Source organism: Coenobita brevimanus, chromosome 110 (assembly GCF_032717465.1).
Source record: "Coenobita brevimanus isolate Jiangsu-jjx chromosome 110, ASM3271746v2, whole genome shotgun sequence".
In the NCBI taxonomy this organism is placed as follows: Eukaryota; Metazoa; Arthropoda; class Malacostraca; order Decapoda; family Coenobitidae; genus Coenobita; species Coenobita brevimanus.
Genome location: NC_137063.1, coordinates 43,314,194 through 43,386,282, shown reverse-complemented (window position 1 = coordinate 43,386,282; position 72,089 = coordinate 43,314,194). Strand labels below are relative to the sequence as shown.

At 43.4% G+C, this 72,089-nt stretch overlaps 2 protein-coding genes and 1 long non-coding RNA gene across 6 annotated transcripts; 2 read left to right on the top strand and 1 right to left on the bottom strand.

Annotated features, from left to right (window-relative positions):
- Positions 1-24,036: 24,036 nt before the first annotated feature.
- On the top strand, positions 24,037-31,367 carry LOC145417312 (uncharacterized). 2 transcript variants are annotated; one of them, XR_013900492.1, is made up of 3 exons: positions 24,037-24,066; positions 29,956-30,185; positions 31,007-31,367. It is a non-coding gene; the product is annotated as an uncharacterized LOC145417312 (long non-coding RNA). The 2 variants fall into 2 exon arrangements; XR_013900491.1 differs by lacking the exon at positions 24,037-24,066 and adding an exon at positions 24,331-24,427.
- Positions 30,387-58,716, bottom strand: Blos4 (biogenesis of lysosome-related organelles complex 1 subunit 4). 3 transcript variants are annotated; one of them, XM_080285985.1, is made up of 6 exons: positions 58,606-58,716; positions 50,476-50,708; positions 47,582-47,653; positions 45,876-45,938; positions 37,715-37,874; positions 30,387-30,750 (listed from the first exon to the last, which is right to left on the bottom strand). In XM_080285985.1, exons 2-6 carry the CDS (start codon positions 50,572-50,574, stop codon positions 30,686-30,688), a joined length of 459 nt encoding a protein of 152 aa, XP_080142111.1. In that variant the 5' UTR covers positions 50,575-50,708; positions 58,606-58,716; the 3' UTR covers positions 30,387-30,685. The 3 variants fall into 3 exon arrangements, with proteins under 3 accessions (XP_080142111.1, XP_080142110.1, XP_080142112.1); XM_080285984.1 differs by having other exon boundaries at positions 30,387-30,753; positions 37,719-37,874; XM_080285986.1 differs by lacking the exon at positions 50,476-50,708 and having other exon boundaries at positions 30,387-30,753; positions 37,719-37,874; positions 58,606-58,688.
- Positions 58,717-59,203: 487 nt separating this feature from the next.
- LOC145417487 (transmembrane protein 17-like) lies at positions 59,204-65,005 on the top strand. Its single transcript, XM_080286194.1, has 4 exons — positions 59,204-59,352; positions 61,626-61,729; positions 64,097-64,210; positions 64,623-65,005. Exons 1-4 carry the CDS (start codon positions 59,241-59,243, stop codon positions 64,863-64,865), a joined length of 573 nt encoding a protein of 190 aa, XP_080142320.1. The 5' UTR covers positions 59,204-59,240; the 3' UTR covers positions 64,866-65,005.
- The last annotated feature ends 7,084 nt before the right edge of the window (positions 65,006-72,089 follow it).

Below are 72,089 nucleotides of genomic sequence, written 5' to 3'. Positions count from 1 at the left end.
GCCTCTTCCTCCTCCTCCTCCTGCCGCCTCTTCCTCCTCCTCCTCCTGCCGCCTCTTCCTCCTCCTCCTCCTGCCGCCTCTTCCTCCTCCTCCTCCTGCCGCCTCTTCCTCCTCCTCCTGCCGCCTCTTCCTCCTCCTCCTCCTGCCGCCTCTTCCTCCTCCTCCTCCTGCCGCCTCTTCCTCCTCCTCCTCCTGCCGCCTCTTCCTCCTCCTCCTCCTCCTGCCGCCTCTTCCTCCTCCTCCTCCTGCCGCCTCTTCCTCCTCCTCCTCCTCCTGCCGCCTCTTCCTCCTCCTCCTCCTGCCGCCTCTTCCTCCTCCTCCTCCTGCCGCCTCTTCCTCCTCCTCCTCCTGTCGCCTCTTCCTCCTCCTCCTCCTGTCGCCTCTTCCTCCTCCTCCTCCTGTCGCCTCTTCCTCCTCCTCCTCCTGTCGCCTCTTCCCCTTCCTCCTCCTCCTCCTGCCGCCTCTTCCCCTTCCTCCTCCTCCTGCCGCCTCTTCCCCTTCCTCCTCCTCCTCCTGCCGCCTCTTCCCCTTCCTCCGCCTCCTCCTGCCGCCTCTTCCCCTTCCTCCTCCTCCTCCTGCCGCCTCTTCCCCTTCCTCCTCCTTCTCCTGCTGCCTCTTCCCCTTCTCCTCCTGCAGCCTCTTCCCCTTCCTCCTCCTCCTCCTGCCGCCTCTTCCCCTTCCCCTTCCTCCTCCTCCCTCTCCATTCCTTCCTCCTAATTATGCCTCTTCCCCTTTCTCCTCCTCCTGCCGCCTCTTCCCCTTTCTCCTCCTCCTGCCACCTCTTCCCCTTTCTCCTCCTCCTGCCGCCTCTTCCTCCTCCTCCTGCCGCCTCTTCCTCCTGCCGCCTCTTCCTCCTCCTCCTCCTGCCGCCTCTTCCTCCTCCTCCTCCTGCCGCCTCTTCCTCCTCCTCCTCCTGCCGCCTCTTCCTCCTCCTCCTCCTGCCGCCTCTTCCTCCTCCTCCTCCTGCCGCCTCTTCCTCCTCCTCCTGCCGCCTCTTCCTCCTCCTCCTCCTGCCGCCTCTTCCTCCTCCTCCTCCTGCCGCCTCTTCCTCCTCCTCCTCCTGCCGCCTCTTCCTCCTCCTCCTCCTGCCGCCTCTTCCTCCTCCTCCTCCTGCCGCCTCTTCCTCCTCCTCCTCCTGCCGCCTCTTCCTCCTCCTCCTCCTGCCGCCTCTTCCTCCTCCTCCTGCCGCCTCTTCCTCCTCCTCCTGCCGCCTCTTCCTCCTCCTCCTCCTCCTGCCGCCTCTTCCTCCTCCTCCTCCTGCCGCCTCTTCCTCCTCCTCCTCCTGCCGCCTCTTCCTCCTCCTCCTCCTGCCGCCTCTTCCTCCTCCTCCTCCTGCCGCCTCTTCCTCCTCCTCCTCCTGCCGCCTCTTCCTCCTCCTCCTGCCGCCTCTTCCTCCTCCTCCTCCTGCCGCCTCTTCCTCCTCCTCCTCCTGCCGCCTCTTCCTCCTCCTCCTCCTGCCGCCTCTTCCTCCTCCTCCTCCTGCCGCCTCTTCCTCCTCCTCCTCCTGTCGCCTCTTCCTCCTCCTCCTCCTGTCGCCTCTTCCTCCTCCTCCTGCCGCCTCTTCCCCTTCCTCCTGCCGCCTCTTCCCCTTCCTCCTGCCGCCTCTTCCCCTTCCTCCTGCCGCCTCTTCCCCTTCCTCCTCCTCCTCCTGCCGCCTCTTCCCCTTCCTCCTCCTCCTGCTGCCTCTTCCCCTTCTCCTCCTCCTGCCGCCTCTTCCCCTTCCTCCTCCTCCTCCTGCCGCCTCTTCCCCTTCCTCCTCCTCCTCCTGCCACCTCTTCCCCTTCCCCTTCCTCCTCCTCCCTCTTCTTTCCTTCCTCCTAATTATGCCTCTTCCCCTTTCTCCTCCTCCTGCCGCCTCTTCCCCTTTCTACTCCTCCTCCTGCCGCCTCTTCCCCTTCCTCCTCCTCCTGCCGCCTCTTCCCCTTCCTCCTCCTCCTCCAGCCGCCTCTTCCCCTTCCTCCTCCTCCTCCTGCCACCTCTTCCCCTTCCCCTTCCTCCTCCTCCCTCTTCTTTCCTTCCTCCTAATTATGCCTCTTCCCCTTTCTCCTCCTCCTGCCGCCTCTTCCCCTTTCTACTCCTCCTCCTGCCGCCTCTTCCCCTTTCTACTCCTCCTCCTGCCGCCTCTTCCCCTTTCTCCTCCTCCTGCCGCCTCTTCCCCTTTCTCCTCCTCCTGCCGCCTCTTCCTCCTCCTCCTCCTGCCGCCTCTTCCTCCTCCTCCTCCTGCCGCCTCTTCCTCCTCCTCCTCCTGCCGCCTCTTCCTCCTCCTCCTCCTGCCGCCTCTTCCTCCTCCTCCTCCTGCCGCCTCTTCCCCTTTCTCCTCCTCCTGCCACCTCTTCCCCTTTCTCCTCCTCCTCCTGCCGCCTCTTCTTTCTCCTCCTCCTCCTCCTGCCGCCTCTTCCCCTTTCTCCTCCTCCTCCTCCTGCCGCCTCTTCCCCTTTCTCCTCCTCCTCCTCCTGCCGCCTCTTCCCCTTTCTCCTCCTCCTCCTCCTGCCGCCTCTTCCCCTTTCTCCTCCTCCTCCTCCTGCCGCCTCTTCCCCTTTCTCCTCCTGCCGCCTCTTCCCCTTTCTCCTCCTCCTCCTCCTGCCGCCTCTTCCCCTTTCTCCTCCTCCTCCTCCTGCCGCCTCTTCCCCTTTCTCCTCCTCCTCCTCCTGCCGCCTCTTCCCCTTTCTCCTCCTCCTCCTCCTGCCGCCTCTTCCCCTTTCTCCTCCTCCTCCTCCTGCCGCCTCTTCCCCTTTCTCCGCCTCTTCCCCTTTCTCCTCCTCCTCCTCCTCCTGCCGCCTCTTCCCCTTTCTCCGCCTCTTCCCCTTTCTCCTCCTCCTCCTCCTCCTGCCGCCTCTTCCCCTTTCTTCTCCTCCTCCTCCTCCTCCTGCCGCCTCTTTCCCTTTCTCCTCCTCCTCCTCCTCCTGCTGCCTCTTCCCCTTTCTCCTCCTCCTCCTCCTCCCACTGCCTCTTCCCCTTACTCCTCCTCCTCCTCCTTCTGCCTCTTCCCCTTTCTCCTCCTCCTCCTCCTGCCGCCTCTTCCCCTTTCTCCCCCTCCTCCTCCTCCTGCCGCCTATTCCCCTTTCTCCCCCTCCTCCTCCTCCTGCCGCCTCTTCCCCTTTCTCCTCCTCCTCCTCCTGCCGCCTCTTCCCCTTTCTCCTCCTCCTCCTCCTCCTGCCGCCTCTTCCCCTTTCTCCTCCTCCTCCTCCTCCTCCTGCCGCCTCTTTCCCTTTCTCCTCCTCCTCCTCCTCCTGCCGCCTCTTCCCCTTTCTCCTCCTCCTCCTCCTCCTGCCGCCTCTTCCCCTTTCTCCTCCTCCTCCTCCTCCTGCCGCCTCTTCCCCTTTCTCCACCTCCTCCTCCTCCTGCCGCCTCTTCCCCTTTCTCCACCTCCTCCTCCTCCTCCTGCCGCCTCTTCCCCTTTCTCCTCCTCCTCCTCCTCCTGCCGCCTCTTCCCCTTTCTCCACCTCCTCCTCCTCCTGCCGCCTCTTCCCCTTTCTCCTCCTCCTCCGCCTCTTCCCCTTTCTCCTCCTCCTCCTCCTCCTGCCGCCGCCTCTTCCCCTTCTCCTCCTCCTCCTCCTGCCACCGCCTCTTCCCCTTTCTCCTCCTCCTCCTCCCGCTGCCTCTTCCCCTTTCTCCTCCTCCTCCTCCTCCTCCCGCCACCTCTTCCCCTTTCTCCTCCTCCTCCTCCTCCCACCGCCTCTTCCCCTTTCTCCTCCTCCTCCTCCCGCCGCCTCTTCCCCTCCTCCTCCTCCTCCTCCTCCTCCTCCCACCGCCTCTTCCCCTTTCTCCTCCTCCTCCTCCCGCCGCCTCTTCCCCTTTCTCCTCCTCCTCCTCCTCCCGCCGCCTCTTCCCCTTTCTCCTCCTCCTCCTCCTCCCGCTGCCTCTTCCCCTTTCTCCTCCTCCTCCCGCCGCCTCTTCCCCTTTCTCCTCCTCCTCCTCCTCCTCCCGCCGCCTCTTCCCCTTTCTCCTCCTCCTCCTCCTCCTGCCGCCGCCTCTTCCCCTTTCTCCTCCTCTTCCCCTTTCTCCTCCTCCCGCCGCCTCTTCCCCTTTCTCCTCCTCCTGCCGCCTCTTCCCCTTTCTCCTCCTCCTCCTCCTCCTGCCGCCGCCTCTTCCCCTTTCTCCTCCTCCTCCTCCTCCCGCCGCCTCTTCCCCTTTCTCCTCCTCCTCCTCCTCCTCCCGCCGCCTCTTCCCCTTTCTCCTCCTCCTCCTCCTCCTCCTCCTCCTGCCGCCTCTTCCCCTTTCTCCTCCTCCTCCTCCTCCTCCTCCTGCCTCTTCCCCCTCCTCCTCCTCCTCCTCCTCCTGCCGCCTCTTCCCCTTTCTCCTCCTCCTCCTCCTCCTGCCGCCTCTTCCCCTTTCTCCTCCTCCTCCTCCTGCCGCCGCCTCTTCCCCTTTCTCCTCCTCCTCCTCCTCCTGCCGCCTCTTCCCCTTTCTTCTCCTCCTCCTCCTCCTCCTGCCGCCTCTTTCCCTTTCTCCTCCTCCTCCTCCTCCTGCTGCCTCTTCCCCTTTCTCCTCCTCCTCCCACTGCCTCTTCCCCTTTCTCCTCCTCCTCCTCCTCCTGCTGCCTCTTCCCCTTTCTCCTCCTCCTCCTCCTGCCGCCTCTTCCCCTTTCTCCCCCTCCTCCTCCTCCTGCCGCCTCTTCCCCTTTCTCCCCCTCCTCCTCCTCCTGCCGCCTCTTCCCCTTTCTCCTCCTCCTCCTCCCGCCTCCTCCCCCCCCTCCTCCTCCTCCTCCTCCTGCCGCCTCTTCCCCTTTCTCCTCCTCCTCCTCCTCCTGCCGCCTCTTCCCCTTTCTCCTCCTCCTCCTCCTCCTGCCGCCTCTTCCCCTTTCTCCTCCTCCTCCTCCTCCTGCCGCCTCTTCCTCTGCCTCCTCCTCCTCCTCCTCCTCCTGCCGCCTCTTCCCCTTCTCCTCCTCCTCCTCCTCCTGCCGCCTCTTCCCCTTTCTCCTCCCCTCCTCCTCCTCCTCCTCCGCCTCTTCCCCTTTTCCTCCTCCCTCCTCCTCCTGCCGCCTCTTCCCCTTTCTCCTCCTCCTCCGCCTCTTCCCCTTTCTCCTCCTCCTCCTCCTGCCGCCGCCTCTTCCCCATCTCCTCCTCCTCCTCCTGCCACCGCCTCTTCCCCTTTCTCCTCCTCCTCCTCCTCCCGCTGCCTCTTCCCCTTTCTCCTCCTCCTCCTCCTCCTCCCGCCACCTCTTCCCCTTTCTCCTCCTCCTCCTCCTCCCACCGCCTCTTCCTCCTCCTCCTCCTGCCGCCTCTTCCTCCTCCTCCTCCTCCTGCCGCCTCTTCCTCCTCCTCCTCCTGCCGCCTCTTCCTCCTCCTCCTGCCGCCTCTTCCTCCTCCTCCTCCTCCCACCACCTCTTCCCCTTTCTCCTCCTCCTCCTCCCGCCGCCTCTTCCCCTTTCTCTCCTCCTCCCCGCCTCCTCCTCCTCCTCCCTCTCCCGCCTCTTCCTCCTCCCCTCCTCCTGCCGCCTCTTCCCCTCCTCCTCCTCCTCCTCTTACTCCTCCTCCTCCTGCCGCCTCTTCCTCCTCCTCCTGCCTCCTCTTCCTCCTCCTCCTGCCGCCTCTTCCCCTTTCTCCTCCTCCCGCCGCCTCTTCCCCTTTCTCCTCCTCCTGCCGCCGTCTCTTCCCCTTTCTCCTCCTCCTCCTCCTGCCGCCTCTTCCCCTTCCTCCTCCTCCTCCTGCCGCCTCTTCCCCTTTCTCCTCCTCCTCCTCCTCCTGCCGCCTCTTCCCCTTTCTCCTCCTCCTCCACCTCCTGCCGCCTCTTCCTTCCCCTTTCCTCCTCCTCCTCCTCCTCCTGCCGCCTCTTCCCCTTTCTCCTCCTCCTCCTCCTCCTCTTCCTCCTGCCGCCTCTTCCCCTTTCTCCTCCTCCTCCTCCTCCTCCTCCTGCCGCCTCTTCCCCTTTCTCCTCCTCCTCCTCCTCCTTCCGCCTCTTCCCTCCTCCTCTCCTCCTCCTCCTCCTCTTCCGCCTCCTCCTCCTCCTGCCTCTTCCACCTCCTCCTCCTCCTCCTGCCGCCTCTTCCCCCTTTCTCCTCCTCCTCCTCCTACTCCTCCTCCTGCCGCCTCTTCCCCTTTCCTCCTCCTCCTCCTGCCGCCTCTTCCACCTCCACCTTCCTCCTGCCGCCTCATCCTCCTCCTCCTCCAGCCGCCTCTTCCCCTCCTCCTCCTCCTCCTCTTCCCCTCCTCCTCCTCCTCCTCTTCCCCTCCTCCTCCTCCTCCTCTTTTCCTCCTCCTCCTCTTTTCCTCCTCCTCCTCCTCTTCTCCTCCTCCTCCTCCTCCTCTTCTCCTCCTCCTCCTCCCCTCCTCTTCCTCCTCCTCCTGCCGCCTCTTCCCCCTTTCTCCTCCTGCCGCCTCTTCCCCCTTCCTCCTCCTCCTCCTCCTGCCGCCTCTTCCCCTTCCTACTCCTCCTCCTCCTGCCTCTTCCCTTTCCTCCTCCTCCTCCTCCTCCTGCCTCTTCCCCTTCCTCCTCCTCCTCCTGCCTCTTCCTCCTTCTCCTCCCTCCTCCTGCCGCCTCTTCCCCTTTCCTCCTCCTCCTGCCGCCTCTTCCACCTCCTCCTCCTCCTGCCGCCTCTTCCCCTTTCTCCTCCTCCTCCTCCTGCCGCCTCTTCCCCTTCTCCTCCTCCTCCTGCCGCCTCTTCCCCAAACTCCTCCTCCTCCTCCTCCTGCCGCCTCTTCCCCTTCCTCCTGCCGCCTCTTCCCCTTCCTCCTGCCGCCTCTTCCCCTTCCTCCTGCCGCCTCTTCCCCTTCCTCCTCCTCCTCCTGCCGCCTCTTCTCCTTCCTCCTCCTACTCCTCCTGCCGCCTCTTCTCCTTCCTCCTCCTCCTGCCGCCTCTTCTCCTTCCTCCTCCTCCTCCTGCCGCCTCTTTCCCTTCCTCCTCCTCCTGCCGCCTCTTCCCCTTCCTCCTCCTCCCTCTTCTTTCCTTCCTCCTAATTATGCCTCTTCCCCTTTTTCCTTCTGCCGCCTCTTCCCCTTTCTCCTCCTCCTGCCGCCTCTTCCCCTTTCTCCTCCTCCTGCCGCCTCTTCCCCTTTCTCCTCCTCCTGCCGCCTCTTCCCCTTTCTCCTCCTCCTGCCGCCTCTTCCCCTTTCTCCTCCTCCTGCCGCCTCTTCCCCTTTCTCCTCCTCCTGCCGCCTCTTCCCCTTTCTCCTCCTCCTGCCGCCTCTTCCTCCTGCCGCCTCTTCCTCCTCCTGCCGCCTCTTCCCCTTTCTCCTCCTCCTGCCGCCTCTTCCCCTTTCTCCTCCTCCTGCCGCCTCTTCCCCTTTCTCCTCCTCCTGCCGCCTCTTCCCCTTTCTCCTCCTCCTCCTCCTGCCGCCTCTTCCCCTTTCTCCTCCTCCTCCTGCGCGCCTCTTCCCTTTCTCCTCCTCCTCCTCCTCCTGCCGCCTCTTCCATCCTCCTCCTCCTCCTCCTGCCGCCTCTTCCCCTTTCTCCTCCTCCTCCTCCTCCTGCCGCCTCTTCCCCTTTCTCCTCCTCCTGCCGCCTCTTCCCCTTTCTCCTCCTCCTGCCGCCTCTTCCCCTTTCTCCTCCTCCTGCCGCCTCTTCCCCTTTCTCCTCCTCCTGCCGCCTCTTCCTAAGGCCGGATCTTCCTCCTCCTGCCGCCTCTTCCCCTTTCTCCTCCTCCTGCCGCCTCTTCCCCTTTCTCCTCCTGCCGCCTCTTCCCCTTTCTCCTCCTCCTGCCGCCTCTTCCCCTTTCTCCTCCTCCTGCCGCCTCTTCCCCTTTCTCCTCCTGCCGCCTCTTCCCCTTTCTCCTCCTCCTCCTCCTGCCGCCTCTTCCCCTTCCCCTTCTTCCTCCTCCCTCTTCTTTCCTTCCTCCTAATTATGCTTCTTCCCTCTCCTCATTCTGGCTCTTCTCCTTTCTCCTCCACCTGCCTCTTCCCCTTCTCCTCCACCTGCCTCTTCCCCTCCTCTTGGCTCTTCCCCCTTTCTCCTCCATCTCATGTCTGGGAGAGGGTTGAATAAAGTAGGAATAGAGAAAATTATTACACTTTAATAACCTTTTATACTGTGTGACGATAATGTCACTGTGGGCCCTGGACGGAGCATAATCTTGGATGGGAGATTATGCTCTGTCCGGGGCCCTGCCAAGATTATGCTCCATCTGGGGCCCAGCTGTGATTATGCTCTGTCTGGGGCCCACCCGAGGAGATTATGCTCCTCCTGGGGCCCATCCCACGGGCCCTGGACGGAACATATCTCCCCCAATGAGATGGGGGGGGGGGGCTGAGAAAAAGAGAAGAGGGACAGTAAGAGATTGAATAGGGAGACAATAAGAGAGAGAAGGGGGATAGTAAAAGAGACAACAGGGACAAGAGAAAAGTGACAGTCCGAGATAGAGAGAAGGGGTACAGTAAGAAAGAGAAGTAGGACAGTAAAAGATAAAGGAGAGAGGAAAAGGGCAATAAGACAAAGGAGAGGAAAAGGGGACAGTGAGAGAGAGGGGGGGGGGAGTAGTAAAAGTGAAAGGGAGGTTCAGAAAGAGAGAGGGAGGGAAGGCAGTAAGGGATGGGGGGTAGTGAGTGAGGCAGTTAAAAGAGAAAAAGGGGAGGGACTAAGAAAGAGAGCAGCAGTAGTAAGAGACGGAGGAGCAGTGAAAGAGAGGGAGGGAGGGCAGTAAGAGAGAGTAGTGAATGAGGCAGTTAAAAGAGAAGGGGTACAGGAAGAGAGAGAAGGGGGGGGGGACTAAGAGAAAGAGCAGAAGCAGTAAGAGGGAGGGAGGGCAATAAGAGAGGGAAGTAGTGAGTGAGGCAGTTAAAAGAGAAAAGGGGTACAGGAAGAGAGAAGAGGGACAGTAAGAGAAACAGAGAAGGGGGACAGGAAGAGAGAGGAGGGAAATGATAAGAGAGAAGGGAGGGGGGAATAGTACGAGAAAGAGAGCAGAAGCAGTATGAGAAAGTGAAAAGGTGGTTCAGTGAGAGGGAGTGAAGGCAGTAAGAGAGGGGGGGGGGGATAGTGAGTGACTGGCAGTTACAGAAAGAGAGGGGAGGAGTCAATAAGAGAGAGAGAGAGGGTGGACTGAGAAAGAGGGGGGGGGGACAGAGAGGGAGAGAAGTGGAGGCAGTGAGAGAGAAAAGGGACTGAGTGAGAGGGGAGAGGGGCAGTAAGAGAGGTGGGACTGAGATGGTGGGGCAGAGAGAGGTGGGACTGAGAGAGGGTGGGGCAGTAAGAGAAAAAGGGGGGGGTTCAGTAAGAAGTAGAGGAGGGGGCAGCAAAAGAGAGGGGGGGTGGGGCAGGATGTGAAAGGCAGTACGAGAAAAGGGATACTAAGAGAGAGGGGGTTTAGTGAGAGGCAGTATAAGAAAGAGGAGATAGTAAGAGAGAGAAGGGAGTTTAATGTGAGGCAGTATGAGAAAGAAGGCATAGTAAGAGAGAAGGGAGTTCAGTGAGAGGAAGTACAAGAAAGAAGGGATAGTAAGAGAGGAGGGAGTTCAGTGAGAGGAAGTACAAGAAAGAGGGTACGGTAAGAGAGAGAAGGAAGTTTTATGAGAGGCAGGATAAGAAAGAGAGAATAGTAAGAAAGAGAAGGGAGCTTAATGTGAGGCAGTATGAGAAAGAAGGGATAGTAAGAGAGAGAAGGGAGTTCAGTGAGAGGAAGTACAAGAAAGAAGGGATAGTAAGAGAGAAGGGAGTTTAGTGAGAGGAAGTACAAGAAAGAGGGTATGGTAAGAGAGAGAAGGAAGTTTTATGAGGCAGTAAGAGAAAAGGGGGGAGGGGTAATAAATGATAAAGGAAATAAGAGATAGAGAGGGAGGCAGCAAGAGAGAAAGGGGGGAGGACTGCAAGAGAGAAAGGGGCAGTTGTTAGAAGAGGAGGGGGCAGAAAGAGAGGCAGCAAGAGAAAGAGAAAGGGGGAAGTAAAAGAGAAGGGGTGGGGATTAAGAGATTGAGAGAGTGGCAGTAAGAAAGGGGGGGGGGAGTAAGAAAGAGAGGAGGGAGCAGTCAAAAAGAGGAGGGGACAGTAAGAAAGGAGGGGGGTAGTAAGAATGAGCAGGGGGCAATAAGGGAAAGAGGAGGGACAGTAGTACTAAACAGGAGAAAGAGAGAGAGGGGTTTCAGTATGAGCGTGGGAGGAGAGGGGGGGCAGTGAGTGAGAGATTCAGAGAGAAGGGAGAGGAGGGGTAGATTCAGTAAGAAGTAGTAACAGAGAGGGGAGGCAGTAAAAGAGAGAAGCTGTAAGAAAGAGAAACAAGAGGGGGACAGTTAAAGAAAGAGAGAAGGGGGGCAGTATGAAAAAGAGAGGGAGGTTCAGTAAGAGCAAGAGGGGGTAGTGAGAGCAGAGGGGGCAGCAAGAAAGAGAAAGGGGTTCAGTGAGAGAGAGGGGGGGGAGGGGGAGAGTAAGAGTGAGGCAACAGTTAGAGAGAGGGGGGTTAGTAAGGAGAGACGCAGTAAGAGAAAGTGAGGCGGGGCAGTGAGAGAAAGAAGGGGGCAAAGAGAGAAAGGGAGGGTGCAATAAGAGAACAGAGAGGACAGAGGGGTGGGGGACTGAAAATGAGAGAATGGGAGGCAATAAGAATGAAAGAGTGGGGCAATGAAAATGAGAAGGTGGGGGGGACAGTAAAAGAGAGAGAGAGAGGGAGGGGTCAGTAAGAAACAAGAGGTGAGGGCAGTAAGAGAAGAGAGGAGGGGGGTCAGTACGAGACAAGAGAGAGGGGGCGGGTCAGTACGAGACAAGAGAGGAGGGAGGTCAGTACGTGAGAAGAGAGAGGGGGTCAGTGAGAGAGTAGAGAGGGGGAGTCAGTGAAGAGAGAGAGGGGGTCAGTTTGAGAGAAGAGAAGAGAAGAGAAGAGGAGAGGAGAGGAGAGAGAGAGAGAGAGAGAGAGATGGGCAGTAGGATATGGAGTAATACAGAAAAGAGAGAGAGAAATACATAACAAGACTAATGTTGTGAACAAAATAATACATACACTTGTTAACCAAAAATAATACAGGTGTCTGTCCTTCAGTCTGGTTACATTTTTTATGCCTACTAACTATAAGTAATTTATTCTTAACCAATGATAATACAGGTGTTTACCCTTCAGTCTGGTTACATCTTTTATGCTTACTACCTACAGGTGGTTTATTTTTAACAAATGATAATACAGGTGTTTATCCTTCAGTGTGGTAACATCTTTTATGCTATGCTACCATTTTAATTCAAAAAGGTGTTTTGTATCAAAGGGCTACAGAAGGTAATTTCTGGCCCTTCCATTTCAAGTGTTCTGAGATAAATAAAACTGTACAGATACTATGCACATAATACAGTATACAACAACCCATCTTAATGATTTATAATTAGGACAAGCAGTGCATTGGTACAATATAAAATTTGAAGTCTGACGTTTGAATATCTTAATACATAAACATATGTTCATTATATATATCTATGTGTGTACATTAGGTACACCTGCAGCTGAAAGTCCCTGAATAATGGGGTGAAGTAAAACTATGACAGCTTCATTGGAGGGGAGGGAATCCATCACTGTGCATCAGTGTTGGGCCAAATGGTGGATCAACCCAGCCAAGGGTTGTTTCATTGGGGGGAGGGGAAGGAATCCATCACTGTGCATCAGTGTTGAGCCAAATGGTGGATCAACCCAGCCAAAGGTTGTTTCATTGGGGGTGGGGGGGAGGGAATCCATCACTGTACATCAGTGTTGGGCCAAATGGTGGGTCAACCCAGCCAAGGGTTGTTTCATTGGGGGGTGAAGAAGGAATCCATCACTGTACATCAGTGTTGGGCCAAATGGTGGATCAACTCAGCCAAGGGTATACAGTACAAATCTTGTCATGATGGCTGTGGATTTGGATCTTCCTTACTCAAGACCTTTAAGCTACAAATGTACAATTCCATTACAACTTACTATTGCAAACATATGCAAGTGTACATTTCCATTACAACTTACTATTGCAAACATATACAGGTGGGTCCTGATGTTACAAGTAATAATTATGCTTATGGAAATCTGCTTGTTGAGTGTAAACTTGTAAAAAAAGTACATAACTTATGGGAAAAAGGTTAGGTTAACTGACCACCACCAGCTGACATCCATAATATTATGTAAAGGAATGATAAACAAGTTACCTTTAAAACACACACAAATTCACGTATGACCTATACTAATGCTCATCTGTTGTAAAAGAAACATAAATATCCCAAGAAATGTCACTGATATTGCATCTAGTCCACAAACTTGTAAATCTGATTAGTGACTGCAAACAACTTGTAGGGAAACATAAATGTAGCATCCATCATCCAATCCTACATTGCCCCATGAGCAGCGTAGGAGCCCAGGGCTAGGCAAGTTGGTCCTGACATTTAAGATGAGAGTGTAGCGACCCTGAATAATAAACATGTCAACAAGCAGTATAATTTGTATCAACACACTGTATGCATCCATCATCCAATCCCACATTGCCCCATGAGCAGCGTAGGAGCCCGGGGCTTGGCAAGTTGGTCCTGACATTTAAGATGAAAGTGTAGCAACCCTAAATAATAAACATGTCAACAAGCAGTATAATTTGTATCAAAACACTGTATCCATCCATCATCCAATCCTACATTTCCCCATGAGCAGCGTAGGAGCCCGGGGCTAGGCAAGTTGGTCCTGACATTTAAGATGAGTGTAGCAACCCTAAAAAATAAACATGTCAACAAGCAGTATAATTTGTATCAAAACACTGTAAGAGGCAAATTTTCCTCTCACCTCCAAGCTTTCACTGATAACAGCAGATTGGCAAAGCTTGGAACCTTGGATGTCCGAGAATGGATTGAAAATGCCCAGGCTTGTGTCACAGGATACCTACCTGTATATATTTTGAACGATTTTGTTATTAATAAATTACAGCAATGAAGGATGACATTATCAAGGTTAACTGGCAGAGCAGCAGGGTAAGTGTATATACTCAGGACAAAGCAGCTGTACAGCAGCAGGGTAAGTGTACATACTCAGGACAATGCAGCTGTATAGCAGCAGGGTAAGTGTATATACTCAGGACAATGCAGCTGTAGGCTGGTCAGTCTGCCATGTCTGACATACAGTAAACCGTCATTTTAGTGGATCACTGATGGCAAAACCCTGTACGTTGTTTGTAAAATATGGCCCCATACCTATGACACCAATTACAAAACTTCATACTGTACAGATATATTTCACTAACATATAAATATACTGTATATGCATTCATAATAATCATGAAAGCTAAAGAAAAACAAAGAAATTAAGCATTACAATAATTAATAGTGCATAAAAGAATGCATAAATCTCCCCCACACATCCGGCTTTATCACAAACACAAAAAATGACCATCTGATATTCTGGTCTTTTATTATCCAATTTTTTTTTTTTTAATAATGAACAAAGACAATAAAAGATATTATAAAAAAGCAATGAGTGAATTTAGAAGAAAGAAACTTAGAATGTCATGGAAGGGGATTTACAAACCCAATTTTCGCAGTGTGGAGAGGTGAACAATGTAGTCCTGCTGTTGGCTGGATATCATCATCATTATCCGAACCTCCTCTCCCACCCAGGGGCAGGGTGATGAGTAGCAATGTCCAGACAGCCCAAATTTGCCCAATCCAATAGGCCACGCTTCCATTCACTCATCATTCAGGCCCCCGGAATCCTGGCTCTGATACACCAAAAACATTCACCACGTTCTATAGCTTTACATAAATGTTCCCAACAGGGTAAATACGGACACTATCACATTAAAAAGGGGTGCCAAATCCCTGATCATGTGCTTCTCCTCACAACATTCATTCAGCCAGCTCGATCTCTTGTCAGTTCCCTAGCCTCACTGACTTTCAAGCCTCTCTTCCTCACAAACTCATCCACCATATCCCTTCACCTTCTCCTTAGCCTACCTTGCCTGCCCCCTCCTTCAAATTCACTCAGATATACCATTTTCACCACTCTATTGTCATTCTTTCCACTAGACCAAACCATCTCAGTACGCTCTTTGATTCTGGTGTCCACAGACTTCCTCATGCCACATTTCACGAATCACATTATTTCGTATCCAATCCACTCTCTGTACTCAACATACATTCCTCATCAGTCCCACCTCCACTGTTCTTACTCTTGACTTTTCATTTCCATGCCACACCATAGTCTCACATCCATGTGTTAAAGTTGGCACTAACACTCCTTCATGTAAGCCTTGTACAGCTGCAACACTCAAGCCTTGTTTCTTATCAAGGCCCTCATTACACCAGCTACTTTTCTTCCTTGTGTCACTCGACTTTCAACTTCTTTTGCACATTTTCCTCCCTTTTTTATCACTGTACCCAGGTATTTGAACTCTCTCACCAACTCGTCTCTCTCCATTCACTGTTACATTGCACTGGAAGTCACCTTCTCTCTCAATAACCATCACTTTACTCTTTTCTACATTTACTCTCAAGGCATGACGCTCACAGACATCAGCAAAACTGCAATAGCCTACCAAGTTCTTGTCTGGTATTTGCAAGCAGTACTGCATCATCAGCATACAACAAATTTGAGATATTCCATCCATCACCATTCATTACCAACGCCATCCCTCTCTCCATTACTTGTGTTTTTACTTCTCTCATCACCCCATCCATATATATATTGAACAACCATGGAGACATCACACAACCCTGTCGAATTCGACACCAATCGTGAACCATTCACTTAGATGCCCATTAACCATTACACATGCTTCACTACCATCATAAAAACTCTTGACGGCACCTACCAGCCTACCATCTACACCATACATGCACAAAACCTTCCACAATCCTTCTCTTGTCTACTTTGTCATATGCTTTTTCCAGATCCATGAATGCCATGAACTCCTTAGTCATTCTCACAAGCCTTCTCCACTATCTGTCACACTGCAAATATTTGATCCTCACATCCTCTGCCGCTCCTAAAGCCACCCTGTTCATCACTAACTAGGACTTCTGATCTCTCTCTTACTTTCTCAAGAATAATTCTTCCATATACCTTCCCTACCACACTCAATAAACTTATGCCACGATAATTCTTGCACTCACTTTGCTCACCTTTATTATTTGTACAGGGGTACAATCACAGTATAGTTATATAACAACATAAATCAGCAGACTTACTGGTATGTATGTACATACAAAGTTGTGTTTCAATACAACTCTATATCAACATTAATCAGCAGAGACAAAAAAAAAAATAATAATAATAATAATTTGGTTTTACGCCAGGTATCCCTGAAGGGCTAAGGCGTTGCCCCTGGGTAGAAGACTTTTGGACTGGAGCGTGTAGCATTTTATGACCGGATGCCCTTCCTGATTTCTACCAATGACCCTTGGGTGGATTCGATCCTCCGACCCTTCGGTCAGAGCGGAGCGCTCTAACCCACTGAGCCACGGCTGCTACAGACACTACATGCATAATTCTTTAAACAGTACATGACAACTCACAGCCTCCACTTCCAACACTCCCTCCTAACCAGTTGGCAGGATTTAAAATGTGATATAAGAACAGCAATTTAAACATGAATTACATCAGCAATTTTTAATACATTAAATGGCATGTCAAAAATGCTTAATTTCAGTTGTATTGTTCACTTATTAAAAATACACAGGCAGTCCTCAACTTACGACAAAGGCCCCCATACAGGCTTCACAAGCACTTTCGAGATGCAACCGACAGCAGTTGTAGTCATCAGTGGTGGCGTTCCCGAGGATCGCTCACACAATAAACTGATTGTGATGCCAGCGGTATGAATAATGGCACTGAATGTCAAATTAATAATACTGTACAGCTGTAATAAACTGCTGTGTCATCAATATTTGAATGTACTGTTCATTGTTACATGTTGTTGTTTACAGATTCTTTTACTACAAAGATATATATATCACACTGTATACAGTTTGCTACCAAGGATGCACTTGTTTCATCTCAAAGCCAAGCCTACAGCCTGTTTTCTATGTGATGCTAAAGGAATGTTCCATAACGTCAAGGTGAGGCTGCTGTGCCAACGTGATGGCAGCTGTGACGTTCATGGAGGAATTGTTTTTATTTGTTTATTACTGCTGTTCTGTAATTATTTAAATACTCCTCTATATTCTGAGTTAGTTATTTGCAGTATTTATGCATATTATTAACTATAAAAGTGTTTGCACACATGTGTGACTGTAATGTGTATAGTACTGTATGTCAAACTTCTGACAATACTGTACTGTATAGGCATTTTTGCCATGTGACTGATCCATCAGAACACAACCTTGTCATAAGTTGAGGACTATCTGTATTTAAACTGGCAGCAACAGAAAAATAAACATTAAAGTAAATACACAGGTAAACTTATGTTGGTCAACAAGCTGGCTGGTAACTATATAAGTAGGTACATGTGGAGGTAGGTTAACTGATGAGAGTACAAGTAAATATGTAGGTGTGTAAACCAACAAAGGCTACCTAGTAAATATGTATGTGGGTAAACTGATAAGTATACAGGTAAATATGTATGTGGGTAAACTGATAAGTATACAGGTAAATATGCAGGTGGGTAAACTGATAAGTATACAGGTAAATAAGCAGGTGGGTAAACCAGTAAAGGTAACCAGGTAAATATGTAGGTGGGTAAATTGATAAAAAGGTAATCAGATAAAGACAGTTGCATGATTTGGTGAATGGGCAGGTGGGTGAATAGTGGGTACCAATATCACCACTACCAACACCAGTTACCAGTATCACAATTACCAACACCATCACAATTACAACCATCATGAACAATCTTTACAACTACTAGCACCATCACAAACAGCTTTTACAACTGCCAACACCATCACATTTAACAGGATCACAACTATCATCACCACCACCACCAATACCTCCACTAAAATTATCAACATCACAAATAATGAGGGAGACCAATTCCTGGCATAAGGTTATCAGTAACTGTCGGTCCATTAATAACAAATGAACCCATCATAATACACCAACAGAAATTATCAAAATCAGGCCAACAATCACCACCCGAACTATCCCACACATTTCCTGTGACAGCGTGGACAGCCGCCACTGGCTGACCAACACTGACACGTGCTAGTAGGTTGACGCCTTGATAAAAATGAACGAACAAACGTGTATACTGTACTGAACAACGGTAATATCCCCACCCCTTGTCAAGATATAATCTACGATATTTGTGTGTGTGACACTGACCTATATCCCTGATACACACATACCTCCAGTATATCCCTGATACACACACACCTATATCCCTGGCACACAGCATTTACCCTACCCTGACAATGATCTGTAACCCTTTTCATCTTAGTTGATGGCAAAGTGTCTTCAAACAGGAGGGCAGATTTGACTAACAACCAAGGAGACTACTTCCTAACTAAATAACTAAGGCTCATCATATTTCATGCAACCACAACCTGGTAAACAAGTTGTGGGAATGGACCAGTTCTGTCGGATAACTACAAACCACTAAAGTATAACAGGACTGATGATCAGGTGCCAGGCACACAAACCCTAACCATCATTCAAATTAATTTCTTCTGCCATCACACCACCACCATCTTAACACATTATATATAACACCACCACCACTATCAAAACATCATTGAATGGGCCTGGTACAAACCATTAACAATGTCTAGAATAAACCATTAGTAATATCTGGTATGTCATAAGCAATGCCTGATATAAACCATTAACACTGCCTGATATAAAGCATTAATAATGTGTGGTATTTTGTTTATAAATAGTACACAAACAAGGAACCTGCCTTACTGTAGCAGCAGCACATCAAACACCAGTCCATCAGATTATTATTTGTTACTGATGTGCAATGTAAAGAGCCCCAGCAACACTCCAATGGCATAAAAGCTGCACACATCTTGTTGCCATCATGAAGCCAGGATGTTGAGTTGTGGTGACTCCACTGCTGATGATGGACAACACTGCACTGCAAAATATTACTAGTTAATGATGCAACACTTATATTATTACCACCAGTCATAAAGTCCACCTTCATTATAAATCTCTCAAAGTTCATAAAAATATCTACATAAAAGTTCCACTGTCACCCAGTAAAGCTGATTTGACAGTTTCCTCCGGTTTACACTATTATATTATTGTTTTGTACTCAGTGTGTGGTACTAGAGGTGCTTTTTTGTGGAGGCACTGTTATTTCCCTCACCCTCCTCCCTGTCCCTTGACAGTGGGCTGCAGGAAAAAGACAAGTTTAGCCTGCAGTCCACCAGGTTCACATCCAGATACGGCCAGAATCACATCATCATCAAATCCTGTGTTGCCCCATGAGGAGCATAGAAGTCCGGGGCTAGGCAAGTTGGTCCTGACATTTAAAACGAGTGACCAGTCTCACTCATCCCTGAGTGGCATTACGTGGGATATAAATCCCAACCACCCCTTGGATATAAACCTACACAGAATCAATCCAATCGGAGTGCCGTAATTACCCACTAAACCACCAGGTGCCATAATCTGGTTATATGGTCATCACCCAGCATGGTAAATGGTTTCCAGGTGTACAGGAAATCATTTGGGTTGTCACTCAGTGTAGTCACACACATACAGAAGATGAAAAAATGAAGGAAAGACTTAGAAAAGAGGAAGGAAAAAAAGAAAAAAGGAAGGGAGGAAGGGGCAGGCATCAGAGAACACTACATCGAGTGAGTGGATAGGGAGCACCCCCACCTACCACAATAATTATATATACTGGAAAAAAAAAAAAAAAAGTATGCTTATTAATATTTTTCTCAACATAAATGATTATGAACTGCACATTAATTGTATGTGCACGTTACTGAAGGTAAACAGGTTATCCTTGTGGCCAGTGAAATGGACAATACTTCCATAGCTTATTTAGTCTTATGAGGCTGATCACTCATCTTAAATGTCAGGACCAATTTGCTTAGCCCCGGGCTCCTACGCTCCTCATGGGGCAACGTAGGATTGAATGATGGATGGATGAAATCCTAGCCTAACACACACACACACACACACACACACAGGGAGTCATCCGAGGCAGATGTCCGACATCGTCGCTCCGTACCGAACCAACACGGCCAGTGGCATTACCTAAATTAGTATCTTTGTATGAGTCAAGCTCTGTACCAGGTTAGACTAAATGATTTTTCATTATTAAAAGGAAAAAAAAAAAAAAAAGTTTAAACAAGACTTGTTCAAACAGAAAAAAGAACCATGAGGAAAAAATGCGCTGAGTCAGCTGGGTTTGTTTAGACTACAGCAACACGGGGAAAGTGTACATACTCTGTAAGTACATACTCTGTTCTTTTAGTATTGCAAAATGGATACATACTTTAGTAAAACAAATTTGGAAAAGAAAAGGGATAAAGTAAAAAGCAAAATGATGATTTCTACCAAGAACTGGTTGAAGTGGAGACTCACAATAGACTGGTTGAACGTGTACACAAACTAGAAATGGCTTTCAAAAATGAAATTGATGAAATAAAGAAGCAAATGCACTTGCAAAAGGAAGAAATAGAAAAACTAGGAAGGGAGGCCAATAAGAAAGACACAACCATCAGTGAACTAACAGTGGAATTGAGTACGCTTAGGAAGAAAGTGAGTGAAATGGCAAGTACAGTAGTCAATCATGAGAGTGTTATGGAAGAGTTCAAAAATGACACAGAGACAATTAGGCAAGCAAGCAGTCTTATGGACCAGAGCAGTGATACTGAGAAGATAACACAGGTGAATGAAGCTGTGCAAAGCTACAAAAATGATGCAGAAACCACGTATGCTGAAATGGTGAAAGTAAAGAAAGACTTAGAAACAAGGGTGGAGGAAAAAAAGCATTAAAAAGGAAGTGAAAAGAATAATCCAAAACAATCCAAGGTTAGTCAGAGATTCAGTAAAGATAAACAAATCTATAGTAATCACTGGTATGGAAGAGGAAGAAGTAAAAAACAAGATCACAAGAGACAAAAAGGAGATGGCAAATGTAATGAGCTTACTGAAAGAAGTATCAGAGGAAATCTGTCGTAAAGACACAGAGGAACACAAAAGGTTGGGGAAATACGAGAAAAGCAAGACAAGACCTCTAAAGGTGACTTTCCAGAGTGTAAACACTGTGGAAGAGATACTAAAAAATGCAAAGAATCTTATGGAAAAAGAGGAGTTCAAAAATGTATGGATAAAAAGATGCCTAACACAAGAGGAACTGGAATTACTGAAAGAGAAAAGGGAGGAAGCAAAAACAAAAAATAAGGGAAGATCAGAAGAGGAGAAGAAATTTTTTTTACAAAGTAATTGGATTGCAGGTACGAAAGTGGTACACAAACAGGATGGAAGAAAAAGGAGGAAGGTAGTAGAACCATGTCATGACAAGTATATAAACAAGATGATAAAGTTGACGTACTCAAATGTGGATGGAATGGTATCTAAATTACTAGAGATGAATGATTGTCAGAGAAAATGAACCACAAATGATATGCCTAACTGAAACAAAATTAACACCAAGGCTATCCAATGAAATACTAAACTTAGAATACAATATATGGAGAAGAGACAGAAATTTAAAAAAAGGAGGAGGAATTATAATATTAACTAAGAAAAATCTAAAAGTCAAGGAAATAAAACTAGATATACCATCACAAGTAGAACTGATTGCAGTAGAGATCAACACATCTGAAGGTAAAGTATTTGTAGCCAATTTGTACATGCCACCCAGATCAAACACATGGGAAAGAGATGAATATGAGGACCTGGCAGAGAGTACAATTCAGAGTATAAGATCATTACTACATAAAATGGAAGAGAAATCGGAAAGAATTATACTAACTGGGGACTTCAATACAAATATAAATTGGAATACTCTAGATATAATTAGCCAAGAAAGCTGTTGGGACCAAAAGCTCCTGGATCTCGTACAAGAGTTTTTCCTAACTCAACATGTGAGGGAAACCACCAGAAAAAGAGGACTTGATGTACCTTCAGTGCTAGATCTAATATTTACTAGGCAAGAAAATGATATTGACAGTTTAATATATCACCCTCCACTCGGCAGAAGCGATCATGGAGTACTAAATTATAACTTCAGGATAGCATATGACATAGTAAACAGCAATGACAGTTACAAAAAGAGCCTAAACTATAAAATGGGAAATTATCAAGACCTAAAGAAGTATTTCTTAGAAGTTGATTGGGAAAATGAGCTTAGAGGACAAGATTTAAATGCTGTATATAAAAAATTCTGTGAATTTTATGAAATAGGAGTCCAGAAGTACATCCCACAGCACAAAGAAGCAGATAAGAAAATACAGAAATGGTTCAATACAGAATGTAAAAAATCAAAAGAAAGAAGAGATTTGTTGTGGAATAGATACAGAAGACACAATAGTGAAAGGGCGTATAATAATTACAAACAGGCAAGAAACGACTATACAAGAATAAGGAGGGAAGCCCAAAAACAGTTTCAGGAGGATATAATAAATAAAAGTTGTGATCAACCAAAGCTGTTTTACAGCTATATCAGAAGCAAAACCAAAGTAAAAGATATAATACAATCCATTACGGACCAGGGAATCACTTATACACAAGAGAAAGATATTTGTGAAGCACTAAATAAGAATTTCCAATTAGTTTTTACAGAAAAAAAAAATTTTGAGAGGGACTATGTGGAACACGCATGTCCACATACTACCAGATATACAAATAGCAGAAAAAGTAATACAGGAGGAGTTAAGTAGATTAGACAGAGGAAAAGCAAGTGGTCCTGATGAAGTTTCATGTTGGGTATTACGAGAATGTGCAAAGGAGTTAAGTAAACCATTATTTTTAATTTTCAAGAAATCCTTGAGTCAAGGTAAACTACCTGATATTTGGAAAAAAGCAAATATTGTCCCCTTATTCAAGAAAGGAAATAGACAAAATCCACTCAACTACCGACCAGTATCACTGACCAGTGTTGTAAGCAAGGTATTAGAAAAGCTTATAAGAAAAGCTTGGGTAAATTATCTAGAAGAACACAGTATGGTAACAGAAAGAGAGTTTGGCTTCAGAAAATCATGTTACTAATCTGTTGAGCTACTATGACAGAGTAACAAACACAATACAGGAAAGGGAAGGATGGGTGGACAGTATCTATTTAGATTTCAAGAAAGCTTTTGACACAGTACCACACCAAAGATTTTTATGGAAACTGTACCATCAAGGAGGAATTCGAGGCAAACTGTTTTGTTGGATGCAAGACTTTCTCATAAAAAGAGAAATGAGGACAGTACTAAGAGGAAACTACTCATCATGGAAAGAAGTGACTAGTGGAGTACCACAGGGTTCAGTGCTGGCACCAATCATGTTTTTAGTGTATATAAATGATATAAACAGTAACACTGGAAATGAGAGCTATCTGAATATGTTTGCAGATGATGCAAAAATACAAAGGAGAATTACTAACACAGACTCTTGTAAAAAGCTACAAGAAGAATTAAATAAACTTCATGAATGGAGTAGTAAACGGCAAATGGAATTCAATGTGGACAAGTGTCATGTAATCAAGTTTGGTAAAAGTGGAAAAAGACCTGATTGGGATTATTAGTTAGGAAATAAAACCCTCTACACATCAGAAAGAGAGAAAGACCTAGGGGTGATTATCAATAACAGACTATCTCCGGCTGACCACATCAGCGAGAAGGTGCGGAACATGTGTACACTGCTTGCAAATATGAGAAAAGCATTCACATACATAAATGAAGACATGCTAAGAAGGATAATATCATTCATTAGACCAACCCTGGAATATGCATCAGTAGTCTGGAGTCCTCATCTCAAAAAGCATATAGACAAGATTGAAAAAGTTCAAAGGGCCGCTACAAGATGGATACCAAGCTTAAGGGACCTAAGCTACGAAGAAAGACTAAATAAACTGAATCTACCAACACTACAGGAAAGAAGGAAAAGAGGTGACATGATAATGCTATATAAATGCATATCAGGGAAGGAGAAAATAGACATAAATGATTACTTAACATATGGAGAAGCATCAGCAAGAGGACAATGCAAAAAACTGCATAAGAAGAGAGGTGATAAAGACGTAAGGAAATTCTGTTTCCCAAACAGAGCAATTGATCAATGGAATGCACTACCGAATGAAATAGTGTGTGCCAAAACAATTCACAAATTTAAGGATATGTACGATAAATATGGTTTAAGACACGGGACAGTACGAGCTTGACTCATTCCTGTAAAGATACAATTAGGTAAGAACACCTGTGCTGGGATCGGCAATCCCTTTCCCCCTGTGACCTCTATTTCCTTACCCAACATTCCTTCCCACTCCTGAAGGACTCCCCATTTCACCTGTCCCTTGTTTCTTTCCTTTCCCTCCGTCTTTGTGCCGTGATCTGTAATCCCTTTCCCCTGTGACCTCACCTTCCTTACCCCATCTGCCCCAATACCGCCCCCAGCCAATATCTACCCCCCCCCCCTCAAACTTCCACTGCCTTCTGTTATACGAGTATATACAGGAAAATTAATGTGGTGTATATTCTGCAATTGTGTTCTGAGGAAGCCACAGGGCGACACGTCAATACACACTAAGTCCCTCATCGGTGTTCTTTCAATCTGTCAACGAACTGTGAATCAGATACGAAGATAATTTCCAACACTTCTCCCTGCCGTTGATTATATTTCAGGTGGTCCAAGCTCAGGCTCTAATCTGCGCAAGCGGTGACATCTGGTGAAGCTTATTGTAATTATTGCATACAGCAGCAGGCTGAGAATCTCAAACTTACATATTTATATAGACGAAATATGAGGATTATACGTATAACTCTAAAGTATGGCGATCGTTCACTTAAGGTCATTAGGCAATTATGTAAATGCCAATGTCTCGTATGTAGCCCTATGTTAAACGATGAATTGAAAGATCGTACATCGCCTGATTCGCGTTTCAATATATTTATATTTTTTCAGTTAATGCCCACTATTTGATGCCATATTTTACATTTATTATAAAAACAATAAACCACCATCACTTTTAAAACTCTTATAATTACACGACTAGTGTACTTCCTAAATAACCTGGTATGTAAATAAATGACGGGGAATCGTCCTGACGGCGAATTGTCTTGTTATTCTTGTGACGGCGAATTGTCCCGACACCACACACACACACTTAGGTAACTCTTCCAGAGTGTAAACACTGTGGAGATACCAAAAAATGCGAAGAAACTCATGGAAAATGAGGATTTCAAAAATGTATGGATAAAAAAATTTCTAACTCAAGAGGAACTGGAATTACTAAAAGAGAAGAGGGAGGAAGCAAAAACAAAGAACGAGGGAAGATCAGAGGAGAAAATATATATATATATATATATATATATATATATATATATATATATATATAAATATATATATATATATATATATATATATATATATATATATATATATATATTTTACAAAGTAATCGGATTGCAGGTTCGAAAGTGGTACATAAACAGGAGGGAAGAAAAAGGAGGAAAAACCAAGTCATGACAAGTTTGTAAATAAGGTGATTAAGTTGATGTACACAAATGTGATTGGAATCATATCTAAATTCTTATAGAGATGAATGATTATATCAGAGAAAATGAACCACATATAATATGCCTAACTGAAACAAAATTAACACCAAGGATATCAAATGACATCCTAAACTTAGAGGAATATAATATATGGAGAAGAGATAGGAACTTTAAAAAAGAGGAGGAATTATATTAAGAAAGGAAAATTCAAAAGTCAAAGAAATAGATATACCCTCACAAGAACTGATTGCAGTAGATTTCAATACATCCGAAGAGAAAGTAATTGTAGCCAATTTGTACATGCCACCCAGATCAAACACATATGGGAAAAAGGCGAATATGTGGATCTGGCAGACAGTATTATTCAGAGTTTAAGAGCATTACTACACAGAATGGAAGAGAAATCAGAAAGAATTATACTAAGTGGAGATTTTAATCCATCCATCCATCCATCATCCAATCCTACATTGACCCATGAGAAGCGTAGGAGCCCGGGGCTAGGCAGTTAGTCCCGATATTTACGATGAGTGACCAGCCTCACTCATCACTGAGTGGCATTACATGAGCAATCAACCCCAACCATCCCTTGGATATAAACCTTCACCGGCTCAATCTGACTGGAGCACAATAATTACCCACTAAATCACCAGGCGCCATAATTTGGTTATATGGTTACCACCCAGCATAGTAAATGGTTTCCTGGTGCACAGGAAACTACAAATATAAAATGGAATATTCTTGATAATTATAACCCAAGAAAGCTGTTGGGACCAAAAGCTCCTGGATCTCGTGCAGGAGTTTTTCCTAATGCAACATGTACAGGAAAGCACCAGAAAAAGAGGACTCGATGCACCCTCAGTGCTAGATCTTATATTTACTAGGCAGGAAAATGATATTGACAATTTAATGTATCACCCTCCATTTGGCAAAAGCGACCATGCAGTACTAAATTGCAACTTCAGGATTGCACATGACATAGTTAACAGCAATGAAAGTTACAAAAAGAGCCTAAATTACAAAAAGGGAAACTATCATGACCTAAAGAAGTCTATCTATCTATCTATCTATTGCCAGACGCCTCAATCCCGTTTGGGGTGGCCACAAACAAATTGCCTCCAAGTCGCCCTGTCCCCCGCCATTTCACTCCCCTGCTCCCAACTCACACCCCCCTCTCTCATATACCTCTCCACCCCATCTCTCCATCTCATCCTCGGCCTCCCCCTCCCTCTTTCCCCCTCCACCTCACTCACATACACTCTCTTCGTCAGTCTTTGACCCTCCATCCTCTCCACATGGCCAAACCACCTCAGTGTGTTCCTCATAACGCTTCCTATCACATCCACATCAACACCACAACGCTCCTTTATATCCTCATTCGTCAGCCTGTCTCTCCATGTGACTCCACAGGCTCCTCTTAAATAACTCATTTCCACGGCTCTCACTCTGGACTTGTGTCCTTCCAACAACGTCCAAGCTTCACTTCCGTACGTTAGAGTTGGTATCACAATACTGTCATGTAGTAACTTTTTCACTTCCATGCTCACTTCCCTGTTTCTTATCACTGCTTTCAAAGAACCAGCAACCTTTCTTCCCTGCTGTACCCTTTCAAGCACTTCACCCTCCAAACCTCCATCCTTACTCATCACACTACCCAAGTACTTAAACGTACTCACATTTTCCAATTCCTCACCATCCAACCTCGCTGTACATTCACTGACTTCACCTCTCTCAAAGACCATCACTTTACTCTTCCCTACATTCACCTTTAGATTCCGTTTCTTACACACTCTCTCAAACTCATCCACCAAGCCTTGCAGCTCCCCTTCGTCTTCACTCAACAACACGGTATCATCTGCAAACAACAGTACAGGGAGTTTCCAAACACTATCCTCTCTCACCATGGCCACTCCAACATCCACTACCCTACCTTGTACCTCTTTTATTACCCCATCCATGTACAGATTGAACAACCATGGAGACATGACACATCCCTGTTTCAACCCAACTTTCAAAGAGAAAAATTCACTTAGTTCACCATCCACACGCACTGCAGCCTTCGCACCATCGTACATACTCTTCACAGCATTCAGCAACTTCCCATCTATTCCATATATTCTTAACACTTTCCACAATCCTAGTCTATCCACCCTGTCATATGCTTTCTCAAAATCCATGAAAGCCGCATACAACTTCTTTCCCTTCTCTAGAAACTTTTCCACTAAAGATCTGAGAATGAATATCTGATCTACACAACCTCTTCCCTTCCTAAAGCCTCCCTGTTCTTCTCCAACTAATTTCTCTGTTCTTTCTCTAACTCTGTCAATAAGTATCCTACCATAGACTTTTCCTATTACACTAAGAAGACAAATGCCCCTATGATTACCACACACTTCTTTTTCCCCTTTTCCTTTGTACAAGGGAATAATTATACCTGACTTCCAATCCTCCGGGACTCTACCTTCCTCCCAGGCCAATCTGCACATCTTCCACATCCATTCTACTACTATCTCTCCCCCATGCTTCAGCATTTCACCACACACTCCATCAATTCCTGGGGCTTTCCCTGATTTAACTTTCTTCATTGCTTCCACAACTTCTATCCTACTGATTTCTTCCTGTCTTCTCACCTCCCTCCTTCTTCCAGCCATTCCCCAGCCACTTATACTTGCATTACTTCCATCCTCCACGTTCAACAATTCCTTAAAGTGTTCTCTCCATCTGCTCACTATTTCTCCCTTCTTCACTAGTAATCTACCATTTTTTTCTTTCACTTCCCTGCTAACCTCACTTCCACCCTGTCTTACTCTCTTCACAACTTTCCAGAACATTTTCTTACAGTCCCTCCACTTTACACTCAAATTCCTTCCAAATTCCTCATCCACTCTCTCTTACTAATCTTTTCACCTCTCTCAAAATATAACTGTCTCTTCCGCCTCTCAACTTCTTCCACGCGCCTATTGTATGCTTTCTTCTTTTGTGCCACAGCCATTCACCTCTTCATTCCACCACGCTGTTCCTTGCACCCCCTTCCGTCTTCTCTTCCTCCCACAAACCACATCACATGCTGCACATATTTCTTCTGTAAATATCCTGCACACACCTTCCACGTCCCCCATCTGGTCCAATTCATATTTGCCCAATCGTTCCTCCACTTCTCTCTTATACTCTGCCTTTTTCTCATCCTCTTGTAACCTTTCCACTCTCCTTGCAACTACTCCTTCCTCTCGTCTTTCTTAGAAAATGATTGGGAAATGGAGCTTATACGACAAGATTTAAATGCTATATATAAAATATTCTGTGAACTTTATGAAATAGGAGTCCAGAAGTACATTCCACAGCACAGAGAAGCAGAAAAGAAAATAATGAAATGGTTCAATACAGAATGTAAAAAATCAAAAGAAAAAAACGATTTGTTGTGGAACATGGTAGATACAGAACACACAATAGTGAGAGAGCATATAACAACTATAAACAGGCAAGAAACGATTATACAAGAATAAGGAGGGAAGCCCAAAAACAGTTTGAGGAGGATATCATAAATAAAAGTAGTGATCAACCGAAGCTATTTTACAGCTACAACAGAAGCAAAACCAAAGTTAAAGATAAAATACAATCCATTATGGATGAGGGGATCACCTATACACAAATGAAAGATATTTGTGAAGCACTAAACAAGAATTTCCAGTCAGTTTTTACAGAAGAAAATAATTTTGAGAGGGATGTCAATTTAGCTGGGGGAAAAAAAGGGGGGGGGGGGGAAGGGGGAGAAAAGGGATGAAGAGAGGCATTTAGGATACCAGGGTGATGAAGGGCTGAAATGCGTGCTGTTGATGATTAGAGAGGTTGCTGTTGTGGTCCCAGCTTCACCTGAATGTGAACCTGGTGGACTTTAAGAAACCAACCATTTCAACCAAGAGCTCCCCATAATCTTTTGCTGAAGTCATGCTGATAGTTTATCCAAACACAGACCTTTAAATGATCTTGGTGAATGGATAACTGGAAGGGAGAACACAGTCACCCTCCTGCTTATGTTGCAGGAAGTATGAAACCGCTTACAACTTCAGAGCAGATGGTGGGTGCTGGGGTCACCACTTACATGTGCTAATACAGGGTTCCATCCTCCATCCCATCCTTTCTTGTTGACTTTTGTGGTATGTGTGGAATAAGTCGATATAATTCAACCACCCTCATCTAAAGTTGCGTACTGAAGGACACTTGGATTTTAAAAAATAAAAATAAATAAATAATTCTCATATTTATATTCATATGCAGTAAAAACTTTTTGCTTATGTGTTCTGTATCCTGAGCCTAATCCCTAAAGAGCTACTACACTCAACTAAATATGGGATATCTATAGCATGAAGGATGAATGTTCTCAACTGATCCCTGGCTTAAGTTCCTGCAAAGACAATGAATATACTGAGCCAAATGTGGTGACAGTGAAGTTAGTGGTGTCTCTCACCAACCATCCTCTAAATATGCATGAGCCCATCATCAACACTGTACTTTACAATACAACTGTGGACTTTAGTTATGCCAAACTAGTTAACTATGTCACATTGCCAATGACGTTATCAATTTTCTAAAACCAAAAACACTTCACTATGCACTGTCTTGGAAAGTTTCTCTCTTTAACCTTAATGAAATCTGAGCCCTAAAATGCATCCTGTTAGATGCACAGGCTAAAGAAACTGCATACATAAGATGTCCAAAAGTTAAATGTTCACAAAGGTTCATAAAATTATAAATATATATATATATATATATATACCATCCACTCACTCGATGTAGTGCTGCTCTCGGGTGTCTGCCCTTTCCTCTCTTCCATCTTTCTTTCCTTCCATCCTCTTCTGTCTTTCTTTCCTTCATTCTTTCCTTGTTCTTCTGCCTACGGGTGACTTTAAACTCCCTCTTCTGTCTTTCTTTCCTTTATTCTTTCCTCTTCCTTCTGCCTGTGGGTGACTACAATGAGTGACAAGCCAAATGGTTTCCTGTACACCAGGAAACCATTTACTATGCTGGGTGGTAACCATATAGCCAAATTTTGGCACCTGGTGGTTTAGTGGGTAATTATTGTGTTCCAGTCGGATGAGCCGGTGAAGGTTTATATCCAAGGGGTGGTTGGGGTTGACTGCTCATGTAATGCCACTCAGGGATGAGTGAGGCTGGTCACTCTCATCTTAAATGTAAACCAACTGCCTAGTTCCGGGCTCCTACGCTCCTCATGGGGCAATGTAGGATTGGATGATGATGATGATATATATACACAATACCCTCGCATCCAAGACAGTAATATTGTCACCTGAGGGTCCCGTCTAGGATGAGAAGTGTCTTGGACCAACACAAGACCTTATGAAAAAAATTAATGGTCACAAAATCTTCGAAAAGTGCCCCTAAATACATCAACCTAGACCTATTTTGGCACCAAAACAAATTTCCTCACCTTGAAAGTGTGTGTTTCTGAGCTTGTTATCCCCAGCACTGTAGCTCAATTATCTCCAGATTTGTTGCCTGAGCTAGATGGCAGCGCTTCAAGGGGCTAGCAGACGGTTTCCTAGGCATGGATATGTAAGGAGAAGCAGTAACCTAGGAGCAAGTGCTGATTGGAACATGTGGTAAGCGTGTCCACGGTGCTCTGGTGTGGTGGTCATCACGTGACCAGATGCCAATATTTTATTGGACAACATCGCAACCACATCACTCTCCTGGGCACAGGAACGGTGTTGAACCAGGTGAGACCATCAAAGCTGTTTTCTCCTCGGATTTGGGTCGTTATGAACCGCTGGTTCTGTATTGGACACATGCAACCGTATTACGGCAATATATTGGATTATTATTTATGATCTCCGTCTTAGATGTGAAACGTCTTGGACAAACCCATCTTGGACGAAAAGGTACTGTATACAGTTTACATATACAATATATATTACTCAGTTTACACAATGAATTACGCAATAATTTATATATTATAAAGTACAAAAGTAAACATAATGTGTGCTCAAAAAATGAGTAAGCAACCATTCTGATACTTGTACACACTGCAGGATAACAATGAAACATATCCTACTCAACATGGTCTATTCACTAACCAACAAGGATTCCTCTCTCTCTCTCTCTCTCTTACACACACACACACACACACACACACACACACACAAAACCAAGAGTTCTCTACTGAATATCAGGCAGAGGATTAGAATCCATGGCTGAGGTATCAAAATAATCCTCAGTTTTAAAGATCTCTATAGTGGATGGCATCTGTACTGGAGATGATAACTGGGCTGGCAGTTGGTCTCTCTTCTGTAAACATAAACACAAATATACAATTAAAGGTGTTGCAATAAGTTAAGGGACTGAGAGTAATTAACTAATTAGATATGTGCAAAACAGAAGTGTGAATTATCAGTGTCTTAGTAATACGTACACTCAAATTTCCAGCCAATTTTAATGACTTTAATTAGCAGTTATGCATATTAGGATATACAAATTAGTCTTCTTACTAATACTCTTACTATTTCATTCACATACACAGACTGTAAAAATTATATTTCAGAAGTGTCTATGAGGGAAGCAGTACAGCAGCCCAGGAAGGTGGATGGAAAATAGTATATGTGTGAGAAAGCAAGGTACAAAACTTAGGGATGCTGAAAAACTGACATAGGATCAACATGGCTGAATGATGCACAAAACAGCAGAACCTCATTCATCTGCAATGACTGGGGCTCTAGCTCTGCCAAAATAACAGGTCTGTCACATTATTCAGTATGCAGAATCCTCCCTCCATAAACTGGCAAATTTGCCCAATATGGTATGCAAAGTATGCCAGAATCACACACACACTTTACCTTACTCAACATTTCTGTAAAGATTTAAGTGTTGTTTCAAAGTAAAATATGAATAAAGCTCCAGTGGCAATTAACCCCTTGACTCTGATGACACATTTTTTTTCTATTCTTGTTACCACCAAACCTTTTTATTCAACTTATAAAGAGCTGGTACCGGTACTGTTATAGTGAAGGGTTTAATGAAGCTACAGTACATCAAACCTTTCATGCTCAAAAGGCTTCCCTGAAGTTGATTACAACTGCCTGGAGATTGCAAGAATATAATATAATAAAAAAAAGGGATAATTTGCACAAGGTGTGACAAGGGCTCCGCCAGCATAGATTGTAGGGTCGGGGTTAGATGGGGCTCGAACCTGTGCTAGAGGGTATAGGGCACTGCGGTTCCCAGGCTGCTGCTTTCGCCCAATAGAGAGGGGCCCGAACCTGTGAGTAGCGCCCTGGGAGGCTGCCCTATCAATGGGTGTATAATGGCAGGACAGTTATAGTGCCAAGGCACACTTGGAGGGTGTCTATGTAGGTGTCCTAGCAGGGTGCCCCGAGGCCACTACCACAGCCACTGCAAGGCTGGTGGGCTAGGGGTCCCACATCTATTGCCAGGGCCTGGGACTGTGCAGTGATGGGGCCTGTGACATGTCTTTCCCCTTTATTACTTTTACTGATTATCACCAAGTTACAGAATGAAATTCAAAGCAAGCCTGAAGACATTAATTCACCCGGAGGGATCAGAATGGCACTGAGGAACATGGGAAATTTGAGGGGTAGAGCGGGGGAAGTGGTTGAGGCACTGAGTAGGAGGTGGGTGAATGTGGGATGTGTGCAAGAAGTCAGGTACAGGGGTGAATCAGCCAGAAAGATCGCTGGGAGGGATTGTTATTATACGTTGTTTTGGCAGGGTAGAACAGATGGATATGGTGGAGTGGGTGTGTTGGTTGGGTAGAAATGGGTGGAATATGTCATGAAGGTTATGAGAGTAAGTGATAGGATAATAGTAGTGAAAATTTTGTTCGGTGAGAGAATGGTTGCATTCATATCGGAGTATGCTCCACAGGCAGGCTTGGAAAAGGTAGTGAAGGACATATTTTGGGATGACTTAATATGTGTAGTAAATGGTATGGGGGATGATGAAATTATAGTTTTGGAAGGGGACTTACAATGGTAATGTGGGTGAAGCAGCTCTAGGACATGAAGGAGTACACAGAATGAGGAAGGGGAAAGGACACTTGAGTTTGGAGAGGCAATGAAAATGGTTGCGTGCAACACACATTTTAGGAAGAGAGACAGCAGGCTGATTACATTCAAGTCTGGGGGAAATAGCAGCCAGACAGACTATTTCCTAGTCAGGAGGGCTGATATGAGGTTAGTGAGGGATGTTAAAGTTATATGGAGCTAGGAATGTGTGCAGCAACCCAAGTTATTGATATGTGACATGGTGCTTAAGGAGCAGGTGATGAAAAAGAGGATCTATATACCTAGGAGGAAAATATGGAGGGTGAAAATCCATGCAGTAAGAGATGCCTTGTATAGTGACATGAGGATAGTGGTGGTTGAACTGGGAGACGCTGACAGATGTGTTAATGAAAAATACATAGCCCTCCAGAGCAACCTCTTGAGAGTTACTGATTCAGTATGTGAATGGACAAAAGGCCCACAAAGGCATAAAGTAACTTGGTGCTGGGATGAGGGTGTAGAAGCTGCAGTTAAGGAGAAAAGAAGGCTTTTCCAGGAATGGAAGAAGGGTGGTGACAAAGAGGTATACTTGGCTGCCAAGCGTAGAGCTAGGTAAGAGGTGTACAGGGCGAAGCCTGAGTCACAGAGACTTTTACTTGATAACTTAAATTGTGTGGAAAAGAAGAATATGATATTTATGGAGGCAAATCAAATGAAGAGGGGGAACAGGGATACCATAGTTGAGAAGTGAGTGATGAATGATGAAGGAAGGGTAGTGGTGAAGAGTGGGGATATTAAAGACGCATGGAGAAAGCATTACAGCCGGCTTTTGAATGAGGAGTCTGACTGGGACAGGGAAGATTTGGAGCCAACATATCCAGTGTTTGGCCCTTAGCCTTTGATTGACACTGCTACTGTGAGCAGGGCAATAGGCAGGATGCAGATGGGGAGGACAGCGAAAGTGTCTGGGTTGACTGTTGAAAGCCTCAGGAGATACACAAGTGAGGTTAATCACTGACCTGATAAATACGATTATTTGTGCTATCCTTGATCGCCCACCCCAGAACCAATCATGTTTACAGCCGCTCTGCTCTCTCTATTCCCATTCATCAGGCTTTCAATATATTCTTTCCATCTGGTCCTTACTTCATCTCCATGGGTTAATAATCTACCACCTACAGTACATCCTTCACATCATCACATTCCTTTCCGCTTTCACTTCTACATTTCCGCATCTTTTTCCAGAATAACTTCCTATTTTCAGAGTAGTTAGCATTCATTTTTCTTCCTTGATCATCATTTACCTCCTTCTTTTTCCTCTACACTACTCACTGTACGTGCTTCTTGCTCTCAATGTACTCATGATTGGTTTTGAGGGTGTGCGGAGAAGGAATGCACTGCAAGGAGACATGACACTCGCACAGGTGAAGAGTGCTGTGAAGCGGCTGAAATGGGAAAGCGGCTGGGGTTGATAAGGTGTATGCAGAGATGCTTAAGTGTAGTGGAGAGAGTGGAATGAAGTGTTTGCTGGAGATATGTAAGAAGGCATGGATGAGTGAAACACTGCCTGCAGAGTGGAAAAAGGCTATGATTGTACCCCTGTACAAGAATAAAGGTAGGCGAGGTGAGTGCAAGAATTATTGTGGCATAAGTTTACTGAGTGTGGTAGGGAAGGTATATGGAAGAATTATTACAGAAAAAGTAAGAGAGATATCAGAAATCCTAGAAAGTGATGAACAGGGTGGCTTTAGGAGTGGAAGAGGATGTTTGGATCAAATATTTGCAGTGAGACGGATAGCAGAGAAGGCTTGTGAGAAAGACCATAAGGTGTTTATGGCATTCATGGATCTGGAAAAACATATGACAAAGTAGACAGAGAGGGATTGAGGAAAGTTTTGCACATGTACAGTGTAGATGGTAAGCTGCTAGGAGCTGTGAGGAGTTTTTATGATGGTAGCGAAGCATGTGTAAGGGTTAATGGGCATCTGAGTGAATGGTTCATGATCGGTGTGGGCGTGTGACAAGCCTGTGTGATGTCCCCATGGTTGTTCAATATATATATGGATGAGGCAATGAGAGAAGTAAAAACACGAGTAATGGAGAGAGGGATGGTGTTGGTAGTGAATGGTGATGGATGGAATACTGTATCTCAAATTTGTTGTATGCTGATGATGCAGTATTGCTTGCAAGTACCGGACAAGAACTTGGTAGGCTAGTGCAGAGTTTTGCTGATGTCTGTGAGCATCGTGCCTTGAGAGTAAATGCAGAAAAGAGTAAAGTGATGGTTATTGAGAGAGAAGGTGACTCCCAGTGTGATGTTACAGTGAATGGAGAGAGACTGGAATTGGTGACAGAGTTCAAATACCTTGGTACAGTGATAAAAGAGAGAGGAAAATGTCCAAAAGAAGTTGAAAGTAGAGTGACACAAGGAAGAAAAGTAGCTGGTGCAATGAAGGCCTTGATAAGAAACAGAGGCTTGAGTGTTCCAGCTGCACGAGGTTTACATGAGGGAGTGTCAGTGCCAACTTTAACATATGGATGTGAGACTATGGTGTGGCATGAAAATGAAAAGTCAAGAGTAAGAGCAGTGGAGATGGGACTGCTGAGGAATGTATGTGGAGTACAGAGGGTGGATAGGATACGAAATAATGTGATTTGTGAAAGATGTGGAGTGAGGAAGTCGATGGACACAAGAAATGAAGAGAGTGTACTGAAATGGTATGGTCATAGTGGAGAGAATGGATAAAAACAGTGGTGAAAAAAGTATATCTGAGCGAATCTGAAGGAGGGAGGAGGCGAGGTAGGGCAAGGAGAAGATGGAGAGGTATGGTGGATGAGTGTGCGAGGAAGAGAGGTTTGGAAGTTGATGAGGCTAGGGAACTGACAAGAGATCGAGCTGACTGGATGAATGTTGTGAGAAGTGCATGATCAGGGATTTTGGCACCTCTTTTAACGTGGCAGTGTCTGGACTGACTCAATCAGATATACTTATGTGAAGCTACAGAATGTGGTGACTGTCTCTGGCGTATCCGACAGAGCCAGGATTCTGGAGGCTTGAATGGTGAGTGAATGGAAGCATGGCCCACTGGATTGGGCAAATTTGGGCTGTCTGGACACTGCTACTCCTGCCCTTGGGTTGGAAAGGAGGTCTGGATAATGATGAGGATGATGTGCTGTCCTTGATGATTGGCTGAAGAATGTAACTGTAAATATGTACAAGGGGAAGGGTGGTGTCCTGGAAAGAGGAAATTATAGACTCATAAAGCTTTTAGACCAGACAATGAAGGTAATGGAGAGAGTTCTAGATGGTATGATCAGTGAAAGAGTGAATATTGATGAGATGCAGTTTCAGTTTTCACCAGGCAAAGGGACCACCGATGCCATATTCATTGTTCGACAGCTTCAGGAAAAATATATAGGAAAGAAAAGGGAACTGTACTTTGTTTTTGTTGATTTCAAGAAGGCCTTTGGCACAGTCTCTAGAGGAGTGGTGAAGTGAGTAATGAGAAAGCCTGGGATTGAGATGTGGCTGGTTAGGGTGGTTATGACCATGTATGTGGGCAACTGCACCCAGATAAGGGTGAATGATGATCTGAGTGATGATTTTTCCGTGAATGTTGGTGTGCACCGGGGGTCGGTTTTGAGTACCTTGTTGTTTATCATGGTGCTTGAAGTCCTCTTACGAGACTTCAGAAATGGACTCCCTTGGGAGATGTTGTATGCTAATGATTTGGTGCTGATTGCAGAGAATGAATGAGGGACGGAGGAAAGATTTAAGAAGTGGAGAGATGGTATGGGGCACAAGGGCTTAAGAGTAAATGCAGATAAAACAAGAGTGATGGTCTCAAGGGATGGTGGCAGTAGTGTCAATGAAGAAAGAGAGTGGCCATGTGCGATTTGCAACAAGGGCATGGGAAGTAATTCCAACTTGTGCTGTGTCTGTGATAAGTGGGTGCATAAGAGATGTAGTGGTATTTGAGGTAGACTGCAAGACAATGCTGATTTCATGTGTGCGATGTGTCCGGAAGAGCATGTGGACTTTGTCAGGCATGAAAGGATTGAACTTGTTGGTGAGTCTCTTGAGTGTGTGGGAGAGTTTTGTTATTTGGAAGACATTACGAGCTGGAAGTGCAGCTGCAGCTAGCTCTGTGACTAGAGTGATGAGAGGCTGGGAGAAGTTCTGGGAGCTGTTGCCTCTCCTGACATTGAGAGGGCTCTCTTTATGTGCTACGAGATCTTTGTATGCAGCATGTGTTAGGAGTGTATTGCTGTATGATTGTGAGACTTGGGCAGTAAAGGAAGAGGACATTCACAGGCTCAAACATACAAAAATGGCTATGATTTGGTGGATGTGCAGTGACTCCCTCAATGTGAGGCCTGGGGAGGCTATGTTTATAATGGAAGAGTTCAGGGAGATGATGGGATTGGAGTGTATTGGTGCTGTGATGAGGAGAGGTAGACTGAGATGGTTTGGGCATGTGGAGAGGATGGGGAATGATAACTGGGTGCACTGAGTTAGAGGTGTTAATGTTAGGGGTAGGGTTGTGAGAGGTAGACCAAAAAAGACCTAGAATGAGGTCACTGAGTGTGACCTCAAGGATAAAGGACCGAATAGGGAAGCTGCCAGAGATTGAGCAGCATGGACAGCTGCCATTTGGTGACCAAGGCTGACGCATGCAAGAAAGTTGGAGACTTCAAATGTGAATGAAACGAACAAAGTAACTGTACAATATTTACAGCGTACCTTTTTCTGTACAGTACATTATAGCAGCTGTTTTAAGACTGATGACCCCAGTTACATTCAGACATTCATGATTAATTTCATCAACCCAATTACTTTTCATTCACATTAAGCTACCACCAGACAATTTTATTAAGTTTTTCGAAGGATATCCAATAATTTACAAAAGGGTTTACTGATGGCTATATCTAAGCCCTTTAATTCATATATCTAAGCTAAGTAAATGCAAATGCATCTTGAAGCAGCAACAACAAAGTAAAAATGCCATCAGACTGGAATGGTTAATGAAAACTGTATAGAATTTTTAGGTCATTTTTGTATCAGGTCTTTAAAATTAACACTGTGTGTGTGTGTGTGTGTGTGTGTGTGTGTGTGTGTGTGTGTGTGTGTGTGTGTGTGTGTGTGAGAGAGAGTGCAAGCAAGCATGCATGTGTGTGTTTTTTATGATTCAAGTGCTACTTAATCTACTGAAACCCAAGCATTCTTGGAAATCTGCTTTCTGTTTAACTTACAAAGAAGAGAGGCTTGATAACAGTGGTGAAGGAATGACTAAGGCCCAGGTCAGCCTCGGCCTGTGCAACAGCATTCTCCATGGAAGACAGATCGTTCTTCACTCTGGCCACCAGTGCTGCAAGCTGGTCCACTGTCTGGAAGGTCCGCTGCAGGCTCTGAAGGATGAAATGGAAAATTAATGCATGTGGAGATTATTTACTTTAAACCGGTGCTTCAGTGCTAAAGCTGGTTCACAATCTAGAAGGTCTGCTGCAAGCTCTGGAGGAAAGAAGGACAAGAAGAAAAGGGAAAATTTGGAAATATGGAGATTATTTTCATTAACCCCTTAACCGCGGGGCGTCACTTTCGTGATGCTTGGGAGCAAGGGATCATGCCGCGGGGCATCACTTTTGTGATTCTGTGTTATTTTGAATTTGCCAGGGCTTTCAAGTGGTGGCTTGTATCATCTATCAGTACTGCCAATGTCCAACACTAGTCAGCACTCCTAATCTCATCTGTACTCCCATCCATTGTTGACAATTTAGCCATTTCTACCCATTCTTGACTCCCCTCCCTACCTCCCCTCCATTACCCTATCCTCTCGCCTGCCCAGCCATGCTAAGCTAAGTAAATCTTCCCTGGAAGTTTTCACAGATTTCATCCATTGAAATAAGCCCTATGCCCTATTTTTATACCAAATAATATATACAAGAAAGAAATAAGGTAAGTGAGAGTGCCATACACCTAGAATTGGCTAATTATCACCTGACAACACCTCACGTGCACTCGTTCGCTAATTTTCGCTGTTTATTTCCCCTTGAAATATGCCGTATAATCTATTTTCGTAATAAAAATACATATATATAAGAAAGGAAGGGAGAAGCCCAAGTGATATTTACATTCACCTGGAACTACCTAATTATTGCAGGCCACCACACTGTATTCTACGCTAAGTAAATCTTCCCCGGAATTTTCCACTGATTTCATCCATTGAAATAAGCCCTATGCCCTATTCTTATACCAAATAATATATACAAAAAAGAAATAAGGTAAGTGATAGTGCCATACACCTGGAATTGGCTAATTATCACCTGACAACACCTCACATGCACTCGTTCGCTAATTTTCGCTGTTTATTTCCCCTTGAAATATGCCGTATAATCTATTTTCGTAATAAATATACATATAAGGAGGGAAGGGAGAAGCCTAAGTGATATTTACATTCACCTGGAACTACCTAATTTATTATGTATTGTCTTGGTTTCCTGCCAATCATTTCACTGCTATATATTAGTCGGTCTCACAAGGCTGAAGTTGGTAGTATTGCACGCACCCTAGCCAGGCGGCAGGAGGCCACCACTATCAGTTCACTGTCGTCTTTCAAAGTGAAAGTACGTCTGATTCGCTCCTGCTAACTTCCGCTGCTTTTTAGCCCCATGCAAAAGGCCCTGTGACCTTTACCCCCTACTAAACCTCATGTGGAAAGAGATAAAGGGCTGACAACTGATAAAGAGTGACTACGATCATTCTATTGAGTAAAACAGTGCAAGCGGAATTGTAAATAATGTGTAAACAGCAAGTGAAAGTAATGAATGTAAATATACGTGAACAGTGGAAAATAGTTTTATAAGTTACTTCAAGCGACAGTGCATAACACAGTGTAAATAAAACAGAAATGTAAATAATGTAAATAAAATAGAGAACGTAAATAGAAATGTAAATGAGTAGTAGTATAAGAATATGAGTATATACACTAAGAGTAATGAAAGTGAAAGTTTCACTCTAGCATGTATGAATACTATGAGTTAAGAGAGTGAAGGTGAAAGTGACATTCACTCTCAATGCTAGTATACAGGAAGAGAAAGTGAATGCTACGTATTTTACTGAAAGAAATTGAATGCCTACAGTGACAATAAACTACTATTACTGATGGAAACTTATGGATAAAGACTGTAGATATATATATAAGTGTTATATAGTAATATAAATATAAACTGTGAGTGTTTTTATAAATAATAAATGACAGAACACCAGCGGCGAACTAGCGCAAGTGGGAAGGTCATATGCCCTCGTAATTTTCATTACTTTCACAGTGTTTTTTTTTTTTTGGAGTATGGATTCCAAACTATTTGAGAATCAAAGAATAGTGTTTCTAGTGATAATATCAGGCTGTGGTAAGCATATTACGGGATGTCGGGAAGTGTAAAGTCGAGACTTCGTTACCCAACTTCAGAGGTCTCCACAAGTCCTACGGTACTTGACGAAGGCTCAACAAACTCCCCAGGAGAAAGCTGAAGGTATGTGCCATAAGCATATGTGATTTTAATATTCTTGGACTAATAACTGATTTTTGGCAAATAGTAATCCCTCCAATATCTGACGTAATAGAGCCAAAGGCATGTCCGGATAGTGATCCTGTCCGGATATTGGGCACCAGCCTCCTGGACTTGTACTTATGGACCCTAACTCAGAAAAACACCTATACAACTCCCTCTGGACATGCACTGCACCTATTTAAGACCCAAATCACACAAATAAGGGACATAAAAGACTGAAATAAATGCAAAAGAACCATAAAATGAGGTTTTAGAGGTGAGTTTATACAATATTAAACATTCTGGGTACTTACAAGTCCCTGGCTCCTGGACTGGTTCGAACCGCCAGTTTGCAGTCCACAGTTAATCCTCTGCACTCTAAATTCTAATTTCTTAACACTGCACAACACTGTAAATTCCTGTGTGTTCTAGTGGCGGGGTATTGCAGTTTATTCACTGTTTATTCACAAAAAACAAGCACCTGTGGCTTGCACTGCTATGAGCATCTGCTCTCGATCGGAGATTGGCTGTGACTGTTGATGATGGCGGGGTAACAGAGTTGCCAGATCGCAACAGCCACATTACCAATCTCCTCAACTTTCATTACCAATTTTAACTTATTACCAAATTCGTAAAGCTAGCATTTATTCTTCACTAATTATATATACAAGTGGAAATACATGTAATCACTCTCCTTATAATTAACACCATGTTGATTATTTTCACGCTATGTAGGGTAGCAGATTAATCAGAGAGAGCAAACAATCCACCATCTCCATCCTGTGTATCCTCATACATGTGAAAAATCCATTTGGTAATGCATTATTCTGATTCATTACCAAACGAATTTTTCATTACCAAAGTGGCCCACACTTGGTAATGAAAAATACCAAATGGCAACCCTGACAGGGGAGGGGGGAGGGGGAGGAAGGGAGGGGGGAGGGGGAGGAAGGAAGGGGTGAAGGGACCATGGTGTAACAGCTGTTTGGCGCCACGTGGCTATTTCAAATTACGGGAGGGAATAAAGTCAGATTTTTTTTCTAATTTTTTGCGGTTTTTGGCCCATTTTGGGAATGTTGGATCCCAGGACGATTATGTCCGGTTAATGGGGATGTTCGGATATTGGGCGTTCGGATATTAGAGGGATTACTTTTTAGAGAGTCTGTCGGAGTGCGAATATGCCCACGGGAACCGCAAGAAACTGCAAAACAAGCCCACGGTTAAAGGGTTAAGCAGTAAATTCTCATAACAGTATATGGTAGCTTTTATATATATATATATATATATGAAGGCTACCTAAAAGTTCCAGTAATTTGAAAAGGGAGCCAACCGTTTGCAGTTTTGCCTTTTGCTGCTAGGAGGAGTCAGCAGCACCCCTTGAGCGTCAGTGTGGCTCCGGCCATGTCTGTGAGCAGAGGTGTTGTTGACCTACACTTACTACTGTAATGTGGTGTGTAGGTGGTTTGGCGGTTTTGCAATGGCGGACCTCACGGAACAAAGAACCTGCATCATGCTCTGCTTCAAGATCAACAGGACAGCTGCAGAAACTCACCAGTTGCTTCAGCAAGCCTTTGGTGACAATTCCATGTCTCAGTGCAGAACATATTTCTGGTACAAGTGGTTCTGGGGAAGGACGAACGTCCGTTGAAGACGACGACCGTTCTGGACGACTGTCAATGGTAACAACAGCAGAAAACGTTGGAAATGTTCGTAGGGCTATCCTTGCAGATCGTAGACGAACTATCCATGATGTCTGTGATATCGTTGGACTGCTGTACGGGAGCATGCAATGCATTTTGTCGGACGTGTTGGGCATGAGATGCATCACTGCAAAATTTGTGCCAAGGCTGCTGAGTGACGAGTGGAAGGCACATCGCGCTGCAGTTTGCAGGGAGCTCAAGAATCAGGTCAAAGATGATGCCATCTTCATCTCGAAGGTCATAATTGGTGATGAATCATGGGTTTATGGTTATGACCCGGAGACAATGCAGCAGTCATCGCAATGGAAGTCTCCCAATTCACCAAAGCTGAAAAAAACGTGTCAAGTTCGCAGCAATGTCAAGTCTACGTTGATCGTTTTCTTTGATATTCAAGGGATTGTTCACAAGGAATTTGTCCCACCCGGCCAATCTGTCAGTGGAAAGTTTTACTGTGAAGTTTTGCAGCGTCTGAGGGAGAACATCCACCACAACCATCCAGAACAGTGGAAGAACAAAGACTGGGTCCTGCATCATGACAATGCCCCTGCCCACACATCAATTGTTGTCCAGCAGTTCCTGGCCTCCACTAACACGGTAGTCATACCCCATCCACCCTATTTGCCTGATCTTGCCTCCTGCAACTTTTTTCTGTTTCCCAAGCTGAATTTACAACTGAAAGGGTGACGATTTGACGCGATTAAGGAGATCCAGAAAGACTCGCAGGAGGTGCTCAAGACCATCACACCTGAAGCCTTCCAGGGATGCATGGAATCACACTGGGACCACTGTATACATGCCCAAGGGGACTACTTCGACGGTGACAGTGAGAACTAGCAGGTAAGGTAACTTACTTTCCTACAATATTCAAACTACTGGAACTTTTGGGTAGCACCTCATAAGTATATATCGTTTCATTTCATTTCCTTTTTGAAGGCTCCAACGTGCTTGCATGCGTTGGCCTTGGTCACCTAATGACGGCTCTCCATGCTGCACGATCTATGGCAGCCTCCCTGTTCAGTTCCTTAACCCTGAGGTCACAGTTAATGACCTCATCTCATGTCTTTCTTGGTCTACCCCATGCAACCCCACCCCCAATATTAACACTTCTCACCTTCTGCACCCAATTATCATCCCCCATCCTCTCCACATGTCCAAACCATCTCAATCTACCTCTCCTCATCACAACACCAATACACTCCAGTCCCATCCCACCACTCAACTTTTCCATTGTAAACACAGCACCCCCAGGCCCTGCACACAGGGACGCACTGCACATCCACCTAATCATTGTCATTTCTGTACATTTGAGCCTGCGAATATCCTCTTCCTTTACTGCCCAGGTTTCACTGCCATACAGCATCATACTTCTAACACTCCTAGCACATGCAATGTCAGGAGTGGCAACAGCTCCCAGAACCTCTTCCAACCACTTCTCACCCTAGCCACAGAGCTAGCTCCAGCCCCACCTCCAGCACATAACATGTCTCCTAAATAACAAAACTCTTCCACACATTCAAGAGACTCACTAGCAAGTTCAATCCTTTCACGCCTGGCAATCTCCACCTGCTCTCCCCGACACACCGCACACATAAAATCAGCATTATCTTGCAGTTTACCTCTGATGCCACTACATCTCTTGTGCACCCATTTATCACAAACACTGCACAAAATGGAATTACTTTCCACGCCCTTGTGGCAAACTGCACATGGCCACTCTCCCTCGTCTCTGACGGTACTGCCATCAACCCTAGATATCATCAATTTTGTTTTACCTGCATTTACCCTTAAACCCTTGTGCCCAATACCATCTCTCCATTTCCTAAATCTTTCCTCTGCCTCCCTTTCATATTCTGCAATCAACACCAAATCATCAGCATACAACATCTCCCACGGGAGTCCGTTTTTGAAGTCACGTGAGAGAGCTGCAAGTACCATGATAAACAACATGGAACTCAAAACTGACCCCTGATGCACACCAACATTCACAGAAAACTTATCACTCAAATCTCCATTCACTCTCACCTGGGTGCGAGCACCCACATACATGGCCATAACCACCTTAACAGGCCACTCCTCCAAGCCAAGCTTTCTCATTGTCCACTTCACCACCTCTCTAGGGACCCTGTCAAAGGCCTTTTCCAAATCAACAAAAAATGCAGATCCCTTTTCTTCCCAATATATTTTTCCTGAAGCTGTCGAACAATGAATATGGCATCAGTGGCCCCCCTGCCTGGCATAACCCCAAACTGCATCTCATCAATATTCACTCTTTCTCCAATCATACCTTCTAGAACTCTCTCCATTACCTTCATTATCTGATCTAAAAGCTTTATACCTCTATAATTTCCTCTTTCCAGGGCATCACTCTTCCTTTTGTACAAATTTACAATTATACTCTTCAACCAATCATCTGTGACAACACACTCATATATAATCATATTTATCAAATCAGTGATTAACCTCATCCCTATATCTCCTGAGGTCTTCAGCATTTCAGCAGTCAACTCAGACACACCTGCTGCCTTCCTCCCCTGCATCCTGCCTATTGCCTCACTCACAGTGGGAGCATCAATCAAAGGCCAAGGGCCAAACACTGGATCTGCTGGCTCCAAACCCTCCCTGTCCCAGTCAAACTCCTCATTCAACAACCGGCTATAAATGCTCTCTCCATGCATCTTTAAAATCCCCACTGTTATGGGGCAATGTAGGATTGGATGATGGATGGATGGATTCACCACTATCCTTCCTTCATCATTCTTCACACACTGATCACCTATAATATCCTGATTATCCCTCTTCATCTGATTTGCCACCTTGAATATATATATATATATATATATATATATATAGATAGATAGATAGATATATATATTGGCTTAATCCCACAAGGGGTGGCCACAAACAAATCACCTCCATGTTGCCCTGTCCCCTGCCATTTCACTGCCCTGCTCCCAGCTCACACACCCCTCTCTCATATACCTCTCCACTCCATACCTCCATCTCATCCTTAGCCTTCCCCTCCCTCTCCCTCTCTCCCCCTCCACCTCACTCACATACACACATACACTCTTTTATATATATATATATATATATATATATATATATATATATATATATATATATATATAATATATATATATATATATATATATATATATATATATATATATATATATATATATATATATATATATATATATATATATATATATATATATATATATATATATATATATATATATATATATATATATATATATATATATATATATATATATATATCATTATCATCATCCGGACCTCCCTTCCCACCCTAGGGCAGGGTGACGAGTAGCAATGTCCAGATAGCCCAATTTTGCCCAATCCTATAGGCCATGCTTCCATTCACTCATCATTCAGGCCCCTGGAATCCTGGCTTTATCTGATATGCCAAAAACCTCCACTACATTCTGTAGCTTCACATAAACGTATCCGACAGTGTCCATCTGAACACTGTCCTGTCAAAAAGGGGTGCCAAATCCCTGATCATGCACTTCTTCTCACAAAATTAATCCAGCCAGCTCGATCCCTTGTCAGTCCCACAGCCTCACCGATTTCCATACCTTTCTTGCTCACACTCTCATCCACTATATCCCTCCACCTTCTCCTTGGCCTACCTTGCCTTCTCCCTTCTTCAGAATCACTTAGAAATATCTTTTTCACCACTCTATAGTCATCCATTCTCTCCACATGACCATACCATTTCAGTACACTCTCTTCAATCCTGGTATCCGCAGACTTCCTCACTCCGCATCCTTCACGAATTACATTATTTCACATCCTATCCACTCTTTGTACTCCAAATACATTCCTCAGCAATCTCACCTCTACTACGGTACTCCTACTCTTGACTTTTCATTTTCATGCCACACGATAGTCTCAAATCCATATGTTAAAGTTGGCACTAACACTAACACTCCTTCATGTATGCCTAGTACAGCTGCAACACTCAAGCCTCTGTTTCTTATCAAGGCCTTCATAGCACCAGCTACCTTCCTTCCTTGTGTCACGCTACCTTTCACTTATTATGCACATTTTCCTTTTTTCTATCACTGTACCCAGGTATTTGAACTCTCACCAATTCCAGTCTCTCTCTCTCTCTCCAGTATATATGTATGCTTACCTGGTAATGAGAGTACACCTGAGGTACCAGAACATCCAGGGTGTGACGGCTTTCTGCACGGGTCTAAGGAGAATAGATACACATTGTAACTCTTGGAACAGGACACACTACTTTTTAAGAATACATATACAATTCTACTGAAGAAGAAAAATGTGAACTTTAGGGGTAGGGTTCAGATAACATTCATGCAAGAGAAGAGATCATGACGAATGTGATGAAGCACCTGCAGGAAATACCGAAAATCGACTTTGAAATATGTTTCAGGCAGTGGAAAGAATGCTGGGCTTTGTGTCTCAAGTCAGATGAGGCTTGCTTTGAGGGGGATTAGTGTCCTAGCTCAACAGGTTAGCTATTTATAGCTATTACTTTTATAGAGCCTTATGTCAAATACTTTCTGAACAGACCTCGTATTTCTAAACTAGTATCACGATATGTTATTACACTATTTTAAATAAAGAAATATGGTATATTTATAACCTTATATTTTGACATAAATGTACTGAAACAAACCATACTTATGGAGAAATCTTTCCTGTTTTCTCTCCTGTAAACTTTTTCAAAATCGTTTTGGCTTAAATTTTTTACTTCAGTACATTCTATGAAAATAAAGGAATACAAAGTTGTTTAGTTTCTCCTGTAAAATGTTTGGCCTCATGTAAGATATGCTTAATTTTCATTCAGAAAAGCTCCATTCCCTTGATGTCACTGTTACTGGATGTTAAAAATATGTGTAGAGTAATCAAAAAGTCTGTAAATCCAGTAAATCTCTCATTAATAACAAAAAATTCTTGGATCTTCAATTATGGAATCATCAGGTTACTCTTGATTAAAGTGTCTTCCATCTTTCACAACTACTTGGAGTTACCTCCATGTCATTCACAAGCTTATTTGCACTCTTTCCACTCTTTCCCCCTCCTCAAACCCAACAACTTCTGTAGGACATTCCTTATATTAACCCATGGATTGTGAGCCACAGCTCAGGCTATGCTGGCTGTGCATCACTGCTAACTACTCCACCCCCATGCAAATTTATGCATGGTGCTACGCAAAGACGGAGAGAGAGATATTTTTTCCTTTTCACCAAATGATGCCCTGGATATTTATCTTCAAGTTTATAATAAACAAAAACAAAAACATAAATTGTTTTCTTCATTCCTTTTTACACTACTACCCTACGTAAACTTATGCATGGCACTGCGCAAAGACAGAGAGAGAGAGATTATTTTTTTTCCACCAGGTGATGCCCTGGATGTTTATCATCAAGTTTATAATAAACAAAAACTAAAAAAAAAAATTGCATCTTTTTTGTGCACCATAGGGTGTGATAAAAAAAAGGTAACTGTGCAATCCATGGGTTAAAAAGTGGAGGTGGTAACCCTAGTGAGGGCCCACCAGTAGGTGTGAGATCTGTTAGGGTCAAACAGGTTCCATTGGTCTAAGATTGGCCCCACACAGAATGGAACTAAGAATTTTCAAGGCCCAAATGATGATCAAGTAAATGTCTGCTCAACTTCACTTGGTCCTTTCTCTTTCTTTCTTATGCTGTTTACAAATCCTATCCACCCTATTGTACAATAAGAAACTGGTTAAGGTAAATGATAATGAAATATGAAATATTAACTAAATCTTTACTATCATACAAATTACAGGCTACAGTACAATATTTTTCTAGTTTTAAATGGAGAAAAACAAGATCATGAACTCACCCGTTCCAAAAAGGTTCCATATTCCTCCAGCCTGGTGAGCATCGACTCCAGTTCACGGTCAAGGGCAGCTCTCTGAAAAGTGTGATTTTGTTTATCATCACCATCATTATCATCATCATCAATGACTCTTGGCATTTACAGTATAACTATGACAAAAGAATCTGTATACAACTTTATACTTCACTCCAGTCCTAAGGATTTCTCCTGGGCTGAAGAAAATTATCTGGAGTTTTCTTTTCATTTCATTTATAATGGGTCCAACATGCTTGCATGTGTCGGCACTGGTCACCTAATGGTGGCTCTCCACAATGCTCAATCTCTGGTTGCCTTCTTATTTATTCCCTTATCCCTGAGGTCACACTCTATGACCCTGTCCCATGTCTATTTTGGTCTGCCTCTCGCAACCCTACCCTCGATGTTCACACTTCTAACCTTCCACACCCAGTTGTCATCTTCCATCTTCTCAACATGCCCAAACCATCTCAATCTACCCCTCCTCATCACAGCACTAGTACATTCAAGTCCCATCCTTCCTCTCAACTCTTCAATCCTAATCCTAACCCCCCCAGGACTTTCATTCTAGGGTGTACGACACACCTATCTAATTGTTGTCATTTCTGTATAACTGAGCCTACAAATAGCCTCTTCCTTTACTGCTCAGGTCTCACTATTATACAGCAATACACTCCTAACACATGCTGCATACAATGGCCCTTTAGCATAGAAGGAGAGCACTCTCAATGTCAGAAGAGGCAACAGGTCCCTGAACATCATCCAACCAATCCTTACCTTAACCACCTCCAGCACATAACATGTCCCACAAATAACAAAACTCCTCCACACACTCAAGAGAATCTCCATCAAGGACAATCATCTCACACCTGTCAATCTCTACATGTTCTACCCAACACACCAGACACGAAATCAGCAGTATTTTGGAGCCTACCTCTAATACCACTACATCTCTTATGCATCCACTTATCACAAACACTACACAAGATGAAGTTACTTCCCACACCCTTGTGGCAACTTCACTTGGCCACATTCCCTCTGCTTTGACAGAACTGTCATCAGCCCTAGATATTACCACTTTTCTTCTATCTGAGTTTACTCTCAAACCCTTGTGCTCCATTCCAACTCTCCACTTCCTAAATCTTCCCTCTGCCTCCCTCTCATTCTTCGCAATTGACACCAAGTCATCAGCATACAACTCCCACGAAAGTCCATTTCCGAGGTCACGTGACAGAACTTCAAGCATCATGGTTAACAACAAAGGGCTCAAACCTGACTCCTGATGCATGTGAACACTCACAGAAAACTCATCACTCAAATCTCCAGTCACTATTATCAGGGTGTGAGCAACCTCGTAAACTGCCAAAACCACTCTAACCATCCACTCCTCAATCCCAAGCTTTCTCATTGCCCGCTTCACCACCTCCTTAGAAACTCTGTCAAAGATCTTTGGTTGGCATAAACCCACAATTCATCTCACCAATATTCATTCTTTCCCAAATCATATCTTCCAGAACTCTCCCATTACCTTCCTTATCTGGTCCAAAAGTTTTATGCCTCTAAACCTGTCTTTCCAGGGATCATCCTTCCTCTTAGACACATTTACAATCACACTCTTCAGCCAGTCATCTGGAACAACGCACTCATATATAACTGTCTATCAATCTATCTATTGCCAGACACCTTAATCCTGTAAAGGGTGGCCACAAATAAATCATGCCTCTCCTTGATCTCCTGAGGCCTTCACCATTACAGCAGTCAACCCAGACACACCTGCTGCATTCCCCGGCTGCATCCTGCTGATTGCATTGCTCACAGCAGCAGCAACAACCAAAGACTGAGGGCCAAACACTGGATCCGTTGAGTCCAAACCTTCCCTACTGTAAAACTCCTCACTCAGTTACTGGTTAAAATGGTCTCTCCATGCATATTTAATATCCTCATTCTCCATCACTACTCTTTTCCCATCATTTTTCATACAATGCTCACCAATGATAACTGTTTTCTCTCTTCATATGTTCTGCCACCTTAAATATCACATTCTTACTTTAGGCACTATCAAGGCTACCCAGTATGTCTCCAAATTTTTGCCCTGTATACCCTCTTCCTGGCCCTATGCTTGGCAGCCAAGTACATGTACTTCTCTCTGCTACTATCCCTTTTCCAATCCTGTATAAGTCTTAGTTTCTCCTTACCTGCAGCATTTACATCCTCATCCCACCACCACAATTACCCCTTGTCCATCCATACACTGAATCAGAAACTCTCAAGATATTGTTCTTGTAAACTAAGTACTATTCATGAACACTACTGTTTACAGCTCCCTGTTCGGCAGCCAATCATCTCACAATAGAATGCATTCCTTACTGCCTGGTTTTTCAACTTCCATATTTTCCTCCTCAGTGCACAGGTTCTTTTCTTCACTACTCACTCCTTATCATACCAGTAATTTGTGCTGCTCCAGACACTCTTTGTTCTCTACTTTTACATCCTTCATTAACCTCCTATCAGCCCTCCTGACCAAGAAATAATCAATCAGGCTACTAGCCAAAATAAAATAATGTCATCACCATACTAAGGGGGTTACTGAAGTTTGTTTAAATCTCTTGTCTCAAAGGTCTTAAACTGAATTAAATAATCTGTTGTACCTAAATTAAAATAAATCGGTCATCATACTGAACAGGTTTCGTGTGTTGTGTCTTATTTTTTGTCGCTCCTTATCCCCTTCTTTCTTCTTCAGCATAGTTTTCTTTGACAATGATAATCATACCGTCTAAGAATGGGGGAAAAATAAGTTCTTGGCCATGCAAACAAAATTTTCATGATCATTTGTAACTAGCTTACCTATAATATCAATAAAGTTTGATGTGCATTACACTAACCTCTACTGTGGTATCAATTTGCATATAATTTGCATATTCTGCTGCTGTCTGCCTGAGCAAAGCCTCTCTCTTCTGTACGTCATCATGATCCTTGGACATAATAATGGCAACAAAAGAAGACAACTCCTTGAATGACAATTATTATCAGGTGTGTGGATGCCACATGCACTGCAAACCTCAGAGTTCCTTTCTTTTTCTATTCCAAATGCTGTATCTTCATCAATGCATCATACCTGATGAAAGACAAAGACAAATAAACATATTTCTCCTTGATACTACAAATATATTTCAGCTAAATACCAGGGTAAACATGAACAACTATTTTATACAGCTAAAGATTAGCTATAAGAAAATTCAGTATATGCCCTACTGCTGTGCAGTCCAAACTGGGGACTGTGTACTGTATCCTACGAGGGGGTATGTGACACTGTTCTGAGGAATACAAGGAAACATTAAATTTCTAAAACTTGTCTGAATTACATTACAAAAGTCATTAATGACCACTAAATTAATTAAATGAGACTGGAAGATTGAGATGATTGGGAAAAAAAAAAGGAGGGATGGAGAGAAAGAAGATGGCAAGGAAACAAGGAGAGAAAGAGGATCAGAGGGTGAAAGTGAGGTAGAGCCTTTACTCATGGTACAGTACGTCCACGAGTTTTTACTAATAATTAGTAATGCTTTGCTCTGGAAGAGGGCTGTATTACACTGGAATGTATAAGTTACCAATTTTAAAACACTACTGGCTTTGCTCTGCCACTTTTCAACCACTGCCTGATGAGTCATAGTTCAGTAATGCATTTCATTTGGTCAAGGGGGTACGTCATCAGGATAAACATGTACCGTAATTCTTTTCGACATACCTGGTATAAACGAACTGCAAGAGCACAAAACTGTCTCTGCAATACATCATACTGGATGTGCAAGTTAGCTACTTAAATGGGGAAAGAAATAGAGTGAGGAAAATTTAGAAAGCTATATGAGACAGAAGATATGTATGGTAAAACCTCACTATAACGGACTAATTGGGGCCCAAGCCATTAAAAAAAAAAAGCAAAAGTCCAATAAAAGTGGCATCTGGACTTCCCCCTGTTAACCTGGACTTTTTCCGATAAATATATATCAAAACATTAGTCCGGATCACACCAATGGTTTTTCATTACCACTGCAGTACTGTACTGAATTATACATTTACTACAACAATCAAATGGTATAATATATATAATACTACTGTACTGTACACTGATAAATAAGTTTTTTATTTACTTTACTGTGGTAAATAGCTGAAGTGGTCAGGCTGTCCACACTGCTTCTGGGTTTAGCTACAGGACTTTTTCCAATATACTGTATAAGAATTTGGTCTGGCCGGCTCCTTGAGTCCGATAAAAGCGAATTCTGGTAGGCTATACTGCAGTTCGTTATACTGAGGTTTTACTGAAGGCTACTGTACAGTACAGTATTAGCAAAGTGGCCCACAAAATCTCACTGCCAATATCTGTGGGGTTAGTTCTTGAGGAGGAGCAATGGCTGTGCTGAGAGACAAATATGGTGACTAATTAGCAGGTACTAAAACTAAATAACAGCACTGGAGTTCCTTCTATACAGTAAGTCCTTAATTTAACATGCATTTGTTAAGGTATCCTTAACAGTAACTTAGCTCACTGAATGGACTATCTATTTAAACTTTCCTTTTACATCACCATACTAATTAAACTGAGGCCTGTTCATCACCTCAGGTCTTTATCTAAATGGAAGGTAGAATAACAGGTATCTGTCAAGGCAAAAACTCACTTTTCCAGTGTCATGAGGGCACCTAGGTGTCAGCAAGTGGGCTGACAGAGGGTTAACACCCCTCCCCATAAAACAACTAGCTAACTCAAAAACATACAGCCACCCCTTACAGGATTATGGCATCTGGAGATAGATAGAGGCATACGAAGGAGGTGTGACAAAATACCGAATCAGCAGTCGTTTACTGAATTGGTACCAAACTGGCACTTCTAATTGCAAAATATTATCATTTTTACCACCATATCAGTTCATACACACAGTTATTTTATTATTATTTTTTTTTAATGTGAGGAAAAAGGAACCAAAGGCAACGAGCCTGCAAAACTGTTCCTTCCAAGAGAAAAACAAAATGCAAGAGAGAACCAAATTCAAGATCCGATCATTTCGAGATGCCTAGACACACTGCATTTGAAAGACTGGAGATCATAGGAAGCAGGAAATAGACAGAGGGAGACAGTTCCAGAGTTGACCTGTTGCATAAATGAAGGACTGGGAGTAACAGTTAACTCTTGCATTAGAGAGTTGGACAGAAAAGGAATGAGAGTTTGCTGCTAGATGGGTGCTACGCGCCCGTCGTAGAAGTGGAGGAATGCATGCAGACAGTTCAGAGGAGCAGTGACCACTGAAGTAGCGATACAGAAGAGATAAAGATGCAACAATGCAGCGAGGAGACAGAGGATGAAGGAAGTCAGTAAGAGGAGGAGAGTTAATGAGGCGAAAAGCCTTTGACTCCACCCTATTGAGAAGAGCTGTATGTGGGGAGCCTCCCCTCACATGAGAGTTGTACTCCACGCTGGGGCGGATAAAACCCCTGAATAGAGTCAACAACTGTGCAGGGGTAAAGAAGGAACAGAGTCGGCTTAGCACACCCAATCTCTTGAAAGCAGATTTTACAAGAGATGTAATATGATCTCTCCAAGATAAGTCCCGAGTAAATGAAACCCCAAGCATGTTCAAGGATGATGCAGGATTAAGCTGAATAATATTAAACATTAGTGGGTATACCTGTGGAAGATTTTGTCAGGTTGACAGGTGCAAAAACTGAGTCTTTGATGCATTAAAAACAACCAGATTATTTTTACCCCAGTTAGAGATACAAGCCAAGTCAGACATTAGGTGTGCCATAGCCTCATCCCTTGTTTGTTGAAGAAACTGCTGAGATGGACGTTGCGGGAACTGAATGGAAAGGTGAAGGGTGGAGTCATCAGCATATGAGTGGACAGGGTAGATGTACAACTTAGAAGGTCACTGATGAATAAAAGGAAGAGAGTTGGTGATAGGACAGAGCCCTGAGGAACACCACTGTTAATAGATCTAGGAGAAGAATGTTGACCGTCTACAACAGCGGCTATAGAACGACCAGAAAGGAAGCTAGAGATGAAGGCACAGATAGAAGGATAGAAACCGTAAGAGGGCAGTTTGGAAATTAAAGATTTATGCCAGACTCAATTGAAAGCCCTTGAGATGTCAGGTGCAATGGCAAAGCTTTCGCCAAAGTCCCGAAAGAAGGATGACCAGGAGGATGAAAGGTAGGTGAGAAGATCGCCTGTGGAGTGTCCCTGACAGAACCCGTACTGACGATCTGAAAGGTTATGATAGGAAAGATGCTTTAAAATTTTTCTATTAAGAACAGACTCGAAAACTTTAGAGATAGTCCTACAGGATGTTTTAAAAATTGGACGATAGTTAGAGGGTTGGGAATGGTCATTCTTCTTTGGGACTGGCTGAATGAGAGCTAACTCCCAGCAAGAAGGAAAGGTACAAGTTGGTGGACAAAGGCAAAAGAGTTTGCCTAGGCAGGGTGTAAGCACAGAAGCACAGTTCTTGAGAACAACACAAGGGATTCCATCAGGCCCATATCTGAAATCCTGCTAAAATTTTGTGTTAAATTTACTGTTAATAAAAAACCAGGATTCAGAGCAAAAACTTGCTTAAGGTAGCAGAAGTGTTTTGCCTTTATCTTGACAACTCAGCTTCATAGACTTCTATCTATCTATCTATCTATTGCCAGACGCCTCAATCCCGTTTGGGGTGGCCACAAAGAAATCGCCTCCAAGTTGCCCTGTCCCCCGCCATTTCACTGCCCTGCTCCCAACTCACACACCCCTCTCTCACATACCTCTCCACCCCATCCCTCCATCTCATCCTCGGCCTCCCCCTCCCTCTTCCCCCCTCCACCTCACTCACATACACTCTCTTTGTCAGTCTTTCACCCTCCATCCTCTCCACATGGCCAAACCACCTCAGTGTGTTCCTCATAACGCTTCCTATCACATCCACATCCACACCACAACGCTCCTTTATATCCTCATTCGTCATCCTGTCTCTCCACGTGACTCCACAGGCTCCTCTTAAATAACTCATTTCCACTGCTCTCACTCTTGACTTGTGTCCTTCCAACAATGTCCAAGCTTCACTTCCATACGTTAGAGTTGGTATCACAATACGGTCATGTAGTAACTTTTTCACTTCCATGCTCACTTCCCTGTTTCTTATCACTGCTTTCAAGGAACCAGCAACCTTTCTTCCCTGCTGTACCCTTTCAAGCACTTCACCCTCCAAACCTCCATCCTTACTCATCACACTACCCAAATACTTAAACATACTCACATTTTCCAATTCCTCACCATCCAACCTCGCTGTACATTCACTAACTTCACCTCTCTCAAAGACCAGCACTTTACTCTTCCCTACATTCACCTTTAGGTTCCGTTTCTTACACACTCTCTCAAACTCATCCACCAAGCCTTGCAGCTCCCCTTCGGCTTCAATCAACAACACAGTATCATCTGCAAACAACAGTACTGGGAGTTTCCAAACACTATCCTCTCTCACCAGGGCCACTCCAACATCCACTACCCTACCTTGTACCTCTTTTATTACCCCATCCATGTACAGATTGAACAACCATGGAGACATGACACATCCCTGTTTCAAACCAACTTTCAAAGAGAAAAATTCACTTAGTTCACCATCCACATGCACTGCAGCCTTCGCACCATCGTACATACTCTTCACAGCATTCAACAACTTCCCATCTACTCCATATATTCTTAACACTTTCCACAATCCTTGTCTGTCCACCCTGTCATATGCTTTCTCCAAATCCATGAAAGCCGCATACAACTTCTTTCCCTTCTCTAGAAACTTTTCCACTAAAAATCTAAGAATGAATATCTGATCTACACAACCTCTTCCCTTCCTACAGCCTCCCTGTTCTTCTCCAACTAATTTCTCTGTTCTTTCTCTAACTCTGTCTATAAGTATCCTACCATACACTTTTCCTATTATACTAAGAAGACAAATGCCCCTATGATTACCACACACTTCTTTTTCCCCTTTTCCTTTGTACAAGGGAATAATTATACCTGACTTCCAATCCTCTGGGACTCTACCTTCCTCCCAGGCCAATCTGCACATCTTCCACATCCATTCTACTACTATCTCTCCCCCATGCTTCAGCATTTCACCACACACTCCATCAATTCCTGGGGCTTTCCCTGATTTAACTTTCTTCATTGCTTCCACAACTTCTATCCTACTGATTTCTTCCTGTCTTCTCACCTCCCTCCTTCTCCCAGCCATTCCCCAGCCACTTGTACTCGCATTACTTCCATCCTCTACGTTCAACAATTCCTTACAATGTTCTCTCCATCTGCTCACTTTTTCTCCCTTCTCCACTAGTAATCTACCATTTTTATCCTTCACTCCCCTGCTAACTTTACTTCCACCCTGTCTTACTCTTTTCACTTCTCTCCAGAACATTTTCTTACAGTCCCTCCACTTTACACTCAAATTCCTTCCAAATTCCTCATCCACTCTCTTCTTACTAATCTTTTCACCTCTCTTTCTTTCTACATATAACTCTCTCTTCCGCCTCTCAACTTCTTCCACGCCCCTATTTCTCATCCATTCATTGTATGCTTTCTTCTTTTGTGCCACAGCCTGTTTCACCTCTTCAGTCCACCACGCTGTTCCTTGCACCCCCCTCCGTCTTCTCTTCCTTCCACACACCACATCACATGCTGCACATATTTCTTCTGCAAATATCTTACACACACCTTCCACGTCTCCCATCTGCTCCAATTCATATTTGCCCAATCGTTCCTCTACTTCTCTCTTATACTCTGCCTTTTTCTCATCCTCTTGTAACCTTTCCACTCTCCTTGCAACTACTCCTTCCTCTCGTCTTTCCCTTCTTCTATTCCTCCATCTTACTTGCATCCTAATTCTGGCCACCACCAAGTAGTGGTCAGAAAGTCCACTCCCCCAACCTCTATACACTCTTGCATCCTTTACACATCTTCGCATCCTTTCATCCACACACACATAATCAATCATTGCCTTCCTTTCATTCAGTTCACCACCCACCCTTCTCATCACTCGCCATGTATACCTGTGGATCATTTTATGCCTGAAGAGGGTATTGGTTATCACCAACCCCCTCCCAGCACAAACGTCCACTAACGCACTCCCATTCTCATCTATCTCAGGAGGCACACCCCACTCACCAACTATTCCATCCACCTTCACATTACCAACTTTAACATTCACATCACCAATCAAAAACACTCTCTCATTCCTTCCAAACTTTTCCATGCACACTTCCACATTTGTCCAGAACTCTTTTCTCACTCTTCTAGCACGATCTTGCGTTGGCGCATACACCCACACAATCGCCCACATTTGTATTCCAACTTTCAACTTTACCCACACAATCCTTGACCCAACTGATCCATACTGTCTTATGTTCTTCTTCCATCTTTTACTCACAACTATACATACTCCTTCCTTTGCCCTCTCATTCTCATCTACTCCTGCACATATACCCCATCCATACTCCCATTCTCTCACACTTTCTCCTCTCCATTTTGTTTCAGTTATTCCACATACATCCACTTTCGCACCCTCAAACACCTGGACAATCTCTCTCTCTTTCACCTCATCATTCGCTCCTCTTACATTCCATATTTTTATGTAAATACTGATTTAACATGTAATTACATTTATCCGAACTGTAAATCAATATTTATGGAAAACAGAAGTCTGTCAAGGCATGTTGGCGATCTAAAGGGGAAATATCCACTAACTTTAGCACGTTTTAGCTCTGAATTCTAATTTTTAATTAACAGTTAAATTAACCATATTTTTTTTACCGGATTTCAGGTAATTAGGTGTGTATGAACCTGTATGGTGATAAAAATTATAATATGTTCCTATTAAAAATGCCAATTCAGTAAATGACTGCTGATTCGGTATTTAGTCGCTCCAGATGAATGATGAAGGCACCTAAAAAATATTAAATATAGCTCTTCTCCCAGTGACTGCCACACTCTTGCATGGTCAATGAAAATGGACAATCTTGACACAGCCAGGTCAAAGAATGATGTGCTGTACTTTCTGTAAATAGAAACTGCCCTGTAGTAGTGAATAATTTTGAAACAGTTGTGTTTATACACAAGTGCTGGCACCAAAATTGTCTTGACCTGAAATGGTATGGTAAGCCAGACAGGCAATCTAACAACTCCTGACACTTACATAAAAATATTCATTTTTTCATTGCCAGACGCCATGTATCCCAAACGGGGTGGCCAAGGGCTTAGAGTTAATTGTTTTACAGGGAGGGGCACTGATCCTCCACCAACCCCACTTAACATGTGGGGAGAATAAACAGCTAAATGATGAACAAGGCACCAAACAGAGCACACAAAAAAGGAGACAGGGGAGAACTAAACTCTTGTGCTTGAATGGAAACAGACACAAACAAGATTGGCACCTTCCTGGACTCCACACTGAAGCATGGAGATGTTAACTCAATGTTCACTCATATGAATGAATGTGACATCAGTGACTTTAGGTTATCATGCCTTGTGAGGCATTATTACTGGAGATAAGATGCAATGCACCCAATCCTCAGCTCTCTTGAGTTTGAAGGAAAACAGGAAGACAATATATGAACTGTGGAAACTAAGAGAAAAGAAAATAATTGATCAGCGCACAGCTTAACAAAAAAGGACCGAAAAGGATAAGGAGCGGGCGCCGATACAAAGGCTACGCCCCATCTACTACTACTGGGATGACTCCACCCCATTACCAATTCTATGGCTGGTGAAGTGTCAAAAATGACTTTAAGCCTCTTTCCAAAGGATGCTATATAGTGTGTGGTTTACGCTAATCCTTTCCACTCTATACAGCAATACTGAACTTACTCAGAGAAAAGAGCACATAAAAACTTGTCCTCAAACCTATCTGAAAAGTTTCAACGCCGGCTATTTCTTCAAACTCCATAATGGCTCTGTGGTAGTATACCGTACATCTCGTCAGCAAAATTATATCTACCTTCTGGTGATCCTGTCAGAATGTCAGGTATAATCCCGTACCCGTGGTGTCATGTACTGTATATTAAAGATCTCGGCATCACGCCATCACGGAAACAGGAACTTGACAAGATGCCACTGCCACAGGTATCGTAAAACGAAACTGAAAGTTCATTCGACGTCGTATGCAACATACTAGCATCACGCTGATTACAAAAATATACTGAATATCTACAATAAACTATGACAGAAGAATAATCTTTAAGAAAATCAAAGTAAATAACTTAGTCATTTTTGCGAGTAAGATTGTTCATTTTACAAAGTATATTGTTTGTAAACAGGTTTGTCTAATCTCCCTTTTCGTATAGTAATGCACTAGTAAATACAGACCTTCTGAACAGTATTCACAAATACCGACATCTTACACGAATTACCAAACGAAAGCCTTGAGGAAAGCGTGGTCGCGCTCAAAGACAGTGGCATTTTGAGCTTTCCCAATGATTCCCCACTACAAGTATTCCCCATTAAAATCAAAACAAGAGTGTCTAGTCGAGTCGTCCGCGTCAGTTACTTACATACTGAACAGTTATGACAGTGGTTGAACACATAGTTGTATTTGCTGTAAATCAATAATACAGCTCATTTCTTGCTGCCGAAATGTCAAGAATTCAAGGGAATGCAAGACGTCTTGTATCAAACACTGTCGAAACACTGACAGAAAAGATTTTCCCGGAAGTCCAGTTCAGTCAACTTGGAGAGGTCTCAAATGGTAACGGTAATAGTTTGTGCATGTTGGTACAGAAAAAGCCTGGATGATAGTCATTTACCATAAATGCAATTAAGATTATAATAAAGAACCTGTCAGTACATGAGTTCAGGAACCAAATAAAATATTACTGAAGCAAGACCAGATATCATTTCACACCACCCTTCAGCAGCAACAAAACAATGCAAATAATTATTTAACAAAATTACCCTCTTCATTTTTTTTCATATGCACATTTTTGTTCATTTTTTTTTTTTTTTTTTTCCAGGATGGTTTACAGTGATATCAGTTTTGACAGTTGTGTTGTAAATCACTCAGCATTATGCTATGGCCTCGCCAAAACAAGCTCATCTTTGATGTCCCCATGGGAAATCAGTGTGGCAGCCACAAAATTGATATGGATGGGAGATTATATCAGAACCACTGTATCAGAACCACAAGTTTTGCCAAAGCGTAACTCTTAAGTTTCAAAATATTTAGAGGTAGCTACATTCCTCCCTTTCTTTCTCTTTTAGCACTTTCCACACCCACCTTACCGGTACTGTACTTTTACTTTCCCTCAAAATCTCTCTTCCCTTTTTATCCTCTTCAACCCCTTTTTGCTAATTTGTTTCACATAGCCAGTCATTCCTTGCCATCTCTTACACATCCTTCCCATTTGCTGTCTCCCACCCACTTGTATACTACTACTCATCCCTCTCTCCTACAGGCCTTCAGTCCTAAATCTATATTTCAATTTGCTTTTGCCATCCTTTCCAGTCAGGTGTTCCAGCTCATCTCACCACCCCAGTGCCTCCACTGCTGTCCACTCATTTGCCTCCAGGCCCAGCCACACTCAATCTACCCTACTGTGCACCACATCCATATGTGCAGTGTCCCTGTCAGCACACCGTGTTGATTTCATCTGGTACATACATTAACCCCAATATTCCTACCCATGTCCATAGCCCCTTGTCATCTGATATACATTTGTTCTTTTAATCACATTTCCACCAGTTCCATTTTCTTCTGATTAACCTCCCACTCAAATATCCCTACACTAATCCATATTCCCAGTTATTTTACATAAGGTACAGTTCTCCACATCCCAGAGACACAGTTCTCCCAGAATGAGTCTTAAGCTCATTGCCCTACTGGCTAATATGTTAGGGCCAGGCTAATCCCTTTAAGAACAGGTATTATATTATACCTACTTTGGTATGACAAACTTGGATATAGAGATGAGATGAGTATGTGTGCTAATTACTTATATCATCTTGTCAGGCTGATCTCTTAGAAAAATAAAAGCTTTCATGACCACACAAACCCTGTCCAAGCTTTGTGGGCACCCATTTATCACCTGTGCATCTTGCCTAGTTCAGTGTGGCTATCTGGAATGTGGTAGCCTCACTCTCAGTAGCTTGTGCTGCCTTCTGTCTTGCAGCATTGGTACTGAGCATATTCGGTACAAGAGGGAAAGTGTTGTGCACAGTACAATCTGTCCTATGCAGGTAGTAGTGTGTGTGTTCAGAAGGGGGAGATGCACAGTGGTACCAGTAGTGTCAGTTACTAATCTCTCTATCAATCCCGCCTTAATCCCATACGGGGTGGCCACAAACAAATCGCCTCCATGTCGCCCTGTCCCTGCCCTGGTCCCAACTCATACACCCCTCTCTCATATACCTCTCCACTCCATCCCTCCATCTCATCCTCGGCCTCCCCCTCCCTCTTCCCCCCTCCACCTCATTCACATACACTCTCCTCATCAGTCTCTCATCCTCCATCCTCTCCACATGGCCAAACGACCTCACTGTGTTCCTCCTCATGCTTCCTATCACATCCACATCCACACCACAATGCTCCTTTATATGTATCCTCATTTGTCAGCCTGTCTCTCCATGTGACTTCATAGGCTTCTCTTAAATAACCCATTTCCATTGCTCTCACTCTTGACTTGTGTCCTTCCAACAACATCCAAGCTTCACTTCCATACATTAGAGTTGGTATCACAATACTGTCATGTAGTAACTTTTTCACTTCCATGCTCACTTCCCTGTTTCTTATCACTGCTTTCAAGGAACCAGCAATCTTTCTTCTTTGTACCTTTTCAAGCACTTCTCCCTCCAAACTAATAATTCTGTATATATATGATGATCACACCAGTTTTCTGCATTATAAAGTAAGCACAGCAGAAGTTAAAGTAGTTATATTGCAATTCTTCATTAATTCTTTCTCCAGTAATTATATTCTTCCGCCTTGGTATTTTAGAATTTAGTCAGTATAATGGCTTGTTACAGGAAATGAAGTTGTGTCCAGCCTACCCCTGCAGATGGTCCTGTACTTTTCATCTCTTTTCTTTCCCTGCTGGATGGTGACATCAACTGTCATGATGGTACTAAAGGTATGGCTGTGATACACACAAAGTCCACATTACATTTTCCTCAGACACCTTGAACTTATTTATGCTTCACCATTTTATGAGAGAACAACATAATCATACTGATAACAGTCCAGTATAACCAGTGCTTAACAAATAAACTAATTCAGTGCATTTTTTTACATATTAATGTGCTATTAAGCTAATAAAGAAATTTATGGGTACTGTATTTTGGAAAGAAAGAAAAGGTGATAGCAGTGTTATGTGCAGTTAATGATAGGATAAAGTAAATTGAAATGGTATGACATATTCTGTGAATGCAGAAAAATAAGGTGCCAAGGGGATAATGCTGGAAGAAAACCACATGCAGTATGGAAGAAGAGAGTAGAACAGTAAGAAGTCTCTCCAAAAATCAACCAAACTTTTAAAATAGCATGCCAATGTGCCGGCATGCCATGATCATGACAGGAGCACTGCGTAACAGCGACTTCGAGCTTTTAGTCAAACACTAGTCACATCATGCCATGTCACTTAGTCATCGAGGTACATACGCTTGAGTGAACATGTGTTTAGTGTGCTTGGCAATTTGTTACAAACTAAACAATGAAGGATCTGGAAGAGCTACATGTTTGTGTGAAATTCTGTTTCAGATTGGGAAAAACTTTTATGGACACTTGTCAGATGTTGCAACTGGCTTATGGGGAGGATTGTTTGAGCCGTATGCAATGTCGCAGGTGGTTCAAGCAGCTCCAATTAGGAACAACATCCACCGAAAATTATCCCAAATCTGGACGGCCTTACACATTAACAGACGAGTCATGAGAAAGTCGTGCTGTGATCCATGAAAATCGTTGCCTGACTTCATGAAGTTTCCAAAGACGTAGGCATCTGTAAATGTTCGTGCCATACAATTTTAACTGAAAACCTGAAGATGCATAATGTTGCCACAAAATCTGTGCTGTGTCTGCTGACAGATGAGCAAAAAGAGAATCATGTCACTGTCAGTCAGGAGCTGTTTGATTGAGTGCTGATGAAAACTTTCTGAATGACATAAAAGGTGATGAAATATGGATGAATGGCTATGATGAAAACAAAATAGCAGTTGTCACAGTGGGTTGGAACATTATAACTGCAACCAAAAACAGCACGTCAGTCACTCAAATGTGAAGGTGATTTTGATTGCCTTTTTTTTATTGGAAGGTTCATCATCCATTGTGAGTTTGTTCCATATGGTCAGATAGTCAATAGTTTTATTTGATCATTCTGAAGCATTTGAGGAAGGCAGTGCGAAGAAAGATCAGTTGTCGCAGTAGGCACCAAAAAAAGCACATCAAAGTCACTCAAGTGTGCAGGTGATCTTCGTCGTCTTTTTTGCTTGGAAGGGCGTCATTCATCATGAGTTTCTTCCACATGGTCAGACAGCCAGTACATAGTTTTACTTGATCGTCCCGAAGCATTTGAGGGAGGCAGTGCAAAGGAAGAGACCTGAGGCATGGACAAACAAAACCTGGATGCCACGCCACTTCAATGCTCCTGCTCACGTGTCGCTCCTTATCCATCACTTTTTAGCAAAGCATGAGACGAATATTGTCCCCCAGCCACCTTACTCGCCAGAGTTGGCCCCTGCAGACTTTTTTTTTTTGTTCTCAGCATTGAAATACACTCTGAAAAGTCACTGATTTCAGACGTTAGAAGAGATAGAAGAAAATATGCTGTGAGAACTTCATACTATCCCTGAAAATGCATTCCAGGATACGATCCAGAACTGGAAAAACGTTGGAAACATTGTATGAACAGTGGAAGAGAGTATTTTGAAGGTCACATGTCTGATTAAGTTGTAAATAAAGCAATAAATTTGTTTTTTGACAGTTTTGTTTTCTTTTGGGGCAGGCTTCGTACAGTGGTGAGTGAAAAGGCAGAGAAGGCATAGTAACTTTGAAACACTTTGTCATGGCCATTCCTTTGTCTAGAGGTATCCAGAAGGAGAACAAGACATCAGAAATGATGGTGGTGATGATGATAATTTCTTTTGCATCCTTAACTTTCATATCTGTTTCTTTCACATACACTTACCATATCCAACCATCTCCTTAGTTTTCCATGTCTCAGACCCTCAGTCTTACTTATTTACTGCACATCTTTTTCACCATTTCATTTGTATCCTTTCTTGTGTATGATTATGTCTTCTCATAGAAAGCACTCTTTTTCTGTCCTTTGATCAGTAACCCCTTAATCCACATCTTTCTCCGTGATGGTTACTGTATTTACTATCCTCTCCAGGCTTGTTCATTTTCTTTACACATCATTCCCTTTTCCAGTAGTGTGCTTATGCAGACAGTCAGTTTCTTTTTTGCTTTTAGTATATTATTAATATTTTTATTATCTTTACAGTTTGCACATGTATCAAGCTTGTACCAGTGGATTCTAGTTGCAATACACACGGCCGTGCCACTGATTGAAGTTATCCGCCTGTATATTGGACATGTAGGAAATCTGGAGGAAAAGGTTAGTTGCATTCACAAGTAAAACTGTACAGCACTGTACACTATAGGTCAGTCCTGGTGTACTGTCAAGGTTAAATAGTCATTAATGGGTTGTACTGTGAAATACTTGCTTCACCTCGCCTTCAACTTCACCAGTCTGATAGTAATAATAAAAAAAAGTTTCATGTGAATACCAAGTACAATATAAGGGAAGGAGTAGAAACAAGAATTATATTTCAAGATTATGGTCAAGTTTGTCTTTTACATTTACAGTACCCCAGCATATGACTCCATCAGCACATTATGTATGTGAAAGAAAAAATTATGATTTCTGGAACAAAAAATCTTGAGTATTACATGCAGAAATATGTTCTTACCTAGAATTAGAGTTAGAGTTGGCCTTAACTCTCATGGAAACACTAATACATGTACAGGTACCAGAGCTGGCTGGCAGCTGGCTCTTAACACTGCTACTACAGCTCCCACTCTTGAGTTTTCTACTGTTAGTCCCAGGCACAAAGAGTCTGCCAATGGATTATGCTGTCAACAGTATCTTCCTGGTATTCCTCCTCCTGCATCTCATGTTTGGATACTGGGCAATCAAAACCACAGCTGCCCACCAAACTCTCCTTTACCACACCTCCCTGGTCTTAAGGAGGGATCAGGTTGAAGGCTGACCACTTGGCCTCTGTCTTCACCATCATCTCTTAATAACGTAATATGTGGTGCCTTGGAACCTAGGGTGACAGTGGAGAAAATTTGCATAAATAGTAAGACACAGCATGTATTCTGTTACAGCAATCACAGTGTAGCAAAATGATGCCCATTGCAGTTTTTATGGTGCTGGAGAAGGACGCCTTCATGTAGTGGCAGTGATTTAACTGGGTGGCTCAAGTGCCTGATTATACACTATGTCTCATCTATTTCCCTGTCCCCTGAAAGAAAGATGGTGGACTGTAAAAAAAAGAACTTAGGCCTGCAGTCCACTAGGTAATTCTTCAGATGAGCCAGGGGTCATAATAACAGCAATACCAACACCAGGCTTGCATGAGTAATGAATATTAGTTGGTGTTTTGAAATGAGTGGAAGCAGTAAATAAAAATTAAATCAAAATATAATTTTGACCAGAAATTTTGTTCCAGATATTCCTTGGGTAACCTAAATACTACTGAAAGGGATAACCTAAATAGTGCTGAAAGGAAGAATATGGTATTGAAGGTGATAAATCAGATGGAGAGGGAAAACAGGGATATCTTAGGTGAGCATTGTGTAAAAGAATGATGAAGGAAAGGTAATGGTGGACAGTGAGGATATTAAAATATCCATGGAGAGAGCATTATAACCAATTGCTGAACGAGGAGTTTGACTGGAACAGGGAAGGTTTGGAGTCAGTGGATCCAGTGTTTGGTCCTTGGCCTTTGCTGCTAATGTGGACAGGGCAATACGCAGGTTGCAGTCGGAGTGTCTGGGTTGACTGCTGAAATGTTGAAGTCCTCAGGAAGTATAGGACAATGTTTAAATACTGACCTGATAAATTTGATTATATATGAGTGTGTCCTCCTAGGTGAATGACTGAATAGTGTTATTGTCAATAAGGGGAAGGGTGATGCCCTGGACAGTGGGAATTATAGAGGCACAAAACTGTTGGACTAGATAATGAAGGTAATAGAGTCCTATAAGTTATGATATGGGAAAGAGTGAATATTGACAACATGCAGCTTGGGTTTATTCTAGGGAAAAGGACCACTGGTGCCATACTCATTGTCCAACAGCTTCAGAAATGTATGTATAAAAAGACATTGCTACTACTCACCCTGCCCTAGGGTGGGAAAAGGAGGTCTGGATGATGATGATGATGAAAACACAAGGGAGCTGCAGTTTGTTTCTGCTGATTTGCAGAAGGCCTTTGGCAGGGTCTCTAGGGAGGTGGTGAAGTGGGAAAGCTTGGGATTGAGAAGTGGCTGATTTGAGTGGTTATGGCTATGTTTGTGGGTGCACACACCCAGGTGAGGGTGAATGGAGATTTGAATGACAAGTTTTCCATGATTGTTGGCGTGCATCAGGGGTCAGTCTCGAATTCCTTATTGTTTGTCACGGTGCTTGAAGCTCTCTCATGTGACTTCAGAAATGGACTCCCAAGGGAGATGATGTTTGCTGGTGTTGATTGCAGAGAATGAAAGTGAGATGGAGAAGAGATTTAGGGAATGGAGAGGTAGAATTGGGTACACAGGGTCTGGAGGTAAATGCACACTGTATTGCTATTACTGTACTTTGCAACATCAATTTCCACTTCTACACAACCTGGATCACAGTTATTTGTAATGATACCTAATCTTCTTTCTTTGTAACCATATATTGTACATCAAATACTGTAATCTCAACACATGTTTCATATTCCAGTAGCACAGTACAGTATTGGAGGGAAATTCACGATCAGATACTGTAATATTTATTTATAGACTGTGGAATCCTAACATACAAAATCTTTCATTGTTAAATTTCCAGTCTTCAAATTCCACAAATCATGGCTATGTCCACAAGACACATAACAAATACCAATTACAGTTGAAAGTCATCAAAGTCGTATTTATATCATACAAGGAATAAGGAGCTGCAATGATAAAAGTCAGCTGCCACATTGATCAGGCTCCGTTCTGCAGCTCCCTCTCTGATAAACCTCCCAAATATGAATAATCTATTGTGTCAGGAGCTAAGGTAATTAGTGGCATTTAAATCTCTCAAGGAGATTTTATAAACCCCAAGTCAACTTGTAACTGGGACATGTTAAAGAATCAACTTGGTGTAATTTTCACACCACAGCTCAATTTGATGTTACCAACAATGTATCCGAGTATTACCAGACAGTATACTATCGTATTATCCCTACTTATTTATCTATGCAGTTATTATAAATGCTTTGTAAGCTTTGTATTTTGGCAACATGTACCTGATGTCTGACTACCTGAAATGATCATCCAGTATGGCACATTCTTGGGCAGCTGTTTATCCTATGCCAAACATCCATGACCTTCAACACATTCCATCATGTGCAATGTATAGGAAAGCAATGAATAATATCTTAATTTCTGACAACCAATTTATACATTACAAGAGTATATATAAAGTTATGACAACTGAAACTGGCAATTTTATAAAGTACAGTCGACCCTCACTACTTATGGATCTGTTATTGGTGGTTTTGGTTCTCTCTCAGTTACTTAACCATCTCAAAAACACTAGTTTAAGGTATCTATATTTGAGGATAATTTAATGAGGTGTGCTGTCAAAAAGTCTGAGAATACAATGTAAGTATGCAAATTGTAATTTTTGGTGATATCTGAAGCACTTTTTTCCCCCCCTTTTTTTCCCCCTAGGCAATTACATACTAAATAAAATAATGGCTCTAGGCACCCATTTAGAAGGGTCTCAATTATTTGTGAAACTTTGCAATTCACAAAGTCTGTGTATGCTGACCACCAGGAATAGTGAGAGACCACTATATATTGATTACAAACTTGTACTGTATGATGTTTAAATGCTAGAACATTGTATTGCATTGTCAGCTTACCCAAGCTTTTAAATGCATATTCTGCATCCTAAGTCTTATGAATACCTCAACAAATTTAACCTTGTATATGTAAGTGTAATTCACACATTGTGATTTTGAAACCAAACTTTTCAGAACCTACCCAATATAATATCTTCTTCCTGACTTTACAGATTTGTTGCATAAAATCTTGCAAAGTATTCAAAAAGACAAAATTTTTTCCTGTCATGATGTGCCTTAACATACGAAACATCATTAAACAGAACTCTTTATCATCATGAAAAGACTACAAGGAAATTCAGATGCTGAGGGGAAAAAAATATATATGCATAACTATGATGCATAAAATTATACTAATAGGTAACGCAAAAATTTGCTATAAAAAATAAAAAAATAACTACATATACAAATTGCTCATTACTTAAACTACTAAACCTAAAAGGTACAAAACTCTGGTCATATTCATTAAGCAACATGAGCTGGTATATTTATGACCATTCCATCCATTCCACTGTTCATTACCATCAACTAGGGGTATTCTTTATCAAGTTATTCAAACACTTAATAATTTTGTTATTGTACTCACCCACCTCTTGAGCAAAATGCCAAAATATTCATCACCAAATATGGACTGAACTATCCAGTATTAGGGTCCTTAACCTCTTCACTTCAGTGATGTATTTCTTGACTTTACTAAGCAAGTACCACTCAATTTTACTCACCTCAGGAAGGATCTCTTCTACTCAAGGAGCTAAAGAAGCCCATTATCTAACCCCTTCAGTTCATTCTTCCCTCTGAATAAACTGTCTGGAAGTCAAATACAGAACATATAATACATCATCTGAGTGAAGTGGTCAAACAAAAATGATCTGCAAGTGTCACATCATGCACACTGGTATAAGGAAGCAATGGTAGCAGACAGTGCTGCCATCAACATCCACCAAAGGGAACAACAGGATTTGCTTCTTCAACATAGTGCCAGAATAGCCCTTTTTTGGAAATTCCTGTCACAAAAATCAAACCTCTTTTCACAATAGTGGTATAAGGTTTCTTTTCCTAGTCTCCTACTTAGAGACTAATTAAGCCAGTATATAAGAATGAAAAATACAGCAAAACATCAAAATACTGGGCAAGTTAAATCTACCAGACTTCTTTATGTCAAATTCAGTTCATAAAACATATTAAACAGGGAAGCTGCCAGGGTTCGAGCAGCGAGGCCATTAGATGACCAAGACCGACGTATGCAAGTATATTGGAGCCTTTAAAAACAAAACAAAATAACTGAGACAAGGGACTGCATGTGGAGGCTGCCAGAGATTAAGCAGCGTCAAGAGCTGCCATTAGGTGACTACAGAGGACACTGGCAAGCATGATGGAGGTCACAGCAACCACTGCTTAGCAGCACAGTTAATGTCTACTTAGAAAGCATAACCAATTCTTTACACATATTTACGATACTGTTGTGGCCAGAATCATAAATATGCATACTTTACTGTATGTTGTCTCCGACTCATATGACTGGACTTCAATTAACCCCACATATTGGCCTGTAATCTGATACAACCACAAACACTTTAGTAACACTTTGGCACAGTAGACCCTCATTCTGCACAAGTTCTTTTGCACAAAATACTGTATGTTTTAAATGGCATGCACAAAATACTGTATGTTTCTATGGCACTATCAACCTCTCCCCCAACATATTTTGCACAGGAAAACAGCTGACTGACATTCAAAATACCCACCCCAGATGAATCAGGGGCGTGACTTTGCGGGCTCTGAGACCTAACCTCTGGCCTCAAGGGATTCATGGGATTAGAGGTGAATTAATATTTCATTTCTTGGCCACTTATTACTATTATATTCTTGTGCATTTATTAATTCTTATGCCTAATGATGATGAGCATTTTGTCTGCGTATGAGTGGGCCAAATGGGTGACTTTGAGAAAATTTTTGGATTTTCTTAGATATTAGCCAAAATGCAATGCTTTTTATCATCAAATGTACACAATAATTTCTAGCAATACACTAACTGTGCAAAACAACAGTCTACTGTACAGTATACAATAGTCATAGCCTGTTTATACCAACTTTGCCAGATGGTCCTCCCAAAATTAGTTCCACACTGTGAGGCTCTACTGTCATAAGAACATGACGGGGAAAAAATAACAAGGAAGTTTACTTATTAGTAAAGAATGATGTACAGTCAACCCCCGCCATTTGTGGGTTCATATATTAGCAGATTTTTCTGAAAAATTATTTTAAAAATTCACAGGAAGATATTTCCTGCTTTTCCCACTGCATCAGCTGTTCCTAGAGGCACATAGGTGATTTTTTTTTGCTCAACTAGAGCTCATCCTGCTGTGCAGTACAGAATATTCATCATTCATCATTCATCGTCCATCATGTACTGCATGGCAGACTCTCATCATCATCACTGCATGGGTGAGTACAGTGCACTGTACCCAGAAAGGGTTGTGTATCATCCTGTACTGTCTTTTTAGGAAGTATTAATGTGCCACAAAATGCATTTGCAGGTCCCACAGTCGGTCTGTAGGTAATGAGAATCATAAAAACTGTGAAATCAGTGACTTTCGCAGAAGGTACGGAACTTATTCGAGGATTTCACCTGTTCACAGAGTAGGGGGTGAGGGTCTAGTACATAACCCCTGCAATTAGCAGGGGTTGACTGTAAACAAGAAAGTCTAACAACAATCCTGTATGACTGGGGAAAAAAAGGTGGGTGGGTGGGTGCGGGGGGATACACAGATATAGTCCATTCCTTATTAATGCCATTGGGATAATGGGACTAAAAGCTAGGCTATTAAAACCCCTGCCAGTAACAAGGCTGTAATTCTGACTCATGTATTCTAACACTTAACAACCAGGCATCTCAAGTGAAATAATATAATCCACCTTGCTGCACCATCGCCTGACACTAAGTTCTAAAAGCAAGGAACTATGAACATGCAGGTCTAGCTTAATACTGAGTACTTCTAACATGTAACAAATACCAAGCAAGATTTCACACTAATACTTAATTTACAGCCTGTGGAATGTCACATTATTACTCCATGTCATCAGCTGCTCCTAAATCACATATTGCAATAGAAAATGCAGTTATGGATATTTGTGCAAAAAAGAAAAAAGCTTTGTTAACTGAGATTCTGTCAGCTGTAAATATTCCAAGAATTTTACTACAAGATGAATTTGTTTCATTAAACACACAACAGCAAAATACTAATAAGGTGATGAGGAACGTCTCATACAATCTGTGAAACATTTGTATGGTCTGAGGTGTGGCGAAGGAAAATAAATAACTTAAGATATTACCAACACAAAGCTATAAGAAATGATCACTTACAATGTGAACTCACATGTGATGCTTTAATAGAAAAGACAAAGCACTATAGAAATAACATTGCCTGATTGTGTTCGTTTCACATAACAGTAGAGATCAACAAAGATGTGATCAATATTAAATTAACTAAATGGCTATACTAAGCTTCACTTACAACCATTCCTTAGTTGTCTTATTCAAGTGTGCTGTTATTATGCAGGGTTCCCATAAATGATCTTGCACTTTTCTCTAAACCACATTTAATCTAAATAATTACCTGGCAGCTACTATAACAATAAAAGCAACTCTAATGATGATGATGGTGATGATGATGATAAAAAGTAAGTTATTCTCCTTCATCAGAATTGGTGATTTGTCTTATGAAAATTAATCACAAAACCTTTAGGAGAAAATCACAACACATGAAAATATTGGTATTAGGCATCTAAAATGAATCACTACCCAACAGCTATACAATAAAATTAATCAACACTTTCTATAATAACCTGTGACTTGTGACCTAGCTATCTTCTGTAACTACAGTGCCAATATTTATTGGCTTTGGCAGACTAACAGCTACCTTTATAAAGCTTCAGTTTTGCAAAGCCATACTTAAATAACTGTAGTTACAAAAAGAAAAAAAAAATTAAGTCTGAGATTCATCTACAGATTCTGACAGCTACATCCTTCTCTACTGCTAGTATAGCAATAAGGTGACTGACATTAATTTCCTCAAGTTTCTTGTTATTTTTCCACCTAGTATTTGTTCACTTGAGTAACTAAGTAATGTACATAATGTAAATGACATTTCAATAAATATTAAAATTAAATAATTCTGTAAAAAACTACTACGAAAATAATTTAAATTAAAATTACAACTTTGAGAAAAAATTATAATCATACATATATAAACATACTTAAAGTGATCAGGTAAACAGCTTAGCTGCAGTGCTGAGTAAGGTAACAAATATGATACCAACAACATAGCACAACACAGTCTCCTCCTCGACCTAT

Excerpts from the sequence above, each read along its gene's own strand:
- Blos4 (XM_080285984.1), bottom strand. The coding sequence starts at position 50,574 with ATGTCCAAGGATCATGATGACGTACAGAAGAGAGAGGCTTTGCTCAGG. Across the intron at positions 47,654-50,475 it reads AAATTGATACCACAGTAGAG|AGAGCTGCCCTTGACCGTGA; the intron begins GTTAGTGTAATG and ends CACACTTTTCAG. Across the intron at positions 30,754-37,718 it reads TTATCAAGCCTCTCTTCTTT|AAGAGAGACCAACTGCCAGC; the intron begins GTAAGTTAAACA and ends TTATGTTTACAG.
- LOC145417487 (XM_080286194.1), top strand. The coding sequence starts at position 59,241 with ATGTCAAGAATTCAAGGGAATGCAAGACGTCTTGTATCAAACACTGTC. Across the intron at positions 59,353-61,625 it reads ACTTGGAGAGGTCTCAAATG|GAAATGAAGTTGTGTCCAGC; the intron begins GTAACGGTAATA and ends GGCTTGTTACAG. Across the intron at positions 61,730-64,096 it reads CTGTCATGATGGTACTAAAG|TTTGCACATGTATCAAGCTT; the intron begins GTATGGCTGTGA and ends TTATCTTTACAG.